At 35.9% G+C, this 72,089-nt stretch overlaps 2 protein-coding genes across 2 annotated transcripts; one reads left to right on the top strand and one right to left on the bottom strand.

Annotated features, from left to right (window-relative positions):
* Nucleotides 1-14,752: 14,752 nt before the first annotated feature.
* On the bottom strand, nt 14,753-17,528 carry LOC128549807 (uncharacterized). The gene is made up of 2 exons (XM_053527456.1): nt 17,055-17,528; nt 14,753-15,457 (listed from the first exon to the last, which is right to left on the bottom strand). Exons 1-2 carry the CDS (start codon nt 17,526-17,528, stop codon nt 14,753-14,755), a joined length of 1,179 nt encoding a protein of 392 aa, XP_053383431.1.
* A 4,736-nt stretch (nt 17,529-22,264) lies between these two features.
* Nucleotides 22,265-53,464, top strand: LOC123541038 (uncharacterized protein CXorf38 homolog). The gene is made up of 4 exons (XM_053527455.1): nt 22,265-22,367; nt 50,464-51,030; nt 51,706-51,864; nt 53,180-53,464. The coding sequence occupies exons 2-4, from the start codon at nt 50,470-50,472 to the stop codon at nt 53,462-53,464; spliced, it is 1,005 nt and encodes a 334-aa protein (XP_053383430.1). The 5' UTR covers nt 22,265-22,367; nt 50,464-50,469.
* Nucleotides 53,465-72,089: the final 18,625 nt, after the last annotated feature.

Below are 72,089 nucleotides of genomic sequence, written 5' to 3'. Positions count from 1 at the left end.
CTAAACAGACTTTGTTAGTCTACTTGTGGTAGACCGTATTTCATAATATTTGATTTTTTTTTTAAATGCTATGGGTCTGCGTTATGATAGGATAGATATTTTTTCTCACTGGCCTATACATAACTTTTATTATGAAAACATCTTCAGTGGTTGGACAGAAAATTTTGTTTCTTTATACATTGAAATTCTTATGAAGAAAGGAATGTAAGAATAAAAATACTGTTGCAGAAGCCTTTCCGTACATGTGTAGAAATACGGCTCATTAATTATCTCTGAAAAGATTATTTTCTACCCTCAATCTGAAAAGTTACTACAATGCTATCAAACAATTTTAATGGCATTCTTGTCAGATGTTTTTAGACGAAAAATGGTGTTTATGGCAGCACAAAAATGTGTGTGAGTTTATATCAAACATGTAAAAATATTGTATACTGTCTCGATTTGCTAATTTTCGTAGCTGATAACCTTGATGATTAATGGTCTGTATATGTAATTTAACGGACAGATATTTACGCGTTTAATGCAAGTGTTTGTGTCTGCACACTTTATCTCTATACATGTAAATCTGTTTTAGTACTTTAAATATTGACAATGATTGGTCTAACTTTAACCATGTAATTCTTCAGCCCACCCAAAAACACGTACACGCACACTCGCACAAACATTTGGTAATGTCTTTAAAAAGACTCAGACTCGGATCATAAATATTCTTGAGAATTTTAGAAAAGAGATTTCCTCACCAACCCTGGCTTATATTTAGCGGAGTTTCACTCAACAAATGCTCACTGAAGTTCCAATAAATTTCTTTGGAAGCTTCACTACTAAAAGGAATTATGCGCTTTGTCGGTGAATTTCTCTTTTGTACTTTTTATATGCAAAAATCGTATTTTGGGGAACATCCATCCATTTTACCGTTTTTATCTTGTTTTCCTCTGTAATGCGAAACAATGCTAATTAATCTTCCAGTATCATTTTGCGTCCTTTTATGAATAATACACAAGCAGTGATTCCGAAACAAAATAGAGACCGGCTCGGTGTATTTGTGAAATAACCTTTATTAGTTGTTGCATCAATCAACGAAAAATTTCAACAAACAATTTCCTATTCTGTTATCTTGGCAAGTGCAAATCTACTAATTCATTTCCCAACAAAATAGTCGGTTTTTGTGTGTTTTTTTTTTTCATCTCCACAACCATCATCAATTATCATCATTATCGTCCTCCCCGCCATAGTCATCAAAATTAAGACAAAGTTGTGTCCTTTAAGGACAATTTATCTCTTACTCTCTTGCAAATTTATTTTCATTAATAATATTCATGCTTTCCGTAAAAAAACGGAGAATGCCGAAATTATATAATGTTATTGCAGGTCAATTATATTAAGTTTAAAGTCTCAATCGATAATTGTCAGTTTGTCCTCGGTAGTACAAACGATATAAAAGTACGAGAATCAAGGATTTATTCTAAATATCATGTTTGAACTGTTGAATGACGAGCTGACCTTCAAATATAGATAATAATTGTTTTATCACGGTGACACCATGGATAAGAAAGAAGCAATATGTTCGGATTCTTTAATTGAAGAGTGCATTGTAAATTTATGAATCTAATTATAAAGGGTAAGTTTAATTAAATACATCTTTACATATAAAATTCAATAAAAGCTTAAAAAAAACAACATTTATTACAAATGTACATGTCGTTCTAATTGACCATGACTACAGCTGTGTTTACTTTGCAGTATGCACCCCGTTTTTCGAAATAAACTGCATTACGTGAGTCATTTAAAGAGCGATAATATCAACAAAGAAAATGATCCTATTTCATTGTTTCTACAAAAAATGATATTATCGCAAACATTATGGCATTGTGTGCTTGCAAAGACATTAATTAGTTTCTCCGTAGGAAAAATCCCCCAAATGCTATGATATTAGCGATAATGTATGAATGTTTGTCTTTAACCTATTTCATCTTATGGCAACAATATTGATTCTATTATTTACCGTGAACAAGACTTTCCCAATTTTGGCTCTGAATGCACATATCCGATAGCCTCGTTCTGACGACGCTTCCGCTAGCCAGTTAGAGCCTTATTTACTGACAATATTTAGTATGTGAAAGTAGAAGGTTAAAAATACTTAGCCAGGGTTGTTGACGTTTATTATGACGGCCACATCATGACTGCCACGTCGTATTTTGAAAGGTATTATATGTCACGATACTATTGTGGCTGATTTCTGCCATTTCGTGTTGGCTTGTTGGCGGGGCGAAAACCCGACAACATGAAAACACGAGATAAACCTAATTTGTCGAGTTGTGTATACGATAAGTTTTACGCGAAAACTCGTCTTTTAAAGGGCACAGATACGACATATTTATCTGTCGAGTTTTCTTGTCGGTAAGAAGACGTATGTGAATGGGTATTTCAAAGATTTTTGTTTAGAAGATCAAGTACTTTAGCCGGATTGGTAAAACGACAATACTTTAATTTATATATCATCACAGATATTTCTATAAACACATTATATTTTCTGTTATCAATGCATTTCATGACCGGGAAGAATGTTTCCATATATATTGCAAATAATTGATATAAGAAAAGTAGCCAACCCATGCGATAATGCATGATTTTCTCAATCGCTTTGTTAAATATACATTAAGTTAGAGTAATACTGAGGCCAGTTCTTTTTTATGCCAGACCTTACCTAAATGGAATTTTCAAAATTTCCCTCTTAGTTGTGGTGGGAATTGGTGTTGGAGTAGAATTGGCTAAGTTGTAAATGTTTATAAAAGTTATGTGTCTATTTACATATTCTTTAATAAATAACTTATCAAAAACAGTGTTTGATTCCAGTTTCTATTTACATCATTATTATATAATAATGATAGATTCGGCAGCCCGTTTGCCCCCAGAACGTTATTTTTTACTGATGATGCATTCTTCATTAATATTGTACAAATTGATTGTTTTTATCTTATAATGGATTTACAAATACGGTGTAGCGTCAAGAGGTTCTTGCATTAAAATCAAGCAATAAAGCGGCACGGCACCCTTTCCTTTATTTCATTCGTAATTGTGTCATCGAGTCGGAGTGCAATAAAACTTACATTATAAAAATGCATCCAAGGAGCTAAACTTCCCAATTACAGTGATTTTATTTATATCCAGATGTAAAAAAGGAAAAAAATCACTAGAATTTCAAATACATGTAAAATTATGAAGGCGGGTTGCTATATCTGCGATTCTTGTAAGTTCCTTGATTATATCTCAAACACCTTTATTGTTTCAAATAGGGTACAGACATTCGTCGTTTATCTTACATTTACAAATTGACTCATCATCCTACCAAGAGCGTTAATTTGGATTTTCTACTTTTCTACATTTGTATTCATTTCAGTTAATCAGCGGGGTGATATTTCAGTACAGTATTGCAACTGATAAAACATGGTCACGTTCGCAACTAAACTATTGGGTCAGGCTTATCGAAACCCACGTAGCTTATGTTTGAACAGTGTCAACACCGTATTTAATCAAAAACATACTTGAATTGGCAAATGTAAATTAATGTTTTATGAAAGCCGAATTTTCATCCTTTTTAAACGTTCGTTTTAGTTTCAATTTTTTTTTATCAAAATATCTTTAAGATACAAAAACATTCAGATAACACAAGTTTAACGTGTCCGTGTGGTTAATGACTTAGATTACTGCACAATGCAAATCTTTTAGTATTAAATATCATTTTTATTTTCAACTTTCTGGTAATTTATCACTGATGTTGTAAAGCCTGACATAAAGGGTCAATTTAGCTAATTGTGTAATCAAATTTTATCAGAAAGACAGCAATAACTTCAGTAGAAGAGAGCGAGAGAGTGGTAACAGGGATAATATGATTTAAACGAAATGTTGATGGTTAAGCATATATAGAACGGGAAAATAGTCTAAACATAACCCAGAGTTTGTTTGAATATGTCGAGTATTTTAATGTTGATGAACCTAATGTGTTGTCAGATCACTGTTTGTTTGATTTTACGTTCCGTTTCAATAAACTAGTTTCACACACTGTAAAAATGACCTATTATATGAACATGTAGATTTTAAATATGTATGGAACAGAGAAAATACAAATGATTATAAAGATATACTGCCTACGAATAATACTAAGGAGAGTTTAGATGGTTTTAGAGAAAATGTATGTAAAGCTTCGTGTAATAATGATATTGATAGTTGTATTAATCAGTTATCAAATATCTTTTATGGTGTGGCTTCTCCGTTGTTTAAGCGTCAGGTAAATGACAAATAAATGGTATACGCCTGAGTGTGAAGAAAAAAAGGCAAATATTTTATAATGCTTTAAATTTATACAGGTCAAATAAATCTGAACAAAACAGAATATATATGGTAAACAAACGTACACAGTATAAATGGTGTATAGGCAAATCTAGATTAGAGTATGATAGAAAAGAAACATATAAATTAGTAGAAGCACGACAGAAGAATGCAAAGCTATATTGGAAAATGTTGAAAAAAATGTTCTGGTGTAAAAGAAACTAATATACCTCTTAGTGTTTTTGAGCAATATTTTAAATCAGTTAATAATTCAGATGATGCTTTCTTTTCTACTGATGAAGATGTATTATATTTTATTGAGCGGTATGAACATGACGAATTTAATATTATGTTTGGTGAATTAAATTCACCGTTTACACAAGACGAATTGTTGAAGTCTATTAATCAACTAAAATCAAACAAAAGTGGTGGTCCAGACTTATATTTGAATGAATTTTTCATACACGGTAAAAATGTTCTTTCTCCTTAATACATACTTAGTTTGTTTAATAAGATTTTCGAAGTAGGTTATTTTCCAGAGATATGGTCTGAGAAGGTTTTGTCGTACCTTTGCATAAGAAAGGCAGTCTCAATGACGTAAATAATTATAGAGGTATTACACTTCTTAGTACACTTGGCAAACTGTTTACAAGAGTTCTAAATAATCGTTTGTATGACTGGGCTGAAAATTATAGTGTATACATTGAAGCCCAGGCAGGTTTTAGAGCAAAAATGGGTACTACAGATAATATTTTTGTGTTACATGGGCTTATAAATCATATTATTAACAATGGCAAACAATTATATTGTGCTTTTATAGATTTTAGTAAGGCTTTTGATTATGTTAATCGAGATAATTTATGGATGAAATTAATCAAATTAGGAATAAGAGGTAATATTTTAAATATCATGCGCTCTATGTATACTGGTGTAAAATCAAGAGTGAAACATATGAGTCAGTTAAGTAATAGTTTTGAATGTCAGTTAGGCGTTAGACAGGGTGAGTGCTTATCTCCCTATCTTTTTTCCATGTTTTTAAATGATATCGAGGATATGTATGTAGCAAGCGGCTTAGATGGTATTGATGTTGATATGTTTAAAATATTTTTAATTCTGTATGCCGATGACATTGTAATATTTTCAAATACTAAGGATGAATTACAATCTAGTCGTTTACCGTTAAATATTAATTTTCATTATGGTGAATGCGACCTTGAAATAGTCAATAAATTTGTGTATCTTGGAATTGTCTTTTCAACAGCTGGGTCTTTCACGGAAGCTCAAAATACCTTATCTGGACAAGCACTGAAAGCGATCTTTAAAATGAACTGTATAAGTTTACCAACATATCTGTAAAACATAAATTAGAACTTTTTGACAAGCTGATATTACCTATTCTCAATTATGGCAGCGAAGTATGGGAATTTTATGCCGGTAAATCATTAGAAAGAATTCATTTGCAATTCTGTAAACGCCTATTAGGTGTCAAAAGAAGTACACAAAATGATTTTATTTATGGTGAATTAGGTCGGATGCCTCTGCAAAATATGAGGTATTATAATATTATTAAATTTTGGATTAAAATATTACATACGGATTGTAAAAAATATATAAGAAAAGTGTACACTATGTTATATCAAGATACTTTAAATTATCCTTATAGAAAAAACTGGTGTTCTTTGATAAAAAAATTACTGTATTTGTTGGGTTTTCATGAAGCATGGATTTTTCAAACAGTAGGTGATACCAGTATGTTTTAACGATTGTTAAACAAAGGATAAAAGATCAGTTTCTACAAAATTGGAATGAAAGATTAAACGATTCCAGCAGAGCCCTATTCTATAGACAAATATGTAATTTTAGGTTTCAGCCATATTTAGATATATTAGATATTAAGAAATTTTGTGTTAGTTTATCGCGTTTACGTTTATCATCTCATCGCCTTTGTATCGAAACTGGTAGATGGAATCAGCCTGTAAGTACACCTATAAATGAAAGAGTATGTAATGTTTGTAACTTGTTAGAGGATGAATATCATTTCGTAATACAATGTAACATGTATATTGATTTAAGGAAACGATTGATACCACCATACTTTTGGAGACACCCTAGCATGTATAAACTTATTGAACTTGTAAATTCAGAAAATCCACGCATTGTAAAGAATTTATCTAATTATATCGAAAAAGCATTTACAACAAGAACAAATCTTTTGTATAGCCGATAAATATCCATATAGAAAAGGTCATCAAACGTTTTGGTACAGTTATTGTGTAGTTATAAAATTGACAAGTTAAAGCAAAATGTAAGTGACCATTTTTATTTCTGAAGTGTAGGAATGATGCAAGTGCTTGTCACTTATAGTTGTCGCTATTATTACTACATTGTATTAATATCATTATTTGAATCAAATTTTTTACAAATTTGTTATTACAATGGTTTTGCCAATTTCGGCGAAGATTCCACAAGCCGATTCTTGTTAGGCCCTTTCGCTTTCTTGCTTACAAGAACGGTCATCCGTGGAATACAAATATAGCTTTAGTCATGTATTCATTCATATTATAAATTATGTAGTGCATTGAAATGAAAATTATCTTGATATTTCGTTTTCTTTTTGTTTTCAATCAAGATCATTTTACCGTTATATATATCACAATCTAGTATAGTTACTATTAGATAGCCTTTATACGTTAATACGGAAACATTTAAATCTTTGATGAATCTCTTTGACTTGTCAGATTGAAGCATAAATATACATGAATTGTTGAAGATGTTGGAATTGTTATACGAATCATTTGTTTATTGTGTTATGAATTAAATGTTCACTGTTGCCATGTATATATAGCGTACCATGTACCACATGGGTCTATGACCTTCTGGTTTAATGAAAATAAAAACTTTGAAACTTTGAAAACTTTATGCCATTACTGTCAAGTTAAGGCTTATAAACTGTCTCTGGTATCCCGACCTACCCTAAATTACTGGCACGATCCTAAATGTTTTTATGGCCTTGGAGATTTTATTTCAAGTTTTTAACAAAAAGCTGCAGAACTTCCCTTGCTATGCTATAAACATGTTCAGTTATGTTAGAAATCAACTTACTAATGCTCTACAGATAAAAACCCCTTTTTAAATTCAGTTTTCAAAGAGATGTTTAGAAGAATGTTAGGTGTTCATATTTACAAACTACCATTTGCCTCGCAGTTTGGTATTCACGAGCTTGTGTTCTATTGAACTTTATGTAAAAAATATGCACAGTACAAAAAATAAGTTTGTAACTGTTCCGATATACATAACGTTGCTATAATGTTCGATCTCCAGTATTCTGAATAACCAGTAGTAACTGTTACTGATTCCATCCTTACATTTGAAAACAAATATAGCAATTTAAACTACAAATATAATGATGTGGTACGGGGAATAATGAACAGGAAAAATCAACAACAACACGTGTAGCGTTTGTTCATAGATAATTATTAACTTCCAACGTTTCGGCTTCAAGCCTTCATATATTTTTTTTGTACGGGGCGGAAAGAATTCGACAGGTAATTTTTTTTTCAAGGAATGTTTAATATAGTAGGGTAGGCCTACCTAACCGGTGTGTCTGAATCGCACGTACTTCCAACACGTGCACACTGCGTTATTTCATGTGACAGTACATGTACTTTCATTCAATACCCATTTCCCGTGAATATTTGAATCAGTTTCAACATAACAGTCTGCAAAAAGACTTTGAAAATGTATACGAGTAACCATTTTTTTCTGAAGCGTATTTCAATTCTGTAAAAAGAATAAAGATGTCCATCTCTTGATAGCTACGAAATACTCTGCTGTAAATGATCTAACGAAGTAATTGAATTACACACAGAACGTAAAATCACAGCTTTATATAGCAAAATTGGGATTTACAAATCCTTTATTTTCTGTCCCATGATACTTACTAGAATTATTTGTTGTGCACATGAGTTCAACACGTTCAAATTGAGATTTTATACTTGTGGTATTTGCACGGTTCGAACATGCGTCTTCTGATATCAAACGCAAACTGTCATCATTTTTTTCTGCATGAGTTTAAAACAATAATCATGAATGAGATTTGGTCTACGTCACACGAACTGGCCAACTGCACTTCCGGGCGTGGATATTCGAACTTCTGCACGTTTCTTGTCCAGGTCTGAAACATTTGCACACGAGCCACTGTTCTTTAACGTTTCCTGTTGTCTAAAACTTTTGAAGATATAAATGCACTGCATGGAGAATGTCCTATATCAGCATGAATCATACCTGAAAATTATCCGTTCCATGAACTGGGTCCGAGGATATAAAGCTATTACATTTTTTTCTATTTTCTTCTACAGACCTCGGTCGGTATCGCTTTTATCAAGTCGAAAAATCCACATATCGACCTCATTAAAAGCCAACATTGTCGCATATTGACTCGAGCTTGATGTATTAACCGATCACGTGACACTGAGGTTGGTCCTCAGACTCAGCTTTATATTCGTGAGACATCAATCTTCATTTCAACATTGGAATACTATGATAAAATATGTAACAGCGAGCATTCCTTGCATACCAGACGGGGATTTCCGGTATTTAACTGGTGCTGGAAAAGTCCATCTTACACCCCGGGGTGTAAGATGACCCTCGTGCTTTAAATGACGTATTAAGAACTACATATCTGTAGAAGAGATATGTAGTTATTCATATTTTAATTTAAAAACAAAAAAGAATGAAAATCCATTACCCTGACAGTTTATCTTTCTTCCTGATAGTATATTTTTCGATTCAAAACAAGTTATTTTATCTAAAATTCATTACACTACGCTGCAACTGATAAAACGATAACCGTGACTAAACATTGTTATTTGTCTTTGAAACGTCATGATATCTTTCCTGTTTACGGACGTTGCTTTCCCGCGCTTTGTTTAATTAAATAGTATTACGCTGCTATAAGAAATAGTTCTAAAAAGAAAGCCGTTCGCTTGATTTTATTTTTATTATTTTTTCTTGATATCGGTATGCAAGAAAAAGACTCTGTCAACGGTTATCAAATATCAAGCTCTCAGGTAACTGTTTAGGCGGTAACTCGGCTGGAGCATCGTTACCGCCTAAACAGTAACCCTCGAGGCCGGAAATTCCCATCTGCAACTACAACAAGTGAAAGAATCTTATAGTCTCTTCTTTGTCATGCTCAAGCAGAGGATACTTTTATTCCATTGTCTTTACCGCAGTTATATAGAGAAACATTAGGAACTTTAGTGAAGATCACATATAATATCTGCTGAAAATAGATCGAAAGCTAGAATAATGTGGAACTGATTTTGAATTATATTCTACACGTACCTCAGTCTAACGCATAACTTTTATCACGCTTGACACGACTGAATCTGCCTTTCAACCAGTGAAGTCTGATAATAATCTGCACTGTTCGCTATTTAGTCAGTATCTTATTGTGTTTTTTTTTTGGTAAGCATCCCTTTTAAAAGTTAATGGTACTGTCCAAATTGAAAGATGGACAAGCTCATTAAAGAAATTTAGCAGGGTAATGGTTAATAGTCGTGCGTGTAAACAATTAATTCCAGATCGTAATTTGTGTCTGTATGGGTTGACCTTGGACAATAATTATGAGGACCATTATCTTGTCCGTATAGTTTGTCCCGTATTAAGGACAGAAAGTATTGATATACGTAGAATATATTTTTCTAAAAGGAACCTTATTTCATATTAAACAAGAGCTGTCCGTATGACAGCGCGCTCGACATTTCTCAGTGCTTGACTCAAAATTAGAACTTTGCCAGTAAAACTTTATAAAACTTTACACAAACATTCTTAGTTGAAAAGGGGCATAACTCTGACAACATTTAAATCAAAGTTATGGGGTTTGCCTCTCCAAGTGCACACTTTGAAAGTTGATAATTATTTTAAGTTTCAAGCCAATAGCTTTGATAGTAACAGAGATATTGACTTAATCAAAAACTTTAACAAAAAAAGTTAAAAAGGAGCATTACTCTGTCAAAATTCAAACCAAGGTTATTGGGATTGTTTCTCCTGGTGTAGATTTTGATAGTTAACAGATATATTTGACTTTATCAAAAACTTTAAACAATGGCGACGTCGACACCTGGTCGAGTGCAATAGCTCTACTTTTTCTTCGCAAAGTCCGGCTAAAAATCATATGTATCCGGCTCATTTGAGTCAGTAAGGAGAACATTTTGTCCTCCACCACTAGTTCATGTGGAGAAGTGACTTCTATCTGCAAAGAATCAATTATATAGATTACATAAATGAAATACTGTTTGAAAAACTCCAATAAACAAACACTTGTTGTATGAGCGGTATAACACCAACATATTTAATGGCTTGCCGAAGGGCGGAGGGCAACAGTTTTTCCTATTGACCGGCAAGCCATGCAATAAAAGTTCAATTACGTGACATCGGGTATGAATTTCAAATGTTTTTTTTTCTCGATTTTAGACTAGCCAAGCGAGCATGTGTTGAAAAAATAGACCAGCAAACAGTAAAATCTAATTAACAACGACATATATAAAGATTCATTTGTTTTGGGTTTAACGCCGGTTTCAAGGCGTGCAGTTTGTCTAACCAGTGTTCCTGGAATTTGTACCAGATAAACCTGTTCTACTCAAGTAAATGCCAACCTCACTACATGAAACAGAGGTAATGGACGAATTATTGCACACTCAATGTCCCCGCGACCCGTAGAATCGCGCTCTCCCTAATGAAATAATGACAAATATGTATAGTATACTAAAAAGTATAATTCACTTTCATGTTTTTAAGCTTTCTTAGTATATAAATGAGTGAAATGTATAATACTTTGCTGGTTTGATTTCTTCAGGGAGATAAACGTTACAAGATGTCGTATTTTTCATCTTCTTTCCGGCGTTTCACATTCTTTCCATCGTTTCATATTCTTTCCATCACATTGTTTGAGCCTATTCTGTGTAATATTGATTAGGCCGAATCCTGTTCAGCCGAAAAACATGACTACAGTTGAAACTCGCATACACATTACAGAATAAATGTGTTCTACCAAATCAATAAAAACAACTAGAATAATGTCCATAGCACACGGATGCCCCCTAAACTGTGTCATTCTTTACAGAGCAAAAACTATCTACAAAGGGTCAGAACAGCAGTAAAAATAGTCACAGAAAAGAATCCGCCCTAAAATATGTTCATCTGTACACCAAGCTTGTAGATCTACATTTGTGAAAGTTTGACGCAAATCAGGTTAGGGGTTAGATACAAGATTTTTCACTATTTTACATACAGCACAAATTGTCAAAGGGATATAACTGCAGTAAAAATAGTCACAGAGAAAGTTCACATTTCGGAACTGGCGGACAGTAGCAATGTTATTTTCACCCACATAAATTTATGCATAAAAGGTGAAAGTAATGTTTAAAGTCCTGCTCCCCAGCTATTCAAATTCTTTTGTGTGTATGCAACCCATGATTACAACAGGTAACAGTTAACGGCCACGTGCCACACTTTAGCACGCAAAACCACAGGTATTTCATATTTATACGACTATACCCCTAGCAGAGCTATTGTAAAAGTGTCTTCTTACGGTTGTAAGCGGACACTTTATAAATAGAAGTGTCCTGTATTATGCGACAATACCCCCAGCAGAGCTATTGAAAAAGTGTCTTCTTACGGTTGTAAGCGGACACTTTATAAATAGAACTGTCCTTTATGAACGTACTGTATTAACTACCTCCACGTGAAGTTCGTGCACAAAAGCATAAACTTTGCCTAACGTTTCAATGTGAATTACTTTTTGACTGTTATAAAAGTATCAATATTTCAAAATTTCAATGTAAATAAAGCTTTTTAAACATTTCAAGAAAGAATTATTAGTTTTCACTTTAATGTTACCAAAGTGATCCGACTTTAAGTAATAGCTGAAATATAGCTGTCATTATTCAACACTAGATTTTCTAAAACTTAAAAAACGGAATTCAGCAGATACAAGTACTTTGTATTTCAAATCTAGATTTACATTGAATAAATTTCATTCCACTGATGATACTAGAATTTAATATTTAAGCAAAAATTGTCTTTTGAAATAGACAGCTCCGAACCAGAGCTATTTGCAGACGATGAAACAACGGCGTTTGTTTCACATACGGGCACTGGTTGAGGGTGTGGCGGTTGTAAAGCATCAGATACAGCCTTTAACTGGTCGTTGCTGGACCGCTTGTACGCACGTATTGCGTTGCTTCTATGCCCGGTACGTCCAGCGATAAGTTGCTCGTCAAAACCTTTCTGATAAAGGGTAGTTGCAGTGGTCACCTAAAGAAAGAAAACGTTCATCTTGACAATGTCAGGAACTTGAAAAACGTAGAGATAATAAAAAGTGAGGAAACCAAAGTTTCTACACAAAAATGATATACCGATTGAAGAGCCATAATAGCAGAGGACATCTGAAATAGCAGTCAAATTAGAAATAAAGTAGGCCACGCTATGTTCCGTTATGCATGGTAGTAGAATATATCTAGAGTGAATTAACACTTATATGTAAAACTGACACAAAAGCTTTGATAAACAAGAGTGTATTATTTCATTTTTAAGCTGATGTAAAATGTAAAATGCACTTGCGGATATTATTTTTGAATACTATATTTCAAACAATATCATTTTTTTATATCATCCTGCTATATAATATTCGTTTCAATAACGCCGGTCGATTTTCATTTGACTATTGCCCGGGTGATATTTGTTTGAATAATAGCGATACTCATTTAAATAGGCCTAATATCCGGCCTGTTGATATTCCTTTCGATAATGCAAGTGCTGAAAAACATTCCAATTCCTTGTGTTTGATCATCGGACAGCGTAGAAAATACTTGAAAAATGTATAGCAAAAGAATGCTTTAACACAATTTATGCATGATGGGCGGTTATACGTCGGGCGTAATAAGGAGGGCGCAGCCTTAGTGAAATTATTTATAAGACGTATTACCGCCCGAGTGTATAAATAGTGTTAAAATACTGTTTTGTTACAAATCATTTCGATTCTTATATGAGCCGCGCCATGAGAAAACCAACACAGTGATTTTGCGACCAGCATGGATCCAGACCAGCCTGTGCACCCGCGCAGTCTGGTAAGGATCCATGCTGTTCGCTAACAGTTTCTGTAATTGCTATAGGCTTTGAAATCGGATGCGCAGGCTGGTCTGCATCTATGCTGGTCGCAAAGCCACTATGTTGGTCTTCCCATGGCGCGGCTCACATGTCCTTAAGGTAGTTCTGCACTTTCGGATCGAATTTTTTTCTACAATGTAGAATTTGATTAAACTCTGATTTTTCAAAACTTCGGAACATCGGAATATACTAAGGAAATTCAGCAAATAAAAAAGATAGGGTCGTGTGCTTGATTTTTTTGCTAGAATGATTTGAAAAATTTGGATCTCGCGCAATTTTTCGTAATGGGAGTCTATGGGAAAATCGCAACTTTCATAACATTTTCGCGAATAGAATTTTTTCTAACATGTAGATTTTGATTAAACTTCTCACAGTGGTAAACAGACATATGGCCTATAATATGGTGAAATAAAATGTATAGGTCTGTCTGCTTATTTTTGTGATATCTGGCCATGATTAAAGTAAACCGCCCATTTCAAGCTATATTTAAGACATTATTTTGAATTATGTAACGTGTCACATGTTTTTATATCATATTTTAACTTTAGAAAGATACATACAGTGTCATTTTAAAAAAATTAACGCACAAATTACCATTAACTGATAAACTGAGTTTCATTTCCGTACGCCGAATCAGGAAGGTCTAATACGTATCAGTTGTTCCAGGCCGAATCCAGGCTTTATTCTACGTTTTCCGGATAAATGACGTTACGCCATCACTTCCGGTTTATCAAACGTGCAGAACTACCTTAATCTAAAACAGTAGATAAAATAAGAAGAGCTACATTTTATCGCAACAAATCTTTTGACGTCACCACACGTAAACGTGACGTGAAGCGTGGCAGTATAATGGGGAAACGCGACAGTATGACAGTGAAGCGTGACAGTATAATGGCAAAGCGCGAAAGTATGATGGTGAAGCGTGACAGTATAATGGCGAAGCGCGAAAGTATGACGGTGAAGCGTGACAGTATAATGGCGAAGAGCGACAGTACGATGGAGAAGCGCGACCGTGTGATGTCACCATGGTACTGTCGATTACGACATGGTACTGTTGCGCTTCGCCATTGCACTGTCGTACCTTTGCGCTTTGCGTTCATAGGGAGAAGGCGCTGGCCGTATGGATCAACGTAGAAAACTTACAAAATTAAATTTAAACTGCAGAGAACCACAATGCGACATACTGACCGCGATGCAATCAACAATTACCTATAAATACATATATTTCTACAATTCAATATGATTTTGATGTGACTTACTTTACCAGAGTGTCCAGTCTTGAAGCCGTCAATACCTGCCCTTTAGCACATTCTCGACATGAACTTCTGTATGGTATGGACACCAACCTTCTGTGTTGAGTATTTTGGTCCCCGTCAGCCGTTTTAGTTGCCAACGGTCGCCGATAGAACGGACCATCTTCAGGAACTAAGGATAAGTATTTTTGGAAGAGGTTCACGACACATCTTGGATTACTGTCGTTGGCGTACTGCTTAATGTCCTTAGCAAGTACTTTCTTGTGAAAAATGCCTCCCTGAACGGTTTTAGATCTACCACCAATATACCGTATGAACTGGCCAACATCATCTCTACCGAATGTAAATTGAGTCACAGAAAGGTCGGCGTGCTCGTCGGCTGCTCGGAGACCAAATAACTTGCAGGCGTAGAGATAAACTGCATATTGGAGACAGGCAGCATCATTTAAACTGAACACGGAGCTCCAAAGAATGTCTTCCTCTGTCCTATTTATAGGTTTAGCCTGTTTCTTAACCTTGTTAATGGAAACATTAAGTTCCTTCATCCTGGCGTCAAGGCATTCGCGTAAGTCGGCAAAGTCAGGCTTTGACCTGTCAAAGAAGTTCAAATCGTAGCGTCTGCAAGTGTCCCGCAAGTACCGCCAAATGGATATGCATAGCTGTCTCAAGGATTCAGCCGGATATTCACTACCATCCTGTCTTCTCACCTACAATTATGAGACAGAATAGTTAAGTCTATGTAAAGACATGATGATTCAACATGAACGTTTTACTCGAAACCCAGTGTGTTTATTTTTGCTCTTAAGGGTTCTGGTCACAAACCGATAAACACAGATATTATGTTTCCAACAGTCAGGCTCAGTTCTGTCTTTTTTGCATTATACCATAAACAATGATATTGAAAGAGAGCTTTAATGGAAGACCCAAGCCGGGCCTCTGGTAGATAGCTCACCTGAATATGGTATTGTCTTAAATTACAGGTGCCAAGTTTCATGAAAATAAAACAAACACTGAAACTTGTAGCGCGGCATTAATTTTCATCAGACTTGGCCCAATTTAGCTTGACCAATATTTTACACATTATTCTTAAATATGTTAAGGATAAATGCCACAGTTACTTATATGTACATGGTATAATATATGTATATAGGCAAACATTTTCCCTTTAACCTGTGTGTACTGACTAAGAGTCAAGTTTAAAACGGAATAATGTATTAAAAATCATAGGTAACCAGACTTGGTATTGAATTATCTCCTGTTGAAAACAGAATGTTTCAGTATTTTTCGACAGACTTTCAAGGGCAGATAATTCATGACTAAGGCTAGGTACGTATGATTTGTTTTGACTTATATTTCCATTTTGATTTGAGTTTCTGTCAGTAAACACAGTTTCTGTCTGTAAGAAAGCTTTGCCCCATGTCAATATGGACACTATGGCAAATGTCCTTATCTATAACAAAGTAATAAACCAAAGTCCTGGTCTTTCACATGGGTCAAATTTCTCTAAACCTTGTATACTGACTGTAAATACATTCTGAAACTGAAATATAAATTAAAACACACCCTTTTCTTGCCTTGATTTCGAATTATCTGCCATGGACAATTGCACTTTTAAGTATTTTCTGATTTTCAAGGACAGATAATTTAAGATCAAACCTGGGTACCTATAAGCAGATAAGTTTTAATACATTTTCCGTTTTAAACATGACTCTCAGTCAGTACACAAAGTTTAAAGAAATTATGTCCGTAGGAAACCTTTTGCTTATATGCATATAAGCAACTATGGGAATCATGCAAAATGAAAACAGCTATATTATGAACATAGCATTTTCTTGTAGGTCTTTAAGCGGTGTGGTTCAAAATTGGTGTGATTGAGCCAGTTTTTAAACTCGGATCTTACAGTAACGCCTATTATATTCAGTTTTTGGTTACATTTGGTCAATGAATCGCAATCGTATTAGATCATGTGGTCAGAACAGTATTATAATTAAACTGTGTTAAAATTAGATACAAAAAGATTGAGCAAGGGAGAAATTAGAGTGTAAACAATGTTAATGTGAACCAGGCTTTCAACGATACTTAAAGCTGAAATGAGCATTTTGTTCTCAGGTACGCTACATTTTTTGTGAACCTACTTAGCTCATTTAATATTTTGTGACCTCATGCTTTTTCAAAACATTTAAGGTGCTGACAGCTATTACAGAGACCTTTTACAGTGTTATGCGAAGTACAGTATTCGATATACAACAACCCCTATTAAACTGTACATGTTAAAATGTATTATATAGTTAAAATGTATCGTACCTCCAAAATAAAACGACACATCCAGTGACAAAGCTCCGCTGCACCAATATCGACAGTAAGGGGTGGTACTAACACGTAAGGCGCACTCTCTTTCAGTCCAGCGGAAATAGTCCTGTCATTTCGCCATTTTCCCCAATCATCCCAGGTATTGACGTCCCAGCGAGTGTTTTTCTGCGTATTTAACGGCGTAGAAGACGCTTGTAGCTTTTTGACGTCAGATGACTTGGCTTCAAAGTTAAACCTTTTACTGCTGCAATTACCAGTTTCCGTTTTATTGGCTTCCACATTTAAGTCACCAATCGTTTGTGAATATGGAAAGTTACCAGATTTTACGTCCATGTCTAAAACGTTATCCAAGTTGAACTGACTTAGTACAAAGTCTGTTTCAATGTCGAACCAGTTTGCATCGACAGGCTCAATATCTACTTGACTCAATAGTACGTTTGTTTCCTCGTCGAAAACAGCGTCCGCCATTTTTGACAACGTATATATTATGTATAGTAATGTACAAGCACATGTACTGCCACCCTGCACGAAAATTTCGGGTAATACCACTGGCCGATACATTGTATTAGAAAGGCACGCGATAATAATTAAATGTTTATGTTTCAAAAGATTTATTTATTTATTTATTTATTTATTTAGTACACTTATCGTCGTATAAGTCAGATACAGTTACTCGTTTTTTCTTCAAAAGTGTCCTCTTACAGACGTAAGAAGCCGCTTCGCTAGGACGAACACCAATATTGTCCGAGGCTGACTTCTTACGTCTGTAAGAGGACACTTTTGAAGAAAAACTCGTACTGTATCTACATTTATTACATAATTTTATATAAAATAGACTCTATTTTAACAGTGTCACAGTTGATAGTCAGGGTTTTCATGCTTTTTCAGTGACAATTCAAGGTTAAAAGGTAGGACGGGAACAGGGCTTTAAACAAATGACTGTTAACGATGTACTTTACATTAAGGTCTGGAGTAAAAATTATTGAAGTCTTGATTTCGTAATGAAGTATAGCTTTTGTGGACGATACTAAACAAAAATGCCATAAGTGAAGTTCTTAATAGGAAGTAAAGCCTATATATATATAGTGTTTTATAATACGTAACAATTGAAGATAAAAATAAAATGTTGAAACAAGATTGTGCCTTAACACAACATATGGTCTCGTGAAATTTGCTGTTAGTCAACAATAAAGTGTAGGCTACAAGTTGTTCCTTATACTTGTATAACACGCAAAAATAAACATCAAAATTACCTAAAGTTTATATCCCCTCTATAACGAAATCCTAGTACATGTACCGCCCCTGATCGGACATAGTACGGAAAGTAACCCGTATTCTAGTATTACAATCGATTATTGTATTTCTCTCCCTTTATAAAGGGCGAAATAACCGAATCGGTTTCGGTGTACTATATTTAAACTGGGAAAAAACCCATATTACATGTATTGATTTCTGGAGAAAAAGAAACGTTGATGTGACACTGAAGTAAGGTAAGAGTATTTAAATGTTAATTAGGGCCTACACTGTCTAACATAGAATGTTTCAATTCATAAATCTTAGAATGATTTAGATCTAGATCTACTACGTTTAACTTGTCTAGAGCTGCACACAACACCTAGATCTACTGTGACATAGGCCTACACGTAATGAAAACGAAAGTGGTTGAAAATAGCGTCCTGTATTTAGTCCAGCTGATCACTGTCACGCAAAGTAAAGAAATGTTTTCGGACTTACAGTTTAGTATTATGGAATTCAGCGAGATTAATGTGTTATAAATTACGATTTAAAACCGAAAATGAAAGTAGGCTGACATTTTATAGTCACAGTGACACCTGGGGTGTAGTCAAAATAATTCGACTTTCAGTAATGAGATTGTTTCATATTTGTGACTGGGCAATCTAAACGTCAAAACTTTAAAGGACCAAAATAATGGAGGATATAGGGAATCTGTCGTTGGTGTTCGGTTACGGTCAGAAAATCCCAACCCGAGGGCGCACCGCTCAAATCTTAAACGAGGCTGTGCCGAGTTTAAGACTTGAGCGGTGCACCCGAGGGTTGGTATTTCCGATCTTCACCGAACACCAATGATGGATTCTATTTCTCACTTACCTCAACAGAAACAATGAAAACAAGAGCCATGTTAGACATGGCTAATCCCCCCGCCGGGCATATTATAATTGAAGGCTAAAGTTCCTGGCAAGTTAGTGTCTGAAAGTATTAATTCTGGGGAAAGCTTTGAAGAACCGTTTAGTTGTGGTCCGCATCAGGGGTTTTAAAGATGTGGAAGAAAGAATAAGTCAGTGGTGAGGTGGTTTACTGCTAAATTTTATTAATTTTCATGAACAGTATAGCTATGATGTTTTTCTATATGGCTACTGTATAAAGAAGGAATGGAAAGCTAACAGGGAACCAGGGCTTTTTCTGGCCATTTTGGGAAAAAGGCCCCTGTGCTTTTTGGGAATTTTCGACTCGCGAATACTGTCATATTGGGAAATATATGTATCGGTTAAACATCCAAATTAGGAATGTATTTCCATGAAAATCAGTCTTTTTTTTTCCTTATGTATATTCCTGTGATTTGTACTGCTAATATTCATAAAAGGAGACTGCTTTATATTCAAATTCAATAAAATCTACAATACTATGCTTGCAACACTATAATTTGCAACAAAATACCTAGGTCTAAAAAAAAAAAAAAAAGAAAAAAAAATTTTTTTTTTGTTTTTTTGTTTTTGCTTTGATTGGGAATTTTTGAACAGCTATTGGGAAAAAGTATGCATATTTGCCATTGGGAATGGGGCCGAATTTCGGCCCCGTGGGACACGCTGAAAAAGCCCTGGGGAACAAGAGTGCCAGAATGTCACAATATACGCCCATTACAGCAAATTTCTTTACTCTAGCAGCTGTATTTGCAAATGGAATTTTAATTTTGTGGTTGTTTAGTAATCATTGTAAGTCTTTTGTTTTCTAAGTCCACAAAAAGCTCCTTACAAGGTAGAGATACCTTAAAATACACCTAAAATTGGAAAGTAACATCTACGTTGTACCACAGAAAAGTGGTCTTGTTTTTTCCCTACGGTCAATTATAAAAATGTTACAATATAAGTTATTTATAGTAACAACTAAGGGAAGTTAATCTTCAAAAAAAAAAAAAAAAAATTAAAAAAAATAATAATAATAAAAAAATAAAATTGTAAGTCCACACAAAAATCTTTACCAGGTATAGATTGGTCAAAATACACCTCAAAATTGGATGTAGCATGCATGTTGTACTACAGAAAAGTGGTCTCGATTTTTCCCTACGACTAGTAATGAAAAAGTTACAATAAAAGCTATTTAAAGTAACAACAAAGAGAAGTAATTCTAAAGAAGGGAACTGCGCATGACACTTCGTCTCATGATGGTGTATAATTGTGCCAAGTTACATCAAAATCCCTCCATGCATGAAGAAATGCTTCGGACAAAGTCATTCTTGTATCTGACCTTAGACCTAGGGACCTGGATCTTGCGCATGACACTCCGTCTCGTGGTGGTGAACATTTGTGCCAAGTTATATCAAAATCCCTCTATGCATGAAGAAGAAATACTCCGGACAAGGTTTTCATTCTTGTATCCTTTGACCTCTAAATGTGACCTTGACCTTAGACCTAGGGACCTGGTTCTTGCGCATGACACTCTGTCTCGTGGTGGTGAACATTTGTGCCAAGACATATCATAATAACTCCATGCATGAAGAAGATATGCTCCGGACAAATTTTTTTAAGAAAATATGATAAAGGGGAATAACTCAAAAAAAGGCAAGGTAGAGTTATTGTTCTTGCACATTGCATTTCCTCCCAATGTGTTCTATCAGTGTATGAAGTTTGAAGAAAATCCCTCCAGTACTTTTGGAGTTATGCTCCGGACAAATTTTTTTAAGAAAATAAGATAAAGGGGAATAACTAAAAAAAAGGCAAGGTAGAGTTATTGTTCTTGCACACTGCACTTCCTCCCAATGTGTTCTATCAGTGTATGAAGTTTGAAGAAAATCCCTCCAGTACTTTTGGAGTTATGCTCCGGATAAAGATCGTTGCGGACGGACGGACGTACGCACGCACGGACGGAGAGCATTTCTAATATCCCCTTCGCCTTTGGCGGGGGGATAAACAAGCATGAAAATATGGAAATATTTAAAACGCGGGAAATTGACGTCCATAAGCAGAATGATAAGATAATTAAAGATATTTAAGTTATTCTCAATTTGTCGTCGTAACGGCGTTTGCAGGTTTAGCGATGAACTTTGCCGGTTCGTTATGTCACATGTGCAGTGTAACTGGTATCAAGGTTATATTGCTGTAATTCGGTCAAAAATGTGCTTCCGTGGTGTATACGTAGTCGGAAGAAGTACCTAATAAATAGATGTTTTTGTTTTTTTCATATTTCGCGCATTGGCGCGTACATCGGGGGCCAAATGGGCTTTATTACACTCGTGGAATGAATTTTCCATAAAATAGGACACTTTTCATGCTAGCTAGTATTTGCATGTTTTTGGAGTTGTTTACTTGAAAACGAAAGTAGGGTGTTTATTCTGCGGATGCGGCAATATGAGGGTACCTGATTTCAGTTGACTTGCATTTCACTGCATATTATTCAACACCCCTTTTTTCCTTTTTTGTTTTCTTGAAGCAAATGTATGGATATGTTTAATGTGGAAAATAGGTCTACGACGGAGTGAAAATCTAGAAACGGAAAGAAGATGGTTCTGAAGTAGCTGAATTTTATATGAAACAAAGAACATTTTCTTTTATTGGTATATACCCTCAAGAAGCAAACTGAGTAGGCGGAAGATTGTTGTAAGATATACAATTTGAAAATACCAGGCATCAATGTTGAATATATCTAAATAGCAATGTGACCGTAAACTCGCTGTACAGTTTACAATACAGTTACACATTTGATTGCATCAGGCCGTGTCGAATTTAATATCGACGTGCTTTATGCGTTAAAGTCTTGGACAGAACTTTTCAGAATGAATATTCTTATGCATTTTCGTAACAAAATCACAAAGATTATTATCAACCCAGTCGTACTGAGATATGTATTTAGTGTAATATAAATATAGCGTTATCGAAATAACAGGTTTTACTTTGGTTTCCCATTTGTTTAAACTAAAAATAGAAATGGATTTTCAAAGTTGTTACTTAATTTAGATTATACGTAAAACCATCGGAGATAAGACAATGTGCATTTACATTAACTTTAAGATAACGTGTATGAAGATAAGCTAGAAGAATTCATATAATGTCGGATTAACAACGATAAAATAAGGTAAGCGTATATACAGAGAGAGATCTATATCTTAAAATTGTATGAATGGAATGCAGTTAATTAATTCACTGTACAAACAAAACCACAGTCATTTGTTTCGGTCAATAAAACAGATAAAATTCAATATTACAATTTGAGGCTAGATGGGTGTACTAATAAACTTTGATAATGTGGCAGTTGACCTCAATACAATCAACACTGTTTATTTTCCAATACAGGTAAATCCAACAATTGCTTTACAATAGATCTGTGACAGATTATCTTTGAACACCCCTGGACTTATTGGACTCAACTGCCACATTATCAAAGCTTATTAGTAATACTGAATTGAATCCGTTTTATTGACCGAAACAAGTGCCTGTGAACAAAACCACGCGCTTAAAATCTTTATAGGGCTAAAATTCAATATTATTATACCTCTGACTCACATAATTTCCCATTAGTTTAACTTGAATAAAATATTTTATTATATACCTTATAAATTCTGTAAAAAATCGGCTTGTATTCCACAATTAAATATGAACAGACAGACCAAAATTCCGTATTGTACTTTTTAAATTCCGTTTGGCTGCATGGTTATTTTTATATAAATAATGCAAACATTTTATAATAAAATTTTAAGCCTCTAAAATAGCACATTTTTATCTGATGGCTGAACCATACATGTTCGGAGCCAGGGGCAATAACAATATCAATGTAGAAACAGCCTGCTGGAGTAACGTCCCTCTTAATGAATAAAACTTATAATATATGCAAAGAAGAACAAACATAGGGACGGGAGCCAGTCTAAATTCCGTATTTTACCTTCCGTATTGTATGCTGCCGGACTATTTTCATAAACAGCATGACCCAACACATTTCTATAAATAGTGCACATAAAAACTTCACTAAGTTCCATTTTTTAATATCGATAAACATTGAAGATTTCGTTCAAGAACAAAACAAGAATCAAAATGGTAAAGGTATATAATAAAAGGGTCATTATAACAGTAACTAGATCTGGGACTTAGTATTCGGCTTTCGTGGATTTTGCAAGGTCGGATCACACTCGGCGCTTGCGCGCCACGTGAGATCCGATCTGGCAAAATCCTCTCGATCCCAGATCAATCTACTGTTATAATAACCCTATTTTATTCCCCAGTGATTTTATATCATATGCGCAAAATCGTTTTTTTTCAATTTCTGCGCAAGTGATATGATCCATAATTTCATATCACATGCGCAACAGTGTTATTTTGTTTTTCTGCGCATGTGATATTATTTTTTCATATCACCCGTTGAGAGATTGATACTTTTGCATTGGAGAGAGAAAGAAAAACGTAAATACTGGAATGCAGAATATTGAAACCGTAGTGAACTGCAAATAAGTTCATAGGGGTTACACCCATTAAATATGTTTTAAAACTGATTCCTGGTTTTTAGCTCACCTGTTACGTACATAGTGACAAGGTGAGCTTTTGTGATCACCCGTCGTCTGTCCGTCCGTCTGTCCGTCCGTTTGTCAACAATTTCTTGTCTGCATGATAACGGTTTCATTTATGATTTTATTTTAACCAAACTTGCACACATCACCATAAGATCTCGGTTTCTTTCTTGAACTGACAAGATCCCATTATGAGTTATGTCCCCTGAAAGGGTCAAAATTAGCTAATTTGACCTTGTCTGCACAATAGCAGCTTTATGATTTGAATTTTATAAAACTGGCACACAACTTGTATCACCATAAGCTCTTGGTTCTTTTCTTGCACTGGCCAGATTGCATTATGGGTTCCAGTGATATGGCCCCTGAAAGGACCAGAATTAGCTATTTTGACATTGTCTGCACAATAGCAGCTTCATTTATGATTTTATTTTAATCAAACTTGCACACAACTTGTTTCATCATAAGATCTTGGTTCCTGTCTTGAAATGGCGAGATTCAGTTATGGGTTCCAGAGTTATGGCCCCTGAAAGGGCCAGAATTAGCTATGTTGACCTTGTCTGCACAATAGTAGCTTCATTTATGATTTGAATTTAATCAAACCTGCGCAAAACTTGTGTCACCATAAGATCTCAGTTCCTTTTTTGAACCAGCCAGATCTCTTAATTGGTTCCAGTGTTAGGGCCCCTTAAAGGTCCAAAATCGGCTATTTTAGCTTTTGCAGCCATTTTAATAGAGACTTCATTTATGGTTTTATTTGATACAAACTTCCAAAATATCTTCAGCAACAATAAATCTTGGATTCCATGACACATCAGATCCAATCGTAGGTTCGGGAGTTATTTTATATCTGATTACCTCCCCTGATTGTAATCAAAATGAATTTATATCAGTAAGTACTTATAGGACTTATCTAAAATTTCATTATTGTCATTACTAATAGTTGGACAGAGACAGTCAGGGTAGATAACTATGGACTGATTTTATATCAAATTACCTCCCTTTATTTATCCCCCCGCCAAAGGCGAAGGGGATATTAGAAATGCTCTCCGTCCGTGTGTGCGTGCGTGCGTCCGTCCGCAACGATCTTTGTCCAGAGCATAACTCCAAAAGTACTAGAGGGATTTTCTTCAAACTTCATACACTGATAGAACACACTGGGAGTAAGTGCAGTGTGCAAGAACAATAACTCTACCTGCCTATTTTCTGAGTTATTCCCCTTTATCATATTTTCTTAAAACATTTTGTCCGGAGCATAACTCCAAAAGTACTGGAAGGATTTTCTTCAAACTTCATACACTGATAGAACACATTGGGAGGAAGTGCAATGTGCAAGAACAATAACTCTACCTTGCCTATTTTTTGAGTTATTCCCCTTTATCATATTTTCTTAAAACATTTTGTCCGGAGCATAACTCCAAAAGTACTGGACGGATTTTCTTCAAACTTCATACACTCTCACCTGAGCAATGCTCAGGTGAGTTTTTCTGATCGCTCCATGTCTGGCGTCCGTCGTCTGTCTGTCTGTCTGTCTGTCGTCTGTCAACATTTGGCTTGTGTATGCAATAGAGGCTGCATTTTTCAACTGATCTTCATGATATTTAGTCAGAATGATAACATTGATGAAATCTAGGCCGAGTTCGAAAATGGGTCATTTCGGATCAAAAACTAGGTCACTAGGTCAAATCAAAGAAAAACCTTGTGTATGCAATAGAGGCTGTATTTTTCAATTAATCTTTATGAATATTGGTCAGAATGATAACCTTGATGAAATCTAGGCCGAGTTCGAAAATGGGTCATCTCGGGTCAAAAACTAGGTCACTAGGTCAAATCAAAGAAAAACCTTGTGTATGCGATAGAGGCTGTATTTTTCAATTGATCTTCATGAATATTGGTCAGAATGATTGTCTTGATAAAATCTAGGCCGAGTTCGAAAATGGGTCATCTCGGGTCAAAAACTAGGTCACTAGGTCAAATCAATTAAAAACCTTGTGTATGCGATAGAGGCGGTATTTTTCAATTGATCTTCATGAATTTAGGTCAGAATGATAATCTTGATGAAATCCAGGCCGAGTTCAAAAATGGGTCATCTGGGGTCAAAAACTAGGTCACTAGGTCAAATCAAGGAAAAACCTTGTGTATGCGATAGAGGCTGTATTTTTCAATTGATCTTCATGAATTTTAGTCAGAATAATAACCATGATGAAATTTAAACCAAGTTCGAAAATGGGTCATCTGGGGTCAAAAACTAGGTCACTAGGTCAAATCAAAGAAAAACCTTGTGTATGGAATAGAGGCTGTATTTTTCAACTGATCTTCATGAAATTTAGCCAGAATGATTACCTTGATAAAATCTAGGCCGAGTTCGAAAATGGGTCATCTGGGGTCAAAAACTAGGTCACTAGGTCAAATCGAAGAAAAACATTGTGTATGCAATAGAGGATGTATTTTTCAATTGATCTTCATGAAATTTGGTCAGAGTGATTGCCTTGATGAAATCTAGGTCTTGTTTGAATATGGGTTATCTGAGGTCAAAAACTAGGTCACTAGGTCAAATTAAAGAAAAATCTTGTGTATGCGATAGAGACTGTTTTTTTTTTCAATTGATTTTTATGAAATCTGGTCAGGATGATTGCCTTAATGGAATCTAGGTCGAATTTGAATATGGGTCATCTGAGGTCAAGAACTAGGGCACTTGGTCAAATCAAAGAAAAAACTTGTGTATGTGATAGAGGCTGTATTTTTCAGTTGATCTTCATGAATTTTGGTCAGAATGATTGCCTGGATAAAATCTAGGTCGAGTTTGAACATGGGTCATCTAGGGTCAAAAACTAGGTCATATCTAAGAAAATGCTTGTTTTATCGCAAGAGACCAATTTTTTGGTCCAATCTTAATGAAAATTGGTCAGAATATTTGTTTCCATGAAATCACTAGGTCAAACATGTTTTACACTGTTATGGTGTGTTTCTTAGGTGAGCGACCTAGGGCCATCTTGGCCCTCTTGTTTGAGTTATTCCCCTTTATCATATTTTCTTAAAACATTTTGTCCGGAGCATAACCCTAAAAGTACTGGAGGGATTTTCTTCAAACTTCATACACTGATAGAACACATTGGGAAGAAGTGCAGTGTGCAAGAACAATAACTCTGCCTTGCCTATTTTTTTGAGTTATTCCCCTTTATCATATTTTCTTAAAAAAAATTGTCTGGAGCATATCTTCTTCATGCATGGAGGGATTTTGATATATCTTGGCACAAATGTTTACCACCACAAGGTGGAGTGTCATGCGCAAGAACCAGGTCCCTAGGTCTAAGGTCAAGGTCATACTTAGAGGTCAAAGGATACAAGAATGAAAACCTTGTCCCGAGCATTTCTTCTTCATGCATAGAGGGATTTTGATATAACTTGGCACAAATTTTAACCACATCAAGACGGAGTGTCATGCGCAAGATCCAGGTCACTAGGTCTAAGGTCAAGGTCACACTTAGAGGCCAAAGGTCAGATACAAGAATGACTTTGTCCAAAGCATTTCTTCTTCATGCATGGAGGGATTTTGATGTAACTTGGCACAATTATACACCATCATGAGACAAAGTGTCATGCGCAGTTCCCTTCTTTAGAATTACTTCCCTTTGTTGTTACTTTAAATAGCTTTTATTGTAACTTTTTCATTACTAGTCGTAGGGAAAAATTGAGACCACTTTTCTGTAGTACAACATGCATGCTAAATCCAATTTTGAGGTGTATTTTGACCAATCTCTACCTGATAAAAGATTAACTTCCCTTAGTTGTTACTATAATTAACTTATATTGTAACATTTTTATAATTGACCGTAGGGAAAAAACAAGACCACTTTTCTGTGGTACAACATAGATGTTACTCTCCAATTTTAGGTGTATTTTATTATATATAAGGTATCTCTACCTGGTAAGGAGTTTTTTTGTGGACTTAAAAAACAAAAGACTTACAATGATTACTAAACAACCACAAAATTAACATTCCATTTGCAAATACAGCTGCTAGAGTAAAGAAATTTGCTGCGACGGGCATATATTGTGACATTCTGGCACTCTTGTTCCCTGTTAGCTTTCCATTCCTTCTTTTTACAGTAGCCATATAGAAAAACATCATAGCTATACTGTTCATGAAAATTAATAAAATTTAGCAGTAGACCACCTCACTACTGACTTATTCTTTCTTCCACATCTTTAAAACCCCTGATGCGGACCACAACTAAACGTTTCTTCAAAACTTTCCCCAAAATTAATACTTTCAGACACTAACTTGCCAGGAACTTTAGCCTTCAATTATAATATGCCCGGCGGGGGGATTAGCCATGTGTAACATGGCTCTTGTTTCAAATTAAAAAGGGTAGATCTCCGTAACTAATGACGATACTGATCTGAAATTTCATTTAAGTCAACAGATTTATTTGGCAGGTCCTTCTTTTGTTCACTTACAATATTTTTTAATTACTTCCCTTTTACGTTACTATAAATAGCTTATATTCAGTATCCTTTTTATTATTGGCCTTAGGGAAAAACTGAGACCACTTTTCTGTGGTACAACATGGATGGTACCTCCAGTTTTTAGGTGTCTTTAGGTGTACATCTGTACCTTGTAAGAATTTTTTCTTTCTTTTTGGTTAAATTTCTTCCTTTTGTTGTTCCTGTCCTTTGGATTTTTTTCTGAGGACCTTCTTGTCCTCAAGTGCAATGACAACAGGTGAGCAATATAGGGCCATTATAGCCCTCTTGTTCATATTTAGATATTTTCAGGAGTAAATTCCTTCTACTCAATTCCAAATTTACCATTTACTCATTAACACAAATTATGATGAGTACTCACAGGCCAGCAAACTTATCTGGAGCCCTGCCAGTCCAATGTTGATAAAACTTCACAGAAATAGTTCGTGCATGATCCTTATTAAAATTAGTGAAAGAAATGATTTAAATACAAAACTCTGGTTACCATGGCAATCGAAAGGATTTTTAGCCCACTATCATCAGATGGTGGGCTATTAAAATCATTCTGCGTCCGTGGTCCGTCCGTCCATTAACAATTTCTCGTTATCGCATCTCCTCAGAAACTACCAGGGGGATTTTGACCAAACTTTGTCAGAATGATGTATTGGTACCCTAGTTGTGTCCCCCTGAAAATCAGACTGGTTCAACAATTTATGAGTGAGTTATGGCCCTTTGTTTATTTCTGTAATTTACATAGATTTATATAGGGAAAAACTTTAAAAACCTTCTTGTCAAAAACCACAGAGCCTAGGGCTTTGATATTTGGTATGAAGTATCATCTAGTGGTCTTCTACCAAGGTGATTCAAATTATTTTTCTGGGGTCAAATATGGCCCCGCCCTGGGGTTCACATGGTTTATATAGACTTATATAGGTAAAAACTTTGAAAAACCTCTTGTCCAAAACCACAGGGCCTTGGGCTTTGATATTTTGTATGTGACGTCATCTAGTGGTCTTCAACTAAGATTGTTCAAACTATACCCCTAGAGTCAAATATGGCCCCGCCCTGGGGGTCATATGGTTTACATAGACTTATATAGGGAAAAACGTTGAAAATCTTCTTGTCCAAACCACAAAGCCTAGGGCTTTGATATTTGTAATGTAGCATCATCTAGTGGTTCTCTACCAAGTTTCTTCAAATTATCCCCCTAGGGTCAAATATGGCCCGCCCTGGGGGTCACATGATTCATATAGACTTATATAGGGAAAAGCTTTTAAAATCTTCGTGTCAATAACTACTATATTCAAACTTGGACCACATGTATATTTTTGAGTGGCAAGATGAACCTTGACATGAGTTGACCTTGATTTTGACCTAGTGACCTACTTTCATATTTCTGTAGCTACAGCCTTCAAATTTGGACCACATGCATAGTTTTGTGCACCGGAAAAACATTGACCTTGACTTTGACCTAGTGACCTTCTTTCACATTTTTGAAGGTACAGGCATCAAATTTGGACCATGTGCATAGTTTCGTGTTTCAAAATGAAATTTGACATTGATTTTGACCTAGTGACCTTCTTTCACATTTCTCAAGCTACAGCCTTCAAATTTGGACCACCTGCATAGTTTTGTGTACCGAAAAAAACTTTGACCTTGACATTGACCTAGTGACCTACTTTCACATTTTTGAAGGTACAGTCTTCAAATTTGGACCACATGCATAACTTTGTGTTTCGAAATTAAATTTGACATTGATTTTGACCTAGTGACCTACTTCCACATTTCTCAAGCTACAGTCATCAAATTTTGACCACATGCATAGTTTTGTTTATCGAAAACACTTTGACATTGACCTAGTGACCTGTACCTAAAGGTACAGGCTTCAGATTTGGACCACATGCATAGTTTTGTGTTCCGAAATGAAATTTGACCTTGATTTTGACCCAGTGACCTACTTTCACATTTCTCAAGCTACAGCCTTCAGATTTGGACCACATGCATGGTTTTATGTACCGAAACAGACTTTGATCTTTACATTACCTAGTGACCTACTTTCACAATTTTGAAGATACAAGCTTCAGATTTGGACCACATGCATAGTTCTGTATTCTGAAATAAAATTTGACCTTGATTTTGACCTATTGACATACTTTCACATTTCTCAAGCTACAGCCTTCGAATTTGGACCACTTGCATAGTTTGGTTTACCGAAATGAAGTTTGACCTTAAGATTGACCTAGTGACCTACTTTCACATTTCTGTAGCTATAGGCTTCAAATTTAGACCACATGCATAGGATTGTGTACAGAAACAAACTTTGACCTTGACATTGACCTAGTGACCTACTTTCACATTTTTGAAGGTACAGGCTTCAATTTCGGACCACATGCATAGATTTGTGTTCTGAAGTGAAATTTGACCTTGATTTTGATCTAGTGACATACTTACCATTTTCTCAAGCTACAGCCTTCAAATTTAGACCATTTGCATAGTTTTGTGTACCAAATTTAACTTTGAGCTTAAGATTGACCTAGTGACCTACTTTCAAATTTCTCAAGCTACAGCCTACAAACTTGATGCACATGCATAGTTTTGTGTACAAAGAACTTTATCCTTAAAATTGATCTAGTGACCTACTTTCACATTTCTCAAGCTACAGCTTTTGAATTTGGACCACATGCACAGTGTTGTGTACGGAAATGAAATTTGAGCTAGTCAATAAGTCTTGAAATTAGGAACACCCAAAAACGGCTCATTGGTGTGCGACAAGATCACTCTGTGATCTCTTGTTTTTAAAAAAAATCTTCTTGTTCAAAACCACAGTAGCTAGGGATTTTATGTTATCTAATGGTTCTTTACCAAGTTTGTTCAAATTATCCTCATAGAGTCAAATATTGCCCCGCCCTGGGGTTCACATAGATTTATATATGAAAAAAAGCTTTGAAAATCTTCTGTCCAAAACTAGTGAGCCTGGGCTTTGGTATTCGGTATGTAACATCATCTACTGGTTTTCTACCAAAATTGTTCAGATTGTTTCCCTACGGTCAAAAATGGGTATCTCAAGTTAAACATAGACCTATATAGGAAAACTATTTTTTTTAAATTCTTGTCTTGAGCCGAGAGACATAGGCCTTTGATGTTTGGTAAGAAGCATTGACTGATGGTCCTCTACCAAGACTGTTCAAATTATTGCTCTGGGGTTAAAAGAGGCCCGCCCCCGGGGTTCCAATTTTAAGTAGACTTGTATAATAGAAAAAAAAACATTTCAAAATCGTCTTGTCTGAAACCACCAGACCTAGGCATTTGATATTAGGTATGTAGCATTATCTTATGTCCTCTACTAAAATTGTTCCAGTTAAAACCCTGGGGTGAAAAGAGGTCCCATCAAGGGGGTCCCAATTTTTACAAAGACTTATATATTGGAAGAAACTTCACAAATCTTATTGTTTGAAACCACTAGAGATATGCCTTTAATATCTGGTATGTAGCATTGCCGTGTGGTCCTATACTAAATGTAATCAAATTATGGCCCTTTGGTAAGAAGAGGCCTCTCCCCGGGGATACCAAGTTTTACGTAGAATTATACGAAAAAACTTCTTGGCTGAAACTGGAAGGCCTATGATTTTGATATATGGTATGTTGCATTGCCTAATTGTCCTCTTTCATATTTGGGTGAAAAGAGGCTCTGTCCTGTTGTCCCACGTCTTACTTAAACGTTATTGGTAAAAAATAGAAATATTCTTGTCTGAAAGTTCAAACAAAATCAAATCAAATAACGTCTTGACGCTTCTTGTCCGTAAGTATTGACCTGGCACTCATTAATCTTCGCCAAAATTTTCGGACGTTTTCGTTTGTTTACGGAATATTTGTATTCTAGATATATCTTTATTACCAATTTAAAAGTAATCTTTACTGGTAACGGATGAAACGGTGGTATAGTGGTAAGGTATCTAACTTCCAAGCACATTACCACTGGCTCGAAATCACCATTGATCGTCCTTTTTTATCGATACTGCTTTTATTCTCGCAGTATTTTATGTACCACATTTCATGATTTTTAATTGTTTCTCTTGTAAGATTAATTTTCTTTGAAAAGAAAACCGTTGGTTGGTCTTTTTATCACAGACAGGCCTTCATTTCAAACAATTTTTATCCGATTTTTAGCTCGACTATACGAAGTCTAAGAAGAGCTATCCTACTCGCCCAGGCGTCGGCGTCTTTGGTGCACTTTCTCTTTTTTCAACTTATCTCTGTAATTATTTGATGGATTTTATTCAAACTTGAAATACTTATTCCTCATCATCATCCACATCATCTGACATAAGGGCCATGACTCCAATATTTCATGAATTATCCCCCCTCTTCACTTAGATTTTCAGGTTAAAGTGTTGATGCACTTTCTCTCTATCTCCGTTATTAACCCACCATCATCACATGGTGGGCTATTAAAATCACTCTGCGTCCGTGGTCCGTCCGTCCGTCATTCCGTCTTTCCGTCCGTCCGTCCGTCCGTTAACAATTTCTCGTTATCGCATCTCCTCAGAAACTACTGGGGGGATTTTGACCAAACTTTGTCAGAATGATGTATTGGTACCCTAGTTGTGTCCCCCTGAAAATCAGACTGGTTCAACAATTTGTGAGTGAGTTATGGCCCTTTGTTTATTTCTATAATTTTATACATAGATTTATATAGGGAAAAACTTTGAAAACCTTCTTGTCCAAAACCAAAGAGCCTAGGGCTTTGATATTTGGTATGAAGCATCATCTAGTGGTCCTCTACCTAGATGATTCAAATTATTTCTCTGGGGTCAAATATGGGCCCCGCCCTGGGGGTCACATGGTTTATATAGACTTTAATAAGGAAAAACTTTGAAAAACCTCTTGTCCAAAACCACAGGGCCTAGGGCTTTGATATATTGTATGTGACATCATTTAGTGGTGTTCAAATTATTCCCCTAGGGTCAAATATGGCCCCGCCCAGGGGGTCATATGGTTTACATAGACTTATATAGTGAAAAACTTTGGAAATCTTCTTGTCCAAACCGCAAAGCCTAGGGTTTTGATATTTGTAATGTAGCATCATCTAGTGGTTCTCTACCAAGTTTCTTCAAATTATCCCCCTAGGGTCAAATATGGCCCCGCCCCTGGGGTCAAATGGTTCATATAGACTTATATAGGGAAAAGCTTTTAAAATCTTCTTGTCAATAACTACAACATTCAAACTTGGACCACATGTATCTTTTTGAGTGGCAAGATGAACCTTGACATGAGTTGACCTTGATTTTGACCTAGTGACCAACTTTCACATTTCTGTAGCTACAGCCTTCAAATTTGGACCACATGCAGAGTTTTGTGCACCGGAAAAAACTTTGACCTTGATTTTGACCTAGTGACCTACTTTCACATTTTTGAAGGTACAGGCGTCAAATTTGGACCATATGAATAGATCCGTGTTTCAAACTGAAATTTGACATTGATTTTGACCTAGTGACCTACTTTCACATTTCTCAAGCTACAGCCTTCAAATTTGGACCACCTGCATAGTTTTGTGTACCGAAAAAACCTTTGACCTTGTTTTTGACCTAGTGACCTACTTTCACATTTTCTCAAGCTATACAGCTTTCAAATTTGGACCACATGCATAGTTTTGTGCACCAGAAAACACTTTGACCTTGACATTGACCTAGTGACCTACTTTTACATTTTTGTAGGTACAGGCTTCAAATTTGGACCACATGCATAGTCTCGTGTTCGGAAATGAAATTTCACCTTGATTTTTACCCAGGGACCTACTTCCACATTTCTCAAGCTACGGCTTTCAAATTTTGACCGCATGAATAGTTTTGTGTATCGAAAAAACTTTGACCTTGACATTGACCTAGTGACCTACTTTCACATTTTTGAAGGTACAAGCTTCAAATTTGGACCACATGCATAGTTTTGTGTACCGAAAAAACTTTGACCTTGATTTTGACCCAGTGACCTACTTTCACATTTTTGAAGGTACAGGCTTCAAATTTGGACCACATGCATAATTTTGTGTTTCGAAATAAAATTTGACCTAGATTTTGACCTAGTGACCTACTTTAACATTTTCTCAAGCTATACAGCCTTCAAATTTGGACACATGCATAGTTTTGTGCACCAGAAAACACTTTGACCTTGACATTGACCTAGTGACCTACTTTCACATTTTTTGTAGGTACAGGCTTCAAATTTGGACCACATGCATAGTTTCGTGTTCGGAAATGAAATTTGACCTTGATTTTGACCTAGTGACCTACTTTTACATTTCTCAAGCTACAGCCTTCAAATTTTGACCGCATGCATAGTTTTGTGTATCGAAAAAACTTTGACCTTGACATTGACCTAGTGACCTACTTTCACATTTTCGAAGGTACAGGCTTCATATTAGGACCACATGCATAGTTTTGTGTACCGAAAAAAACCTTGACCTTGATTTTGACCTAGTGACCTACTTCCACATTTTCTCAAGCTATACAGCCTTCAGATTTGGACCACATGCATAGTTTTGTACACGAGAAAACACTTTGACCTTGACATTGACCTAGTGACCTACTTTCACATTTTATGTAGGTACAGGCTTCAAATTTGGACCACATGCATAGTTTCGTGTTCTGAAATGAAATTTGACCTTGATTTTGACCTAGTGACCTACTTCCACATTTCTCAAGTTACAGCCTTCAAATTTTGACCGCATGCATAGTTTTGTGTATCGAAAAAACATTGACCTTGACATTGACCTAGTGACCTACTTTCACATTTTTGAAGGTACAATCTTCAAATTTTAACCACATGCATAGTTTTGTGTACCGAAAAAAACTTTGACCTTAATTTTGACCTAGTGACCTACTTTTACATTTTTGAAGGTACAGTCTTCAAATTTGGACGACATGCATAATTTTGTGTTTCGAAATAAAATTTGACCTAGATTTTGACCTAGTGACCTACTTTCACATTTTCTCAAGCTATACAGCCTTCAAATTTGGACACATGCATAGTTTTGTGCACCAGAAAACACTTTGACCTTGACATCGACCTAGTGACCTACTTTCACATTTTTTGTAGGTACAGGCTTCAAATTTGGACCACATGCATAGTCTCGTGATCGGAAATGAAATTTGACCCTGATTTTGACCCAGGGACCTACTTCCACATTTCTCAAGCTACAGCCTTCAAATTTTGACCGCATGCATAGTTTTGTGTATCGAAAAAAACTTTGACCTTGACATTGACCTAGTGACCTACTTTCACATTTTCGAAGGTACAGGCTTCAAATTAGGACCACATGCATAGTTTTGTGTACCGAAAACAACTTTGATCTTGATTTTGACCTAGTGACCTACTTTCACATTTTTGAAGGTACAGTCTTCAAATTTGGACCACATGCATAATTTTGTGTTTCGAAATAAAATTTGACATTGATTTTGACCTAGTGACCTACTTTCACATTTTCTCAAGCTATACAGCCTTCAAATTTGGACCACATGCATAGTTTTGTACACCAGAAATACTTTGACCTTGACATTGATCTAGTGACCTACTTTCACATTTTTGTAGGTACAGGCTTCAAATTTGGACCACATGCACAGTTTCGTGTTCGGAAATGAAATTTGACCTTGATTTTGACCTAGTGACCTACTTCCACATTTCTCAAGCTACAGCCTTCAAATTTTGACCGCATGCATAGTTTTGTGTATCGAAAAAAACTTTGACACATTGACCTAGTGACCTACTTTCACATTTTTGAAGGTACAATCTTCAAATTTTGACCACATGCATAGTTTTGTGTACCGAAAAAAACTTTGACCTTGATTTTGACCTAGTGACCTACTTTCACATTTTTGAAGGTACAGTCTTCAAATTTGGACCACATGCATAATTTTGTGTTTCGAAATAAAATTTGACCTAGATTTTGACCTAGTGACCTACTTTCATATTTTCTCAAGCTATACAGCCTTCAAATTTGGACACATGCATAGTTTTGTGCACCAGAAAACACTTTGACCTTGACATTGACCTAGTGAACTACTTTCACATTTTTTTTAGGTACAGGCTTCAAATTTGGACCACATGCATAGTTTCGTGTTCGGAAATGAAATTTGACCTTGATTTTGACCTAGTGACCTACTTCCACATTTCTCAAGCTACAGCCTTCAAATTTTGACCGCATGCATAGTTTTGTGTATCGAAAAAATCTTTGACCTTGACATTGACCTAGTGACCTACTTTCACATTTTTGAAGGTACAGGCTTCAAATTTAGACCACATGCATAGTTTTGTGTACCGAAAAAAACATTGACCTTGATTTTGACCTTGTGACCTACTTTCACATTTTTGAAGGTACAGTCTTCAAATTTGGACCACATGCATAATTTTGTGTTTCGAAATAAAATTTGACCTTGATTTTGACCTAGTGACCTACTTTCACATTTTCTCAAGCTATACAGCCTTCAAATTTGGACCACATGCATAGTTTTGTACACCAGAAAACACTTTGACCTTGACATTGATCTAGTGACCTACTTTTACATTTTTTGCAGGTACAGGCTTCAAATTTGGACCACATGCATAGCTTCGTGTTCGGAAATGAAATTTGACCTTGATTTTGACCTAGTGACCTACTTCCACATTTCTGAAGCTACAGCCTTCAAATTTTGACCGCATGCATAGTTTTGTGTATCGAAAAAACTTTGACCTTGATTTTGACCTAGTGACCTACTTTCACATTTTTGAAGGTACAGTCTTCAAATTGGGACCACATGCATAATTTTGTGTTTCGAAATTTAATTTGACCTAGATTTTGACCTAGTGACCTACTTCCACATTTTCTCAAGCTATACAGCCTTCAAATTTGGACACATGCATAGTTTTGTACACCAGAAAACACTTTGACCTTGACATTGATCTAGTGACCTACTTTCACATTTTTTGTAGGTACAGGCTTCAAATTTGGACCACATGGATAGTTTCGTGTTCGGAAATGAAATTTGACCTTGATTTTGACCTAGTGACCTACTTCCACATTTCTCAAGCTACAGCCTTCAAATTTTGACTGCATGCATAGTTTTGTGTATCGAAAAAACTTTGACCTTGACATTGACCTATTGACCTACTTTCATATTTTTGAAGGTACAGGCTTCAAATTTGGACCACATGCATAGTTTTGTGTACCGGAAAAAACTTTGACCTTGATTTTGACCTAGTGATCTACTTTCACATTTTAGAAGGTACAGTCTTCAAATTTGGACCACGTGCATAATTTTGTGTTTCGAAATAAAATTTGACCTAGATTTTGACCTAGTGACCTACTTTCACATTTTCTCAAGCTATACAGCCTTCAAATTTGGACACATGCATAGTTTTGTGCACCAGAAAACACTTTGACCTTGACATTGACCTAGTGACCTACTTTCACATTTTTTGTAGGTACAGGCTTCAAATTTGGACCACATGCATAGTTTCGTGTTCGGAAATGAAGTTTGACCTTGATTTTGACCTAGTGACCTACTTCCACATTTCTCAAGCTACAGCCTTCAAATTTTGACCGCATGCATAGTTTCGTGTATCGAAAAAAACTTTGACCTTGACATTGACATAGTGACCTACTTTCACATTTTTGAAGGTACAGGCTTCAAATTTGTACCACATGCATAGTTTTGTGTGCCGAAAAAACCTTTGACCTTGATTTTGACCTAGTGACCTACTTTCACATTTTTGAAGGTACAGTCTTCAAATTTGGACCACATGCATAATTTTGTGTTTCGAAATAAAATTTGACCTTGATTTTGACCTAGTGACCTACTTTCTCATTTTCTCAAGTTATACGGCCTTCAGATTTGGACCACATGCATACTTTTGTACACCAGAAAACACTTTGACCTTGACATTGACCTAGTGACCTACTTTCACATTTTTTGTAGGTACAGGCTTCAAATTTGGACCACATGCATAGTTTCGTGTTCGGAAATGAAATTTGACCTTGATTTTGACCTAGTGACCTACTTCCACATTTCTCAAGCTACAGCCTTTAAATTTTGACCGCATGCATAGTTTTGTGTATCGAAAGAACTTGGGCTTGACATTGACCTAGTGACCTACTTTCACATTTTTGAAGGTACAGGCTTCAAATTTGGACACATGCATAGTTTTGTGTACCGAAAAAAACTTTGACCTTGATTTTGACCTAGTGACCTACTTTCACATTTTTGAAGGTACAGTCTTCTAATTTGGACCACATGCATAATTTTGTGTTCGGAAATGAAATTTGACCTTGATTTTGACCTAGTGACCTACTTCCACATTTCTCAAGCTACAGCCTTCAAATTTTGACCGCATGCATAGTTTAGTGTATCGAAAAAACTTTGACCTTGACATTGACCTAGTGACCTACTTTCACATTTTTTAAAGGTACAGGCTTGAAATTTGGACCGCATGCATAGTTTTGTGTACCGAAAAAAACTTTGACCTTGATTTTGACCTAGTGACCTACTTTCACATTTTTGAAGGTACAGTCTTCAAATTTGGACCACATGCATAATTTTGTGTTCCGAAATGAAATTTGACCTTGATTTTGACCTAGTGACCTACTTCCACATTTCTCAAGCTACATCCCTCAAATTTTGACCGCATGCATAGTTTTGTGTATCGAAAAAAACTTTGACCTTGACATTGACCTAGTGACCTACTTTCACATTTTTGAAGGTACAGGCTTCAAATTTGGACCACATGCATAATTTTGCGTACCGAAATGAAATATGACCTTGATTTTGACCGAGTGACCTACTTTCACATTTCTCAAGCTACAGCCTTCAAATTGGGACCACATGCATAGTTTTGTGTACTGAAATGAACTTTGACCTTAAGATTGACCTAGTTACCTACTTTCACCTTTCTGTAGCTACAGGCTTCAAATTTAGACCACATGCATAGGATTGTGTACTGAAACAAACGTTGACCTTGACATTGACCTAGTGACCTACTTTCACATTTTTGAAGGTACAGGCTTCAATTTTGGACCACATGCATAGATTTGTGTTCTGAAGTGAATTGCTTTTGACCTAGTGACCTACTTTCATATTTCTCAAGCTACAGCCTTCAAACTTGATGCACGTGCATAGTTTTGTGAACAAAGAATTTTGTCCTTGAAATTGATCTAGTGACCTACTTCCACATTTCTCAAGCTACAGCTTTCGAATTTGGACCACATGCACAGTGTTGTGTACGGAAATGAAAATTGACCTTGAGCTAGTCAGTAAGTCTTGAAATTTGGAACACTCAAAAATGGCACACTGGTGAGCGCCAAGATCTCTTGTATACTTAAAAAATTTGAATTCTTTTTATTTTTGTCACTTTTCTTGATTTCTATTATGAGCTAGCTTTGAAACTTTGTACATTTGCTTATAATCATTAGAACCATAACTCTCTCTTGCATTTTATCAGAAATATGGGCCATTTTATCTTAGAATTAGAAAATCTGTATTTCTTGATTGTTTTTAGTTTAAGTTCACTTTTCTTAAATACTTACTATAGCTTTGAAACCTCGTACTTTAATGAACCATTTCATTATCTTTGTTGTGTTACAGCTAACGGAAGTTTCTTATTTTCACAGTATAAAAGCTGTTTATAAATAATAAAAGTTAAAAGAAGTTTTCTTAAGGAAATCCCAGAAAGATCAAATTTGCACTGGAAATTTGTTTGAAACCAGTATGGCAGAAATTATAAAAATGTTTCCTGAATTTTTAAGGAACTTTGCTGAAATCAGAATTTAAGTACACTAAAACTTAGCTATAAATATTGAATGAATGTAGGATTTGGAAATGTCATGTGACGTCAATAAATTTCTTAGTAAATGTCAGTCATTGTGGGTGTTTGATATATCTTCTCAGAGTTGTCTCCCATTGTGTGATAAATTGATTCAAGATTTGAGCAGTCTTGTCTCATTTAGTGTCTGGTATTCTATAAACAGTTATATACTCTATACGAAGGAACTGTTATTTAATTAGTCTGCTGTAAAATCAGTTTGACTTTCATCTTTATTAATGAGCCGCACCATGAGAAAACCAACATAATGCATTTACGACCAGCATGGATCCAGAGCAGCCTGGGCATCCGCGCAGTCTAGTCAGGATCCATGCTGTTAGCTTTCAAAGCATATTGCAGTTAGACAAACCATTAGCAAATAGCATTGATCCTGACCAGACTGTGCGGATTGGCAGGCTGGTCTAGATCCGTGCTGGTCGCAAATGCACTATGTTGGTTTACTCATGGTGCGGCTCATTTTCTTTTTCCAGTTATAGAAAAAATAGTCTTTATATATAATATATATATCTATTATTAACTGTGTAGTTAAACTGTATGTTACAGAAAATGAAGCATTGATTATGTATTGATTTGTGTATACATTAGAGACTCCCTTGATACCGTAATACAAAAGTAGATACAAGTCTTCCATAAACTCCTACATTTGCGTAAACATGTAAAATTGAAACGACTTGATGAAATGCGATTTAGATATTTATAAACATGACTTTGACTTATAAATTCGTATGTGTTTAATAGTAAAGAACAGTTACTGTCTGAAAGCTAGCGAACAGAATCTCTGAATAGCTATGTATTATAAATATTTAATGCCATCCCGAAAAATCACCATGTCTTATTTCCTTTGAACTAGATTGATACTGTTGTAGTTTTCAGGTTTTGTGGTTCTGTGTCAGCCTTCTGGAGATTTCAGACAGTATAATGCACAGGAGATCAAAAGATTAATTCTGCAAACTTAATGAGAAATATTCTGGGAAAATACTTTTTGGAAGTTTTGTTGGAAAAATATTGATGAAATGTATTATGTCTTAGCTCTCTCACAGATAAATGTTGACTTGGCTTTAAAGAGACATTTCTGCTGATCAACAAGAAAATTTTATCATTACTATCAGATTGATATATTAAATGATAAATCAGTATTGTTTAAATAGATACTTGAATGTACAGCTAATTAAATTCCTTCTAGTTTTATCAAATTTCAGTTGAGTGTCTGATGCTTTCAAGAGATTTCTGTATATATATATCATTGGTTTAAAGAGTGTTACTATAGAGGAACTTACTAAAACACATGGAATCACTCTTAGTTTTCCTTCTAATGAAATTACTTTACGCTAAAGACCTCCTAAAAAGTTCTCTTTAAAAATTTTTTTCAAAAATCTGTAGGCAATTTTGGCTTTAACAGTTTTCTTGATAATTTTGTCTAAAAGTTGCATCAGCAGTTACACTCTTACTATACATGTAGTCTTAAATTTAAAGTTTTCTGTAAGAAAATTTCGCTTTGTTTGAATAGATGCGTGTGAGCCTTCTGTTGAGTTTAATCCTTAGGTCGGAAAAAATTGTTTATTTGATGAATGGGCTAAAATTGTTGCATCTGACTATTCATTAGACTTCCACTTCTCTTCTTGTGAAGAAGTTAATGTTGGCAAGATGTCTCGAAATTCAATAATCTCTGTAGCAATTAAGTTAAATGAATACATTGTACAGTTAAAGTATTAGTATGGAAAAAAAACAACAAATAATGCAGAAGGAACTTCACTGCAGCAAACATTAGCAATTAGTTTTGTATTCATATTTAGTTCTCTCAGCATTAAAAAAATCCAATTTAATAATTTCATTTGGTGTCTGCATTCTGCAGAGCAAGTTCGCAGTTCTGTATAATTATCAGCTTATGAAGAGTATAATTATGCAAAATTAACAAATTGCTTTGCAAGGAAGCAGAGCAGAGAGTTTCTATCTTCAAATTTTTAATAGAATTTATTCCTTGTTGTCAGATTGTGAAAATTTTGTGATTTTAACATTTAATACTGTAAATGCTGTTAAATTTGTAAGAATATCCTTTCAAAGTTTGGAAATTAACAGTAAACTTGATTTGATTGTGTCTCTTCTTAAGAGGAAATGAAAGATGTAACATCCTTATACACTCTTGCAACATAACTCAGTTATGATGGACTTTCTGATTTAAAATAAATTGATCGGTTGGAAGCAAGCATAGAATGCAGCAGAGGAAAAGAAAAGACGAAAGACACCCAGATTGGTTAAGCTAGTGCAGGTTCATGAGACTTAATGAAATTTACAGTAAATTCTCTTTCCTCCAGATTTAAGGGGAATACTTTAAAAAAAATACATTGCAATGACTCCATGATGAATCTGTATTCAACTGTTTGACTCTTGCATTCATATTGAATATAACCTGATTAATGAAGACTGTATGTAAAGCTTGTAGTTGACAACTCTCTTTCAGACATTTTAATTTCGCTGATTCATGCATATTAACACATACTGTCGCTGAGACATTAATGCTGTAACAAAATGAGAGATTCTACATTCATATAGTCTAATATTTCATGGAATTAGACATTTGAGAACCACATTATTGACATACAGGCTCTGAATTATTGAAACCCAGTTCCCTAAGACTGTCTAAGATGTTAACAGGAAGTTGACAACGCATTGATTTACCAATTGATCCGTGTCAAAAACGTGACTGAACGAAACTTGTGGGAGTGCGCTATTATTTCCAATAATTTGAAATCATTTATGTCAGAACTGCAGAAATTGGGAATTACGTGGATATGACAGAACCGATTGTAGTATACATGATTCCCGTATCAAATCGTAAGTACTTTACAGAATCAATTTTATGGATTTTGTAAATTACAGGAATTTCACATACAACATCTGGAAACTTCTGCCATGCTGCTGGCTTATTACACAGTTGCACATGTAATTACAAAACTTCAAATGATGCAGAAGGCACTGAACTGCTTTAGCAGTTGCCCATCAGTAGACACAACATGCAGTTTTAGATATTGTGCATATTTAAACAGATGTTTTCTGGCATTGTCTTTGCTAGAGAGTGGAGTTATTCCAGATTAGCGTAGTTTAAAGAGGGCTTTGCTGTAGTATTGTGAGAGAGAACATTTCTGTTATTGATTGAGAACTTAGAAGTTACATATGAACCGTGCCATGGGAAAACCAACATAGTGGGTATGCGACCAGCATGGATCCAGACCAGCCTGCGCATCCGGTCTTCCTCCACCATCAAAGCTGGAATATCGCCATATGACCTATGATTTTGTTGGTGTAAAAACAAAATCTTTCCCTGTTGCTCTTTCTCTCATTTTTTATGCCCCCGGCATCTACTGATGCGGGAGGCATATAGTGATTGTCCTGTCCGTTTGTCCATTCGTCCGTCCGTCTGTACGAGGTTAACCAAATGAGATTGTTTCGTCTAGCATCAATACCCCTTACTAGAATGGCTTGATACTAATGCAGATGTAACCTGTGACCATTCCTCATCTTCAGACATCACCTGACCTCAGTTTGACCTTGACCTCATTTTGGACTTGCTTTATATGGGCCATCTCTTGGTTAACCAAATGGGACCGTTTCGTCTAGCATCAATACCTCTTACAAGAATTAATTGACACTAATGCAGATGTAACCTGTGACCATTCCTCATCTTCAGACATCACCTGACCTCAGTTTGACCTTGAACTTGACCTCGTTTTGGACTTAGGTTGCTTTGTATCGACAAGGATGCCACCGGGGGCATCAAGCGTTTATTGAACGCAGCTTCTTGTTTACCTTTAACTCTGGACATCTGTTGTCTCCTAGCATACTGCTCTTTCTTTCATTTTTGTCTGTCTTCAGTAATTCTTCACCCATTAACCAGGCTTAGCAGTCTATGACCTTTCTTCAAGTCTTAAAGTCAGCCATATCAGAATTTTCATGTTCTAGTTTTTCCTTGTTTTATACTTAATCTACAAAGCAGATATATGAAAACATATTTCAACAATATTGAATTCTGACATGTACATTTGTAAACATACATGTAATTTATTTGTAGATTGGATAATGCAGAATGGTATATTTGTATGTAATATTAAAGGCCTCATTACTTGAACCAGCTGTGCTGTTCTGGGAGTCTATTTTACTTAAGATCCTGCCATGACGCATACAGATTTCATCCAAATTACTGTTAATAGACAAGGGAACAGTTAAGAATTCTGGCCTAATACATTTATTTTATTAACTTGCTGTGTAAACCATGTATACTAGTATGTGGCAGTTGTAAAGGATGCAATCCACATGTTTTATGTTATGAAGAAAGTGGATTTGTAAAGCTTGACTGTCCTTAACTGCATCCTTAATTGTGATAATATTGGGCATATAGATTAGAGTTTGTGAACATTCAAAATCTTTATGCCAAAGTCCCAATTCATTATTGGGTAGAATAGATTCAGACTCTCATGGTCCTTAATTCACCCTTAATGTTTAGATTTATGCACTTGAGAAGAATTTTTAGCCCATTATCATCAGATGGTGGGCTATTCAAATCACTCTGCGTCCGTGGTCCGTCCGTCCGTCAGTCCGTGCCCGCGAAATGATGGTTAAGTGACTGCATAACGGTACTTTCTCTTTGATGTCATTCATTCCGTTCTGTTTATGTGACCTTTTTCTTTTTATGTGACTGTTAGAACTAAGATTGTTCAAATTATCACCCTAGGGTCAAATATGGCCCCACCCCGGGGGTGACATGGTTTACATAGACTTATAAAGGGAAAAACTTCTTATCCAAACCACAAAGCCTAGGGCTTTGGCATTTGTACTGTAGCATCATCTAGTGGTTCTCTACCAAGTTTGTTCAAATTATCCCCCTAGGGTCAAATATGGCCACGCCCTGGGGGTCACATGGTTCATATAGACTTATATAGGGAAAAGCTTTTAAAATCTTCTTGTCAATAACATACAACATTCAAATTTGTATGGTTTTGAGTGGCAAGATGAACCTTGACATGAGTTGACCTTGATTTTGACCTAGTGACCTACTTTCACATTTCTCGAGCTACAGCCTTCAAATTTGGACCACTTGCATAGTTTTGTGTACCGAAATGAACTTTGACCTTATGATTGACCTAGTGACCTACTTTCACATTTCTGTAGCTACAGGCTTCAAATTAAGACCACATGCATAGGATTATGTACCGAAACAAACTTTGACCTTGACATTGACCTAGTGACCTACTTCCACATTTTTCAAGCTACAGCTTTCAAATTTGGACCACTTGCAAAGTTTTGTTTACCGAAATAAACTTTGACCTTAAGATTGACCTAGTGACCTACTTTCAAATTTCTCAAACTACAGCCTTCAAACTTGATGCACATGCATAGCTTTGTGTACAAAGAACTTTGTCCTTGAAATTAATCTAGTGACCTACTTTCACATTTCTCAAGCTACAGCTTTCGAATTTGGACCACATGCACAGTGTTGTGTACGGAAATGAAATTTGACCTTGAGATAGTCAGTAAGTCTTGAAATTTGGAACACTCAAAAATGGCACATTGGTGGGCGCCAAGATCACTCTGTGATCTCTTGTTACTGAATGGATTTGATTCAAACTTAAAATTGTTGTTCAACATCATCACTCACATCATATGACACAAGGTGCATAACTCTGGCACCATTTTTATGCCCCCGAAGGGAGGCATATAGTTTTTGAACCGTCTGTCTGTCTGTCGGTCTGTCAGTCTGTCGGTCTGTCCGCAATTTTCGTGTCCGGTCCATATCTTGGTCATCGATAGATGGATTTTCAAATAACTTGGCATGAATGTGTACCACAGTAAGACGACGTGTCGCGCGCAAGACCCAGGCCCGTAGCTCAAAGGTCAAGGTCACACTTAGACATTAAAGGATAGTGCATTGATTGGCGTGTCCGGTCCATATCTTTGTCATCGATGGATGGATTTTCAAATAACTTGGCATGAATGTGTACCACAGTAAGACGACGTGTCGCGCGCAAGACCCAGGTCCGTAGCTCAAAGGTCAAGGTCACACTTAGACATTAAAGGATAGTGCATTGATGGGCGTGTCCTGCCCATATCTTAGTCATCGATGGATGGATTTTCAAATAACTTGGCATGAATGTGTACCACAGTAAGACGACGTGTCGTGCGCAAGACCTAGATTCGTAGCTCAAAGGTCAAGGTCACACTTAGACGTTAAAGGATAGTGCATTGGTGGGCGTGTCCGGTCCATATCTTTGTCATCGATGGATGGATTTTCAAATAACTTGGCATGAATGTGTACCACAGTAAGACGACGTGTCAAACGCAAGACCCAGGTCTGTAGCTCAAAGGTCAAGGTCACACTTAGACGCTAAAGGTCATTTTTCATGACAGTGCATTGATGGGCATGTCCGGTCCATATCTTTGTCATTCATGCATGGATTTTAAAATAACTATGCATGAATGTGTGACACAGTAAGACGACGTGTCGCGCGCAAGACCCAGCTCCGTAGGTCAAAGGTCCTAACTCTAACATCGGTCATAACTATTCATTCAAAGTGCCATCGGGGGCATGTGTCATCCTATGGAGACAGCTCTTGCTTCATGATTTATTCCCCCTTTTTACTTAGAATTTCAGGTTAAAGTTTTGGTGCACTTTCACTCTACCTCTTTTATTACTGAATAGATTTGATTCAAACTTAAAATGGTTGTTCAGCATCATCGCCCACATCATGTAACACAAGATGCATAACTCTGGCACAATTTTTCATGAATTGTTCCCCTTTTTACTTAGAATTTCAGGTTAAAGTTTTATGCACTTTCACTCTATCTCTGTTATTACTGAATGGATTTGATTCAAACTTTAACAATTGTTCAACATCATTACCCTTATCATATGACACAAGGTGCATAACTCTGGGACCAATTTTTCATGAATTATCTCCCCTTTTTACTTAGAATTTTAGGTAAAAGTTTTGATGCACTTTCACTCTGTCTCTGTTATTACTGAATGAATTTGATTCAAACTTAAAATAGTTGTTCAGCATCATCCCCCACACCATATGATGCAAGGTGCATAACTCTGGCACCAATTTTTCATTAATTATTCCCCCTTTTTACTTAGAATTTTAGGTTAAAGTTTTGATGCACTTTCACTCTGTCTCTGTTAATACTAAATAGAGTTAATTCAAACTTAAAATAGTATTCAACATCATCACCCACACTATGTGACACAAGGTGCATAACTCTGGCACCAATTTTTAATGAATTATGCCCCTTTTTGCTTAGGATATACTTATATAGTTTTGGTACATTTTATCTTTACCTCTCTTATTACTTCAAGTTGATATTTTTGACATAGACTCAGGCTATTGTGCAATATCTACAATTGGAGTCATTAAACACTCCAGTGACAGCTCTAGTTTCCTCAGATGTGCCCAGTTTCACTATCCAGCATCGAAATAGTCGAGCGCGCTGTCTCCTGTGACAGCTCTTGTTTAATCCCCCGCCACAACTGCGTGGGGGTGGGGGTAAAGGTGGTTGTTATAGGAATGGTCTCCATCCGTCCTTCCGTCCATCTGTCTGTAACACTTTAGTGTCCACTCTTACACCCCAAGAAGGATTTTCATGAAACTTGGGTCAAATGATCACCTAATCAAGACGATGTGCAGAACTTATGAGTCAGCCTTGTCGGCTCAAGGTCAAGGTCACAAATCATGTCAAAGTATTGTGCCTTCCATTTTGTGTCCGCTCTGTATCTTCTAAACCCCTTAAAAGAATTTTATAAAACTTGGGTCAGATGATCATTCATCAAGACGTTTCGCAGAATTCATGAGTCAGCCATGCCGGCTCAATGTCAAGGTCACAACTCGGGTTCAAATGTTTGAGCCTTCCATTTTGTGTTCGCTCTGTATCTCCTAAAGCCCTTGAAGGATTTTCATCAAACTTGGGTCAAAATGATCATCTCATCAAGGCGATGTGCAGAAATTATGAGTCAGCTATGCCGGCTCAAGGTCAAGGTAACAACTGAGTATCAAAGGTTTGAGCCTTACATTTTATGTCTGCTCTGTATCTCTTAATCCACTTGCATGATTCATATGAAACTTGGGTCAGATGATCACCTCATCAAGGCAATGTGCAGAACTAACGAGTCTGCCATGCCGTGTCAAGGACAACGGTTTTAGCCATCCATTTCGTGTCTGCTCTATATCTCTTCAACCCCTTAAAGGATTTTCATCAAACTTGGGTCAGATGATCACCTCATCAAAACAATAAGTAAAACTCAAATGCTGGCTCAAGGTCAAGGTCACATATTAGCGTCAAATGTTTGAGCCTTCCATTTTATGTCAACTCTGTATCTCTTTAACCCCATGAAGGATTTTCATCAAACTTGTGTCAAATGATTACCTCATCAAGAACTCATGAGTCAGCCATGTCAGCTCAAGGTCAAGGTCACAACTCAAGGTCAAAGGTTTGAGCTCTGTATCTTCAGAAACCCTTGAAGGATTTTCATGAAACCTGGGTCAAATGATCATCTCATCAAGACGATGCACAAAAGACATGAGTCATCCATGTCAGTTCAAGGTCAAGGTCACAGCTAAAGGTCAAAGGTTTACCCTTTCACTGTCTGTACTAGTGGCGGGGGATTTAGCTGTCTTTTAGACTGCCTTGTTGTACAACAATTTGATAACTTTCAATAAAGGAACCATCAAAATCAAGATAAGTTTGATCAAGTAAGTGGTAGCTTTGCATATAAAACTTGGAAAAATGGTGATTTAGCCTGACACAGGACTCTAACCCACAACCCTGAGATTGATAGCTAACGGTTTGTCCACACATCCATCTACACTTATGACCTCCCATCAGTTAAGAAATATATACATGCAAAAGTTATATCACTATTTACGTTTCGACACCGATAATTGATTTACTGAAATATACGGAATATTCATGGGTGCCAGGACAGTACTTACGGACAATACTTAGATATCTGAAAATTACATTTATTTAAAGTAACATACTAAATTGCTGTTTGTCTTTATTCTATATAAAATTGACATATTTTCAATGGCCACAGCACACATCAGCACCATTTTATCAAATGATATTGTCAATTCTTAAAAAAGAAATCAAAGAAAAGTTGAGGCCATGTTTGATGCAAAAAAGAATCAGCTAAAACATGAGACCCCAAAATGCAAAGAAAGGAATGAAAATAGTTCATCAGAGCAAAAAAGAGAGAGAGAGACTGTTTGTATCCGCCATTAATTTATCATTTTATCGCGCCATTTTTTGTCGAGGCCGGGAGCGAAGACATGGTTGTCCAAATGGCTGTTCGGTGCGGTGTATTTGCGTGCGTGCGTCAGTGCGTCCCTCCGGATTTCTTTGCATGGACCATACGTCCGTCATTGTTTGTGGGATTTAAAATAACTTGGCACAATTTTTCACCACGATGAGAAAGCGTGTCGCGCGCAACACCCGTTTCAATGTCTTAAAGGTCAAGATCACACTTCAGTGGAGTTTAAATGTCAAATATTGCTATTATTGACCTTGTCCGGACAATAACTTCGTCATTAAATTTGGGATTATAAAATAACCTGGCACAATTGAACACCGGCGTCAATATCTTAAGGTCAAGTTCACACTTGGAGTTTAAAGGTTAAATATGGCTATAATTGACCTTGTCCAGACAACAGCTTTGTCATTGATTGTGGGATTTTAAAATAAGTTTGCAAAATTGTTTACCACCATGAGACGGCGTATCGCGCGCAACACCCGTTTCATTTTCTTAAATTTTAAGGTCATACTTGGAGTATAAAGGTCACATATGGCTTTTTTGACCTTGTCCGGTTAATAACTTCGTCACTGAATGTGGGATTATGTAACCTGGCACAATTGTTTTATTTGGCACAAATATTTATCTCAGTGAGACAGAGTTTCATGTGCAACTCCCAGTCCTTTTGACAGCTGGCGGGCCTTTGTCATCTAGTTTTATTTAGTGTATCATCTATGCCATAAAGCGACAAGCCTCTGAAAGCGGTTACGTGATTATCGTTAAAATAACTACCCCAAATAAGTTTTTAAAGAGAAAAGGACAGTTTGAGCGATTTTTTCAATCTTGATCTAAAAGATATTCGAGTGCCATGATTTCCTACTCGATTTTTTAATTCTCACACGAATTTCCGATAAATTCGATCCCTGGATTCTGTTGATTATGAACGTATAAATAATATAGACAGCTGGTGACTACAAATGTTATATATCATTTTGAATATCATTTCAACATTGAATATTAATGTGAACTGAATTCCATCACAGTATCGTATAATACAGGCCTATTGATACCGTTCTTACTTACAGATAACAATGGACCACAGGGCGCAACTTGAGAACAAGAAATACAGGAACTGGGTGAGAGCCGGACTTGGTATTAAATATGTAAAAGACGGCTTGGAACCATTCTGCGACCATCTTGTTAACCAGCAGCATGCAGATATCTTAGATAAAGTTAAACAGAAACATAATCTATCGGCAGTAGCATGTGGATTTTGCGATGTACGCACACTCCAGCCGGACCATGTTCAAACCAAAAATAGACAGTGTCCTCTCGGTCAAACACATTGTAACTGTCTTCACCCACGCGGGAAAACGTCTTGTCCCAACAACGTATGTGGTGCTATATACGACGAAATTATTAGGCGTCACGCATCCACACCTCCTGCTCCATACTGGAAAAACACAGACGCTCAACAGTGGTGTACTGAACCTTGGGCTGTTGCAAAATGTTTCATAAATGCTCCAGGATATGAACACAAGACAAGAGCAACTGAGTTTGATTGTTCCGGCTTGTTGCATCTGTTGATTGATAACCTAGAGTTTCATCACCATATCCAGAATGGTATATCTGGTAACGATGCTTTCTCAAGGGTAAGTAACATATACACATTATATATATACAACAACAATGGTATTAATATACTTTATAAGAAATGTTAAGTTGAAAGTGAGGTTGGTCATGACCAGCGAATTACTCCTTTTCATAATATTGAGGTTTGTGGATTAAAGGTCAAGGTCAAAGTGACCGGGAATAGTTAAACCTTTTCCGGAGTCAGGTTGATCATGACCAACAGATGACTTATTTTGATTTTGAGGTCGGTAAGTCAAAGGTCAAGGTCACAGTGACCCGGAACAGTTAAACAAATTCTGGACAATAACTTGAGAACGCTTGGAACAAGGATCACGAAACTTAATATTGCGACTGATCATGACGAGCAGACGACTCCTAATGATTTTGAGATCAGTAGGTCAAACGTCAAGGTCACGTTGACCCAGAGCAGTAGAACTTTTTACTAAATGACTAGAGAATGCTTACGTCTAAAGTCACATTTGATATGGAGGTCATTTATGACTGGTAAATTGTTCGCGAATAATAGGCGATGTACTACTGCAAGACTTAGTAAAGTTTTCTTTTTGTTCAGTTCTGTCCTGTTCTGTTTTACATACACATACTAAATGCAATGTTCATGACTTCAGCATTTGTGATAGAAAACGTTTTGTCTAAATAATGTTTCTAAGCCTTGTTGATTTGTTAATGTATTGCAGGTACTTCAACACAGAAACGCCATATTTCATTGTAACAATATGGAAGTAGAGGACACAGACATTGCAAAATATATAGATGATATGATAGAACTGCTGCAAGATGATAAAGAAGTCAAAGATAGACAAGAATCTAAAAATGCGGTCAAGAAACTGCTTGAGGTAATATTCCCTACGCAACTTGAGTTCCTGGTTATTTAGATAGTATATTATGTTCTTTCAGCACGCATATATATTTTTTGTTGTTTTAAATTCCGCGCTAATTTCAGCTATTTTTAATTCTCCGCCACGAGTGATAGGGGTTTTAGGGGGTCTCTGTCCGTCCGTCCTTCCGTAACACTTTTGTGTCCTCTCTATATCTCCTAATCCCCTTGAAGGATTTTCATGTAACTTGGTTCAAATCACCTTATCAAGACGATGTGCAGAATTTATGAGTCAGCCATGCCGGCTCAAGGTCAAGGTCACAACTCAAGGTCAAATGTGTTAGCCATTTTATGTCCGCTTTTTAACTCCTATACTCCTTGAAGGAATTAAATAAAACTTGGGTCAAATGATCACCTCATCAAGACGATGTGCAGAACTTCTAAGTCAGCCATGCCGGTTCAAGGTCAAGGTCACAATTTAGGGTATTTTTTTAGCCTTCCGTTATGTGTCCGCTCTGTATCTCCTAAACCCCTTGAATGATTTTTCATCAAACTTAGACGAAATGATGACCTCATCAATGATATATGTAGAACTTATGAGTCAGCCATGTGGCTCAAGGTCAAGGTCACAACTCAGGGACAAAGGTGTAAGCCTTCCATTTTTTTCCGCTCAGAGTCTCCAAAAACCTGGTCAAATGATCACCTGTAAAAGACGATGTGCAGAACATATAATTCAGCCATGCCGGCTCAAGATCAAGGTCATAACTCGAGGTAAAAGGGTTTTTAAGCCTTCCATTTCGTGTCCGCTCTATATCTCCTTAACTCTTAAGAATTTTGTAAAACTTGGGTCAAAGGATCACTTATCAAGACGTTTGTACAGAACTATGAGTCAGCCATGCCGGCTCAAGGTCAAGGTCGCAATCTAGGATCTAATGTTTAAGCCTCCATTTTGTGTAACGTTCTGTATCCCTAAAACAAACTTCGGCCCAAATGATCACCTAATCAAGAAGTTATGAGTCAGCCTTGCCAACTTAAGGTCAAATCACAACTCAATGTCAAAAGTTTGAGCTCTCTATCTTTTAAAAATCCCTTTAATAGATTTTAAATGTAACTTGGGTCAATTGATCTCCCATCAAGATAAATGTGCAGAATTCGTGATTTTCAGTAGCCAGTTCAAGGTCAAGGTCAAAGGTTTACCATTTTACTACCATCACAGTGGCTTGGAATTAAGTGGTCTTTCAGACTGTCTTGTTAAGTATCATTGTAGCTCTGAGTGCTATATTAAAGATAAATTGTTCCGAAAATTTTATTTTTAATTTTACAGCTAAAAGCAGGAAAAGTTTGTAATAACAACTACAGATGAATTGGAAGGTCCGCGTATTGCAATGGATGCAATCGATGAGAAGGAAAAAATCTTGAACGAGAATGTTGACGTGGCGAATAAATTTTTGGGAGTTAAAACTGATGAAAGTAAAACACAGATAAAGGAGATAGGTTCAACTATTAAAGATGAACTAGCGCAGAAAAGGGAAGATATGAAAGATGTTTTGAGAAAGACAGAAATCGACTTAAAAGGAAAACTAGAGAAGAAGAAAAGGGAAAATCAAGGAAGCGATTAAGATGAAGGAATTGAATCTACAGAGGCTATGGATAAAAAAAGAGATGGAAATCAAAGATAATTTGAGAATGGTAGAATTGGAATCAAAAGGGAAACTAATCAAAAAGGGAAAGAAATTGAAAAGCATTTAAAGAGCGTAAAGGAGAAGATATACTTAATCAGCTGGAAAGAAAACATTTCAGCTCAGATTCAGATCGAGGCCAAGCGTAATGATGATATTACAAAGGTAAAATTATATTGTATTTTTGATACAGTTATATGAAAAATATTGATCTCGAGAAAAATTAATAAAGACCGAGTCATTAGACTTGGTTGATACTCATTTTTTCGGGGGGTTTTATGTCTTGTCGGAATGCAATGCTTTTATACCAAAAACATATAAAAGGTCTTAGCAGTTTTTGAAAAGTTCAACAAAATTTGGGTTAATTAGATTTTTAAATGATATTAAATATAAAATATCAACACAAATGAAATACGGACATGTAAAAATTGAAGATGGATCGTCCTCCAATTGTAACAAATTTTTGTAAGACCTATTTTATCTTTAACTGTTTTGTGTTGCATTGATCAGTCAATTAGATTAAGCAGCTAAGCAATGGTCAAACCTTTTTCAGTCTCAGTGTTACAATGACCTTGACCTTTGATCTTTATAATAACAATGTGCTTTTACTGTTTACATGGAATCATCCTATAAAGTTTAAACGCATTAACCCAGTTCTCAATTGGGAAACCGTTTTTAGTCTAAATGAACTACGAAATTGACCTTTTGGGACCATTGACCCTTGAATTTTTTTTCAAAGTCAGTTTTAAATAACTGCAGAAACATATAGTTGTATTAACTGTCGTGTTACTATTGAGCATTTTGTTTAAAATGAATTCACCAAATTAAAAAAAAATCACTGACTTGATTTATATAAGCGCTTGATCGTGGAAGAAAAGATAAATACAAGCATTTACACTGTTAAATTTCTCTGATATAGGCAACAGCAGACGATTTAATGAAGTCAAGTCCTATTGACAGGGCTCTGCAGCCTAATTATGAAAGAATGAGAGCAGGTAATTCTTACCTTTACTCAACATTTTAAAAAAAAACATTTTATATCATTATTATATTATTTGTATTATTAAAGTGTGACAGTCCTATCGGTGGTTGAATTTATATTTTGTGTTCTTTATCGAGTTGAACCATCTATTTCGTAGAAAAACAGGAAGAAAGCAATATCAGTTAGACGATGTTGATCAATAGTGTTTCTGATTGATGAACATTTAAATTAATTCTGTGTAGTAAGTTATGCATACTGATGATATTATTTTCATTTCTTTTTTTAAAATACAGTGTCAGAGACATATTACGTAATGAGCTATATCTTTACAACAGAAAAGGAAAAGGTTGTTAGCTTTTATGCACATTAGACTCTAATACGCTTGATTCAATAAAAACCCTCTGATTTTACTCCTGTTCGCATCTTTCAGTTATATCTCTTTTCGGGATATGAAATTCTTTGCTCCATATTTTATCAAGACAGCGATTTGAGCATACAGTTTTTCAACAGAATGCTATAAGTATATACTGAAACGTAGTACAATGAAAAAAAACACTTTTCTATCGAGAAAGGGTAACGAGGAACCGAATAAATAGAACTATTGTATTTGGACAGAAGTAAGAAGCAATAATTCGGTCAAAGTTTGCTTCCATGGTGCCGAAATTACCTTGTAGGTTAGAGACCACAAAGGTTTTCCAACAGACTTCCATTATAGCTTTGTGGCGTGTACGGCCTTAGATTTTTGAAACATGTATATCTGGTACATTTTTTTTCAAGAACTATCTTATTTCCACCGAAACATATGAAAAGTGATGCTACATTTAAGACATTTTGACACTCGACACGGCACATGAAAATTCAACACGAACTCGTTTCAATAGTCGATATTGCACGTGACATACTAAATTTGTACGAAATTGTATGGGGGAAAATGTCGCATTGTTGCACTGTCATATATCGCGCCTTTGTCATGAAATGTCGCTGTAAATATCAAGTGTCGGGTTGTACTGTCGTGTATCGCGTCGCATTGTTGTGTTACATATCGTATGTCACGTCGCATTGTCATGTGGCATTTAGTGTGTCACGTTGCATTGTTGTATGGCATATCGTGTGTCATGTCGCATTGTAGTGTGGCATGTCGTTTGCCATGTTGCATTGTCGCGCGCCGTACCTTGTGTCACGTTGCATTGTCGCGTGGCATTTCGGGTGTCACGTCGCATTGTTGTGTGGCATATCTTTGGGGTCATGTCGCTTGTCGTGTGTCGTATCGTGTCTTGTCGAACTGTTGTGTGGCATATCATGTGCCCACGTTGCATTTTCGCGTGATATATCTTGTGTCACAAAATGTTTTCGTGTGGCATACATGTGTCACGTTGCATTTTCGCGGATATCTTGTGTCACATAATGTTTTCGTGTGGCATATCGCGTTCACGCCCACCTTGTTGTGTAGCTTATCGTGTATTACGTCGTATTGTTGAGTGGCAGATACCTCAGTCGATCTTAGGCTTGTTCCTTAACTCATTTTTACATATTATTTTCAACATTTGTTTTTACAACTGGCAAAGTTGCAACTGGTAGGGGTAAAGGCATTAAAAAATCCAATCCATAAATCCTCTACGACCGCCCCTAGAAATCCGATGTGCTACCGTCGTATTAATTTGGCATCTACAATGTATAAATTATACTGTTCAGTGTTAAACCAAAGAGTTTCCCCTATAGTTAGAGTGTAATGAAAAATTGGTTGATGGAACAAAATGGTTTTAGGCCTAAAAAATTCTTTGTACCGGTAACATGCTAAAAAAATTGGGGTAGGTAGGTCGGAAAACTTTTCTGGGGGGATTTTTTAGCTCACCTGTCACTAAGTGACAAGGTGAGCTTTTGGATCGCGCAGCGTCCGTCGTCTGTCCGTCCGTTCGTGCGTGCGTAAACTTTGCTTGTGACCACTCTATAGGTCACATTTTTCAGGGGATCTTTATGAAAGTGGTTCAGTTTGTTCACCTTGATGATATCCAGGACAAGTTTGACACTGGGTCACGTGCGGTCAAAAACTATGTCTGTAGGTCTAAAAAATAGAAAAACCATTTGACCTTTCTAGAGGTCATATATTTCAAAAACCTTGATGAAAATTGGTCAGGATGTTTACCTTGATGATATCTAGGTCAAGTTCGAAACTGGGTTACGTGGCTTTAAAAACTAGGTCAGTAGGTCAAATAATAGAAAAAACCTTGTGACCTCTCCGAAGGCCATATTTTTCATGGGATCTGTATGAATAAAATTGGTCTGAATGTTCACCTTGATGGTATCTGGGTAAAATTCGAAACTGGGTCACGTGCGGTCAAAAACTAGCTCAGCAGGTCTAAAAATAGAAAAACATTGTGACCTCTCTAGAGGCCATAATTTGAAGGATCTTCATAAAAATTGGTCAGAAAGTTCATCTTGATGATATCTAGGTCAAACTCGAAAGTGCGTTACGTGTCTTTAAAAAGTAGGCCCAGTAGGTCAAATAATGAAAAAAACCTTGTGACCTCTCTAGAGGTCATATTTTTTAATGGGATCTGTATAAAAGTTGGTCTGAATGTTATCTTAAGATATATAGGTCAGGTTTGAAAGGGGGTCAACTGCGATCAAAAACTAGGTCATAGGTCTTAAAATAAAAAACCTTGTGACCTCTCTAGAGGTCATATCCTTAATTGGATCTTCATGAAAATTGGGTCAGAATGTTTACCTTGATGATATTTGGGTCAGATTTAAAACTGGGTCACGTGCCTTCAAATACAGGTCATAGGCCCAAATAATGAAAAAAACCTTGTTACCTCTCTAGGGGTCATATTTTTCATGGATCTGTATGAAAGTTGGTCTGAATGTTCATTTTGATGATACTAGGTCAGGTTTGAAACTGGGTCAACTGTGGTCAAAAACTAGGTCAGTACATGTAGGTCCAAAATTTTAAAAATCTTTTGACCTCTCTAGAGGCCATATTTTTCAATGGATTTTCATGAAAATTGATCAAAATTTTTTTATTTTGATGATATCTAGGTTAAGTTCAAAACTGAATCACAATGACTCATAAACTAGGTCACTTAAATCAAATAATAAAAAAACGACGTCATACTCAAAACTGGGTCATGTGGGAACAGGTAGCGATTCAGGACCATCTTGATCCTCTTGTTTTATTAAGGGGGATTTTTTTGAAATTATTTTTGTGTCAAAAAATGATTGCAAATAAGAGGGTAATGCCTTCAGGGCATCAGTAAGTTGATTTCTAACATCACTGGACATGTTTATTGCAAAAAAAAGTGCGTTTTGCAACTTTTTGTTAAAAACTTGAAAAAAAAACTATTCTCCAAAGCCATAAAAACATTTAGGGTCGGCAAAAAATTTAGGGTTTGGGGTCGGGATACCGGAAACAAACAATTTTTTTTTACGCCTTAGGCTTAATCGCAGTACAGTAGATCATATTTCCTCATTAACATCAATAATTGAAAAAAAATAATAGAAAAAAAGAAATATTAAGCAAATTTCACCGCGTTCATAGATTAACATAGTTGGTAGCCCGCCCGCCCGCTGAGCTCAGTAGGTAAAGTTTCGGTCACGGATCGGGGGGTCGTGATTTTGATCCTCGGACGGGACGTTTGTTCACCGTGACTATTTGATAAACAACATTGTGTCTGAAATCATTAGTCTTAAACCTCTGATTTATGGGGGGAAAGTTTGAAGTTACTGGCAGAAAACAGATTTGTACTGGTACAGAATCCGGGAACACTGGTTAGGATAACTGTCAGCCATTACATAACTGAGATACTGTTGAAAAACGGCGTTAAACCCAAAAACAAACAAAACAATACAATAGTTTGTATCAAGTAATTTCTATGTTCAGGCTCATGCATGAAAACCTTTTTGCGCCAACGTTCAGTAATTATCCAAGGTTAACAAAGTTTTGCTACAAAAACAATTGTGTTCTCACTACAGTAAGAAATAATATGTTGTTGATATCACTGGGATGAGGTAAATGTTTCTGAAGTATTTAGAGATAAATAGTTGATAAAGACAGTATCGGCAAAGCTAAACAGGACCGAAAATGCAATGTAAGGGGAATAAGTCTGTTTGGTTCAGAGCTATTTGAATGGTTTAGTAGTCGCAACTTGATCGCATTGCTCACTTTCAGTCGATTATTTCATTGAAGAAATAAAGGGTGATTATGGTAGCAATGTATGGAATAAATATGTATGCAGTGCAGTATCAAAGTATGTATACTCAATATTTGTAATATTAGAACTTCGTGATTTCGGATGCCCTGTAAAATGGTGAAGGTAATGATTGTTAATTCTTTAAAAATTTATACAGCCGTTAAAATGTAAAATTCTGATGTCAATTGTAAAACAACTACTGCTGCAGCTTTTTATGAATTTAAATAATGAGACACATTTGGGGTGGAAAAATTCAAATCACGAAAGGTATCTGTGCTTTTTTGGATTGGTACTCAGAACATTTCCGCTATTTGTGAAAAAGCTAGCGGGATGGCCCCCATTCCTTTTATAACCTGAAGTTCAGTAAGAACTTGCATGGAAATTTGAAAGCCCAATAATTTGGCATTGTTCTTGCAGCCGGATCATTGCAGGCTGTTCAAAAGGTGTAAAATTGATGTTTTTGGCATGTTTTTTTAATGGATGGTATAAAGCTTTCGTTTGATAACTTTCTTTATTTTTGTATGAGAATCCTGATCTTCCCATTAATTTAAAGCACAAAACATGCACGCAATTTATAAATTGGCCAACCTGATTCTGCTCATAAGGGAAGTGCAAAACTGCGACTCGCTACAAGTAAGACTGTCCATGCCCAAAATTTTCGAATCTAAGGTAATCTAACATTTCTCCAGTGTATATTTACAACTATTTCTTTCATTTTTATCTCTTTTAAATTTTTTTTCTTTAAATATCATTTTATTCACGGTTGATTTCAGTATACATGTATTACAATTTCATAGGTATTAATTAAAACAAGTTTTATTCAAGATTCATTTTTCGATCGCTATAATTTCAGTACGAAACACATGTTACCGTGAAACCCGTGAATTTTGATTTCACGTGTCCCTTTGTAATTTAAAACATATAAACCAGGTAAATAAATAAAAAAAAAAAAGAAAATGTTCTCACTTTTGGGCTCGAACCAGCAATTTTCTCCCCGCATAAAAGTCATGTTTGTAACCACTGAGCCATCGATACGAACAACGAGTAGGGGCTTCACTTACCAGTGCCTAATAATGACATTTAGACACTTAACCAAAATTTACTTCATGGCCGAGTGGGTTTAAAGGGCGCTGACTTCAAATCACTTGTCCCTCATCGATATTGGTTCGAGCCTCACTCGGGGCGTTGAGTTATTCATGTGAGGAAGCCATCCAGCCCGGCTTACGGGAAGGGCGGTGGTTCTATCCAGGGGCACGCTCGTGATGAAATAATCACGGAGGGGGTCCTGGGGTCTTCTTCCCACTATCAAAGCTGGAAAGTCGCCATATGACATATAATTTTGTCGGTGCAACGTTAAATCCTGCAAAATAAATAAATAAATGTACTGATAGCACCGAAGTTGGGCTAATGTTATAATATCGAACGCACAGAGTGTATAATGTATGCAGATTTGACAGGTAAAAAAAAGCGCAATAAGTGCCTTCTGTTGCCTTTACGTATGTAAGGGTTTCACCTGACGGGGATAACTTTAATTTACACTGCCTTTGACTTGGAACATGATGGGGGTAAAATGAGGTTAGGGTGCCCATAAAAACCCGTTTGAACTCCCCAGGGATGATTTTGTCACTGACCGTTTCTAAGGGGGTGCCCAACTGTGTTCCCGTATTTGTTTGTTTTTTCCTTCATTTGTCCTTGTGTGTGTATAGTTTGCAAGTGTTGTGTGTGCCTTTCTGAGGCTGCGTTTTTGGAACGTGGCTTTTTCCTGTTGGAAATTCTTCCTTGTTTTAATAATGGAAGATGATGGATAAATTACCACAGAGACCAGTTTTCGCGAATTATGGTAACTGATAATTTCCAGAATATACTGGCTTCAAGGTAATAGAGTAATAGAAAGTGAAAGTATAATTTGTAATACCTATTTTTCCGTTTCTGTTGATAAGTTCAACTTGGTTTATTATACACAAACACTAAAATATAAAACGGTTCATGTTTCAGTAGATAACAGTGATATTTGAACCAAATTAATGTTACCATTGGAACGAACATCGGGCACTGAGTCCCCACCTTAAGATGTCAGAAAGTGCTAAAACGTTTACTTGCTATGTCAGAGAACTTGGGAATTATTTCTCTCCCAAATCAAGTCAGAGAAACATTAAGGTTTAGCAGTATATCACAAAACAATTGTTTTTAAACGAATGAACAGCATCTTGACAAAACAACTTTTCTGTCCAATACATATTTACTGTTCTGTCCCCCAGAGTTGGATGCTTAAATATTCGTAATGAGTTGTCCCCCTTTAAATAAGAAAGTCATTTGTAAAGAAATAAATGTAAACAATTGTCCAAAAACGATGTTTACCTAGTTAGTAAAGTTTTTAAAAATTCAAACGATGTTGCAAAACGAAGACTGTAACCCGCTTTTAAAAAATATTGAGTTTTTAAAGGCGCTGAACTGTCCAAAGTGTGGCCCCTTCATGCAGCTTCTTTCCAGAATTCAACTTATATAAAGTCTGGAAATTTACAATGGTTTTGTAGAATAATATTCATATTTTAACAGTCCAAAACATTTTGGAATGATACTTATTCACTTGGGTATTGATTACATTTTACTCGGACTTAATTATCATAGACTCCCTGTGTAAAATCTCAAACTTTTAACTAAAATAAAGCTATTAAATCGTATGATATTTCAATGAAACTTCAAAGTTTTGTCGTTTGTAGCATCATCTGGGACATGAGCAGTGAAAAAAACTTAATTTGATTTCTAAAATGCTGTGATATTTGTTTTTAAAGTCACTATATGTTCATTGTAAATAACTTTGTTAAAAACCCAAGTGGAAACTGGGGAGGTAAATTGAAAATGCAGCTCTCTGATTGGTCAGTTAGAACCCTAATGTACTGTGATGTCATGATAAAGTTATGAATAAATGTTTTATGCGCTGTTAAATGTTCAATTTAAAACAATGCTTTCTTTCTATGATTTAATGACAATTCGAACTTTTTTCCTCCGAAACATGGACCTTTCCTTAAGCAGAAAAGGAACAGAATGAATTTCCATTCCCCAAACCGAGCACCACTGCATGGAAGAATTGTAGGAGTGAATAAAACGTTTTTTACAAAAATAGCGCTGAATAAAGTTCTAGGATGCTGCCTCATCACCATGGAAACAACTTAAACGGTCGTCACGGAGAGCGAATTTTGCTTAGCAACAGACCACTAACTTAGGTGTCATTAGGTCAGAGACCACCAATTCAAAAAAGTACAGGGAACTTACTGGGAATGGGTTTAAACGTATACCTGGGAATAAGGGAACGTTGTGCGTTCTGATTGGTCAGTCATGTAAACAAACCCAGGAAGTGAATATTTTTTCAAAATTGATATATTTTCACTGCATTTACAGTATTTTATTAGCCCACCATCATCAGATGGTGGGCTATTCAAATCACTCTGCGTCCGTGGTCCGGCGTCCTTCCGTCCGTCCGTCCGTCCGTCCGTCCTTCCGTTAACAATTTCTCGTTATCCGCATCTCCTCAGAAACAACCAGGGGGATTTGACCAAACTTTTTCAGAATGATTTTATGGTACCCTTTGTTGTCCCCAGAAAATCAGACTGGTTAAACAATTTTTTAGTAAGTTATGGCCCTTTGTTTATTTCTATAATTTACATAGATTTATATAGGGAAAAACTTTAAAAATCTTCTTGTCCAAAACCACAGAGCCTAGGGCTTTGATATTTGGTAGAAGCATCATCTAGTGGTCCTCTACCAAGAAGATTCAAATTATTTCCCATGGTCTAATAGGCCCCGCCCCGGGGGTCACATGGTTTTATATAGACTTATATAGGGAAAAACTTTGAAAACCTCTTGTCCAAAAAACACAGGGCCTAGGGCTTTGATATTTTGTATGTGACATCATCTAGTGGTCTTTTTTCTAAGTTTGTTCAAATTATCCCCCTAGGGTCAAATATGGCCCCGCCCCGGGGGTCACATGGTTTACATAGACTTATATAGGGAAAAACTTTTAAAATCTTTGTCCAAACCACAAAGCCTAGGGGTTTGATATTTGTAATTAGCACCATCTAGTGGTTCTCTACCAAGTTTGTTAAATTATCCCCTAGGGTCAAATAATTTGGGCCCCGCCCTGGGGGTCACATGGTTCATATAGACATATATAGGGAAAAGCTTTTAAAAACTTCTTTTCAATAACCTACAACATTCAAATTTGGACCACATTATGGTTTTGAGTGGCAAGATGAACCTTGACATGAGTTGACCTTGATTTTTGACCTAGTGACCTACTTTCACATTTCTGTAGCTACAACCTTTAAATTTGGACCACATCATAGTTTTGTGCACTGAAAAAAACTTGACCTTGACATTGACCTAGTGACCTACTTTCACACTTTTTTAAGGACAGGCTTCAAATTTGGACCACATGCATATTTCGTTTCCGAAATGAAATTTGACCTTTATTTTAAACCCCCTGACCTACTTCACATTTCTCCCAAACTACAGCCTTCAAATTTTGGGGCCACATGCATTGTTTTATGTACCGAACAAACTTTGACCTTTACATTGACCTAGTGACCCTAAATTTTACATTTTTGAAGGTACAGGGTTCAAAAATTTGGACCACATGCATAGTTCTGTATTCCGAAATACAATTTGACCTTTATTTGACCTATGACCTACTTTCACATTTCTCAAGCTACACCTTCAAATTTGGACCAATGCATGGTTTTGGGTACCGAAACAAACTTTGACCTTTACATTGACCTAGTGACCCACTTTCACATTTTTGAAGGTACAGGCTTCAAATTTGGGCCACAATGCATAGTTCTGTATTTTGAATAAAATTGGACCTTTATTTTGACCTAGTGACCTACTTCCACATTTTTCAAGCTACAGCCTTCAAAATTGGACCACTTGCATAGTTTTGTGTACCGAAATGGAACTTTGACCTCAAGATTGACCTATGACCTAAATTTCACATTTCCCGTAGCTACAGGCTTCAAAATTTAGACCACATGCATAGGATTGTGGACCAAAACAAACTTTGACCTTGACATTGACCTAGTGACCTACTTTCACATTTTTGAAGATACAGGCTTCAATTTGGACCCCATGCATAGATTGTGTTGTGAAGTGAAATTTGACCTTGATTTTGACCTAGTGGGCCTACTTTTACATTTCCAAGCTACAGCCTTCAAGTTTGGACCACTTGCATAGTTTGTGTACCGAAATAAAAATTTGATCTTAAGATTGACCTAGTTACCTACTTTCAAATTTCTCAAACTACAGCCTTCAAACTTGATGCACATGCATATTTGTGTACAAAGAATTTTTCCTTAGATTGATCTAGTGCTAGTCATAAAGTCTTGAAATTGGAACACTCAAAATGGCACATTGGAGGGCGCCAAGATCACTCTGTGATCTCTTGTTGTACATTTTGACAAAATTTGCTACATTTTTTGTGTTTTGAAAAGAAGTTTTATCAAACGAATTTCTCCCGCCATATCAATGAGTAAACAGATGGTCATCCTCATTCACAAAGAAAATTACTTAAATAAAGTATCACTATTCATATGTTTTGTCCGATATTTTGGTAGAACTAAGGTAGTTCTTGCAAAACTTGTAAATTTGATATACATGTTTCGATGTAGGAAGGCCGTACACGCCGTATTGTAAGTATATGGGAAAACAAATTTGGGGGTCTCTAACCTTAAAGCGTCGGAGAACGTGGACCCATTGACGCAGTCATCCTTTCTTTCTGCGGCCAGACACTTACGCCACTTTCGTATAACACCACTGCCTTCGACTTTGAAAACCCATACAGATTTGACGAACATTCTGCAGCAATTACGATACAATGCTCTTGACCATTTCTGGGAAAAGATGGAGAAAAAAGTAACAGCACTGCGTGAAACTCATTTTTAACTGATTAATATCAGTTATTCACTGAAAAGCATGAAATAAAAACGGAAAATTCTAAAATTAATCTAAGTTACAAGTATGTCTACTCAATCAAACCGAGTCTGCAATGTTCACTATTTGTCTTGTTCTCGTACTTTTCCGAGGATCTACTTTCAATTATATTTACTCACAACAGGGGTGTTAAGTGCTGTGTGGCGGCCGTAAAAAGTCGCCCCGACTTCATCTCAGTGTTGTTATATTTCTGGTCCTTTGGGATCATTGATTCAAATCATTTAGATTTGAAGATTGAATTACTCTTAAACCGGTTTCTAAAAGGGCGTGGGCAGTGTTGCTTTTCCATTAATGCCCATGAACAGACTCAATCAACCGAGTCTGCAATTTTCACTATTTGTCTTGTTCTCGTGCTTCCGAGGGACTACTTTTTCAGATTATATTGTAATAATGAATAGTAAAGTACATTGTAGTAGATTTTCTTCAGATTTTAACACTGCAACCCAAAAATACTCCGAGAAAAAAAAACAACAACGAAAAAGATATATTAACCGATTTTCTTTTAGAAATAAAAAAAAACATGAATTTAAAAAATGTGTAGCTTTTGAAGGATATGATCAAAATGTTTGTTAAAACGTTCGTTTTATGCATCAAAGAAATTTTCTACATCAGTTCCTTTTTTTCGTAAATATCTTTATCAGATAAAAATCATGCGGGTGTGTTTTAATTCACGGAGGAAAGTGTGTTTGAACATTTTAAGTTTTTTTTATCGTTTCCTGCAAACAACTGATATATACGCTAATTCTTCAAGAATCCTCTTTCCATAAAAAATTTTTTTCTTATCAAATTTCACACCATTTTCATCTCTATTTTCACGAAAGAGTAATTCCAAACATACTGGCAAGTTTCAATTGGGGAAATTTTGAGATTTTAGAAAATATATAGATATTTAATAGAAGCCACCCACTACATATTTTCTGGGCTAAATTCTGGTCCTAGGTCCTATATCGTATATTTTGGTAAAAAGTTTCATTTGTTTGCATTATTTTCACTGGGATTTTGAAATACCATTCATCAATTTCCCTCATGAATAAAACCCAGAATGATGCATTTTGCGCATTTTCTGACATTTTGGAGATAAAATTTTGGCTTTCAATCCCAGAAGTCGCTGCTGAAATAGGCGCATCTACTCAAAATTTAGTTAAAATTCAATTTTTTTTTTTTATCAAATTTCATTATTATTGTGCATTGGAAAAACCCTTTGATATCATATACAACCTATTTATGACTATTAGACGAAAATGCGATGTGTTTCAAGAAAAGTTTATTTTAGCTTTTATAGGTTAAAGGTCAGTTATTCATATCTTCTTGTTTCATATAAAAACGACAACTTCAGGTCGTCTTTTCGTATCTTTAGAGAACATCTTTTTTCCTACTCCTATTTTCACGAAAGTTCTGTCACAAATTAACGGAAAAATGAAAAAAAAATAGGGCGTTATGTAGTTCCTAGTGAAATGCCAGATAGTTGGGGGTCTGCTACCCTAAAAAATGGCGCATATTTGCTCTCGTCCGCGCAATAAAAAACCTACTTCCGCTTTCGATCTGCAAAATTTGCCATGTGGGGTGGATGAACATGAAAAAACCGTCTCATTTATGCAGAATGTATTCTAGTAGTGAAAAAGGGTGATAAAGCTGTCGTTCTACCCCAATATTCGCAAAAAGGAAAAATCAGGATCTATTTATTATGACTTCTTTCGACTACACCAAGGAAGCATATTTAGACCGAATTACTGACTATTATCCTGTACAACAGACAAACCACTTTCGAATTTTCTGTATATAATAATTAGGATAAATGAACAGTTTTAGACTGAACAAAGAAATGTGTTTTTTTTGAAGGAACTCTCCCCGGTCACTGATTTTCCTCATTTTTGTTATATTGTTCCAGAAATCCAACTGGCAAGACAAACTTGCTGAACGGGATCCAATGTCCAAAGGGGACGGCCTGTTCTTGTACGTGACAAATGTAAGTTGCTGGCCCAAATTCAATAGATCCGCACTGACATTCGGTAATTTCCGTAAAGTAACGTATTTTCCGTAAAAAGATTTCGGCAATTTTGCTGATGGTTCTCGTATAAACTACGGGAAGCAGCCGAAAAGATGCCGAAATTGCATTCGGAGAATACGGAATCGAGCGACAATTGTCAAAAGTCATCACGTGTCTATTACCTTAATCACGCAGATGGCGCTACTTGCTAGAGAAGTACTTTGCAACAAGATACACTCATTTTGCCATTTTATTTTTGCGTGACGTTCTTAAACTATCAAGTCCAATGAATGTTTGTCTTATTATAACTACTTTATTTTTTTTTTTCATTTTTATGATATAGTGTGTGTTTCAGTTGTCAGTGTTTGACAACAGTTGATTCAACAGGGAACAGTAAAAAACAAATGCTTTCATTTTGTCGTTGAGGTTATAATAAAGGGATAAACGCTGTTTTTCCTGTTATACATCTGCCGAGGGATTGTAATTGCCTAACCCGACAAAGCTTTGAAAACTAAATCTCTTGTTACCAGCGTTTCCTGAAAATAAATTTTACAAGAGAAAACATTTCAAATTCGTGAAATATGTTATATGAAATAATGTAAGAATAAAAGTAATGTCGACGACATTACATTTTATAGAATTTTGAAAAAATGGTCTGAAGTTACTTCGAACCTGTAGTAACGTATGTGAAAGTCATAAAAACTGTCTACTTCACCACTGTGTCATTGGCTTCCTTAGTAGATTTTGTTAGAAAATAAGATATGTTTGAGCCACACCATGAGAAAACCAGCATAATAGCTTTGCATCCGCGCACTCTTGGCCCATGCTGTCCGCTTACTTTATTTTTTCTAATTGCAAAATGCTTTGAAAGCGAACAGCATTGATCCTGATCAGACTGCGCGGATGCGCAGGCTATTTTGGATCCATGCTGGTCGCAAAGCTACTATGTTTTTTTTCTCATGGCGCGGCTCATTTTTAGAATGTGAATATTGCGTAAACAAACGAAAACACCCGAAAATATTGTAGATAATTTATAAGTGCCAGTCAATATCGACTGTAATTATGAAGATACTTTAATCTTATCCTTGGGATAGCCTCACAATTTTATACAATCTCTCCAGGCATATAAATATATATATGTTTTTGACATCACAGAAAATGACATCACTCGACCTTCAGTTATTTCCGGAAGTAAAGAAAATGAAAGTCGCCAAACTTAAAAACGAAAGTCACCTATGGATTGGTCGATAGTTAGGGGGCACGCACAGGGTTCATCCCGTCAGTATGTATGTATACGGAAGCATAAAAGGGCCACAAAATGCTAATACGATTAATTACGTTACAGCTGCGGAATGCCGGTTATTAAATGTGGATCTAATAAAGAATCTGGCGGTGTTTTCGGATCACGAACAGTGCGAGAACGAGAAGGTACAACTTTGATGTCAAAGAAACATCGTAGTGAAACAAACAGTTGATAGATTTATAAACAAATAGTACATAATTTGACTGAAAAAGCGCTGAAAACAACACTGTAAAACTCCACTCCCGGTATTACATATAGAGCGTACCGAGCTGCGTGATCCGGCTATACTCAATTCTATCCGGGAATAAACGCTCATAAGGTTACCCTTGAAAATGAAATAATTAAAACCATGATATATGATTGATTATGTAAATTTCACAGATTTGATGGACAGTGTAAAATCCATTTTTTGTGACTTTACAGCAATTGGTGCAGATCGCTGATTGGTTTATTTTTTTCTTTCGCCTGCCCTCGAGTTTTATCGTTGGAAAATATCTTTGACTGTATAAAAACCAAACAAGCCGAAGTTGCGTATTATAGGGGATAGTATGAAGTGCAGCATTCATTTAATATAAAAGTACAGTGTGATATTTGGCATTTAATGATGAACCAGACTTTGTTCTTGGACTCAGTTAACCGCACTTTTGTGAGTAGTTCTTAACATCTATCTTTATTTATGCATCCACATAACTTAATTTGCATAAAAGGTATCTTTTGACGCGTCAACCATCGCGGTCAAGTTGCGACTGGTATACCTGTATTTTAAGAACGATTTTCATGAAGTTTTTGTGAGTTAAAAAAATAGGCCACTAGGTCGTGGTGGGTCAGAAGCCTGGCATCTTTAAATGAATCATATTTGTAACATCTCAAGTTTTACTAAAGTCCGTTGATTGCTACGTAAAATCCTAGTCATGACTGTCAATTTTTGATTATGAAGAAAGACGGTTTATTTTTGACTGTGCAAATATGGACATAAGCGTTTAGTGTGTACATTTCTATAAAAATTGCTGTAAATTTAAATTTGACTTTAAAGCCGTCACGAAAGAACATGTAGGTCCGTTACCAGGCCTGTTTAGAAGTGAGATAAAAGACATTACGATAAAAATACCAGTTTTATGTTTCCAGAACTGCACTTCTGTATGGTGTATCATTTCATATGAATTGTTAACAGGCTAAGTTCGGTCAGAAATGAACCAAAACCTTCAGGCGCGGATTGGAAGAAACTATTTCACGTGACAACATTTCTGTTATTATAGTGTTTATTATACTTTAAATAATCACACGTGTTGATGTTTAAACGTATTGGATGGTTTTCCTGTCCGTATTCCGTGTTCAGGTTTTATTAGATATGTTATCCGGATAAACGACGTTATGTAATTATTTCTGATTTATCAAATGTACATAAATACCATTATAGAAAACTAAAACCTCCATCTTTTTAACACTATTAACTAAGAAACATTTTTCAACGGCATCTCCCAATAAGAAATTGAAAGAAGAAGAAGAAAAAAAAAACATCCGAAAATTAAGTGCAGATGTAATGGTTTTCTTCTTTCGGTTTTAAGAAAATTCATGTGAGTTTTTATTTCGCTAAGAAAATCCCCATTATGTGGCATAAAACTGGATCCACTTTGCACATATACACATACTTAAAAAGCGGTGTCTTTCTGATTTACAAATGTACATAAATAGCGAAATAGAAAACTAAAACTTCCTTCTTTTTAACACTATTAACTAAGAAACATTTTCAACGGCATCTCCCAATACGGAATTGAAAGAAGAAGAAAAAAACATTCGAAAATTAAGTGCAGATGTAACGGTTTTCTTCTTTCGGTTTTTAAGAAAATTCACGTCGCGGAGTTTTTATTTCGCTCAGAAAATACACATTATGTGGCATAAAACTGGATCCGCTTCCGCACATATACACATACTTAAAAAGCAGTGTCTTTTTTTCAAATTAAGTGTTATCACCAACAAATAGATTGACATCTCATGCGAGAGTAACACTTTACATTTTCAAAAGTTGTAATGTAAATGTATAAGGGTTAAATCTCTAAACAGTTGACTAGAGCTGACGCAGTCCTATAGTGGTAATATTGTCTGACGACGAAACCAGGGGTAATGAGTTCAAGCCTCGGCTCATCCAGTTAATATTGCTAAGATTTTGTATGGGCGGTTTACTCATTTGAATGGTTAGCCTAAACATGCTAGTTATAGAAAATGCCATAATGGAAGCGTTTTAGCGACAAATGAAAATCCTCAGTCTAACTGTTTTATATCGTTAGATGTGTGTATTTATGCCTCCTTAGCCGAGTGATTAAAGCCGCTGACTTCGAATCACTCACTTGCCTCTCTTCGATATGGGTTCGAGCCTCAATCGGGGCGTTGGATTCTTCAAGTGATGAAGCCATCCAGCCGGCTTACGGAAGGCCGCTGATTCTACCTAGGTTCCCGCTCGTGGTGAAATAATGCACGGAGGGGAACCTGGGGTCATCCTCCACCATTAAAGCTGGAAGTTGCCATATGACCTATAATTGTGTCGGTGCGACGTTAAACCCAGCAAAATAATTAAATAAACAAGAATAAAGAAAGTCATTAAACATTCATAGGAGTCAAAACTTTGCACGTATGACTGAGATACTTGAAAACGTACGGAAGAGATTTATTTCTTTTTTGGGGGCAATGCCCCCAGATTTAACAAACCGTCTTTCAATTTTCTTGTCGAGCTTATGACCAACCTGACAACACAGAAAACAAGTTCCAAAGTATTTACCAAACATAACTTTCATATTGCATTTTGCAATTATATTTTTGATCTAGATATGATTAAATAGATCTACACCTTTTATATTAACAACAGTATGTGAAGAAAACTAACCTTTTATAAATATAAATTATAATAGATCTTCGTAAGCGTAAGAATAATAAGGACGCTTGATTTGATCACGCGATCGATTCTGAAACCGACACGTGTTTTGATCATGTGACCTATTCTGAAATCCAATAACCAGTTTCAATACGCTAAAAATTGTGTTCATGATTCTGCGTGAAAATAGCAACTACTAAGGAATTGCAACGCCACTGATAAGCCGATAGATTATTGATTTTTTCATGCTGTGCCTCGACTATGTTGTGGATGTGTATTGCGTTATGTAGAAACTTTATCAATATGCGGCGATCAGTACCGTTTATCAGTAGGCGTATCAATAAATATGCGGCAAAATCATATAGATCCCGATTCGCAATCTGTTAAAATATCTTTTCTGTACAGGTGTTATTTCTAAAATATTATTTCAGAAAATACAGTGCTGAAATGAAATACTTTTCGCATGTCTAAGAAAATATTTTCAAGAGATATGTTATTTATAAGAATTAATACTATACAAAAGAATAATAATAAATTAAATAAAAACAGTGTTTTACTTGAAATAGAATAGGTAGAAAAAAAAATTCATTACTTATTCGTCAGTTTGAATTTATGACTTATTTGGTTCGGGGGTGGGGAGGAAAGGAATTAATTTGACAGTTTCATTTTTTTGTAATTATTATCTAATCTAATAATCGTCAGTAGATTTTTTCTCTTATTGTTTTCCGTTTAAATTTACACAAACTATTAAGAACATTTACAGCTTCAAGGCATATTTATGTACTTGGTCGGACCGTCCATATTTGTGACTGTATATTATGTATATTTATATATTTTGATCTCGAAATCAGCTGTAAATCGTTAATCAAAATGTCTTGTCCACAAAAGTTGCATAAAAAGGTGCCACGACAAAACCGAAAGTAAGTGGTTTTGAAAAAATCCATTTACATTTCGGCCTATTTATCTTTATTATTTGGAAGAATATTGATAAATGAAAACATATAGTGCGCTTGATATGTATGATATCAAAGCAAAAACTGGTTAAAGATGGGGAAAAGTGGAAAAAGTCGGGCTAATGTTCCATGTCAGTATACCATCAACAAGTTTCATCGAGTTGCGAGCAAAATCGCTGATAGTTAAAAAGTAAACACTATAAAACATAGAAAAGGCAATCTTATGTTCCGTGCTCTACTTATTTTTGAGCAGTATACCTTTGATCGTGGATGGCAGCTCGACTTTTCGCCTCCCATACCAACCT

This window comes from Mercenaria mercenaria, chromosome 16 (genome assembly GCF_021730395.1).
Source record: "Mercenaria mercenaria strain notata chromosome 16, MADL_Memer_1, whole genome shotgun sequence".
In the NCBI taxonomy this organism is placed as follows: Eukaryota; Metazoa; Mollusca; class Bivalvia; order Venerida; family Veneridae; genus Mercenaria; species Mercenaria mercenaria.
This window is presented reverse-complemented; position numbering and strand designations above follow the sequence as displayed.

What these genes read in the sequence shown, in the direction of transcription:
- LOC128549807 (XM_053527456.1), bottom strand. Translation starts at nt 17,528, where the DNA reads ATGGCGGACGCTGTTTTCGACGAGGAAACAAACGTACTATTGAGTCAA. An exon ending in TGTGTCGTTTTATTTTGGAG is followed by an intron (nt 15,458 to 17,054) that starts GTACGATACATT and finishes TCATAATTGTAG; the next exon opens with GTGAGAAGACAGGATGGTAG.
- LOC123541038 (XM_053527455.1), top strand. Translation starts at nt 50,470, where the DNA reads ATGGACCACAGGGCGCAACTTGAGAACAAGAAATACAGGAACTGGGTG. An exon ending in GTAACGATGCTTTCTCAAGG is followed by an intron (nt 51,031 to 51,705) that starts GTAAGTAACATA and finishes AATGTATTGCAG; the next exon opens with GTACTTCAACACAGAAACGC. An exon ending in CGGTCAAGAAACTGCTTGAG is followed by an intron (nt 51,865 to 53,179) that starts GTAATATTCCCT and finishes AGCTAAAAGCAG; the next exon opens with GAAAAGTTTGTAATAACAAC.